We start from the raw sequence: 71,841 nt of genomic DNA on the forward strand, positions 1-71,841 counted from the left end.
GACGAAAAGTTTTTGAAGGTTATGTGAAGGACTGAAGCCCTAAAGTGTCATTTCATATTCATCATTGGTCGTAATCCATTTCTTCGGGTTCCCAATTACCAAATGTACCAAAGATGTCCTGTATTTTAGGTATTTTAGTCCTGTATTATTAAAAATTAAAACTAATAATAATAAGCAAGTATTAATATATGCATGCAGTGTGCAAACGATAGAATACGAATTGGCCAACCCGTCAATATAGAAATTCAACTAACATAATATCATATTATATTTAAGTTACAACGATAATTCATTTATTTAGACGCCATTATTTAAACAAGTTTAAAACATTGTTTATTTTAATTATTGTGAGAATAACTGAAATAAATTAAATTAAAGAATTTATACTTTAAAGAATTTTAAGAGGAAATGCTTCACATAGGATTTTTAATTAAATTTTTTTTATAGTATACTTGAATTATTGCTTTCTGTTATTAAAATGTGTGATTAAATTTGTCTACAGAATATTCAATACATTTTAATACATTCATATAAATTAAAATTAAAATTAAGTGTTTTACAGCAAAGGCTCACATATTTGGCAAAGTAAAATTTGCAGGCCTTTAAACATCAAGCAAGCAATGAATCGTAGAGTTCATAACAGCTATATCTACTTCCAAAAGCTCGTGTATCGATTTTATACTATTTCCCAAGAGAGATGTAACGTCGTTTTGAATTCCATTAACTCTTGGAAAATTTTCAAAATTGTTTCTATATATATTACACAATCTATTATTTATATTTTTTTATGCGAAACGTTCATTATAGTTTTTTTGAAAAATAAATATTGCAGACATTTTGTATTTTTGTTTAAATGTAAAATCAACATGCTGGTAGTAGAAATAAATATTATTTCAGTTGATGTTTTCAAAATGTTTGGAATAATAATTTTACTAGGACAATTATTATCCTCAAAAATAATATTATGTACCTATTTGGGTACTTACCTATGTTTTAACTTTTAACAAATCTAATGTGATATTATATTTACAACAGTTGTAGTCAACACAATAAGTTAAAAAGTTGAATTCTTCTAGATGTGACGTGATAATTTTGGTTATCAAATGAAATACGAGATACTAGCTCATTTAGTCGTGTATTAAGTTCTTAGGTATGTGTTTCAAATTATAAGACACATTAGTTGTGATTCAACCATCGTTAATAAGATTTATTATAACTTGATAAAAATTATTTTTACTAAAAATAAAACACATAATAAAAAGAACGTAGATCGAGAAAAAACTAGTTTGATGTTGATGAGTAAAACAAGCTTTTACTCCGCCTCCGAGAATAATAAAATTTGTCCTATAATATTGTCTGTTGATATCGGAAAAGTAATGAAAGCAATGTAAACATCCCATATTATATTTATATAGAATATGTCTCTTAACAATAATTGTCTACCTAAACTAAATTATGTTTATTCTTTGTTAATATATTATTTATATTTTTTTTAATTAAACGCAATGCAATTCAAAACAATACCTATAACTTTATGGACAATGAACAGATTATACTCTGTATAGGTATATTATACACCTTATAGTTATATATGATGTAAATAAGTGTTTATTTCTAACGATGTTACCTATTACATTTAATTAAAACAATTAATGTAGGATGTGATTATGTAAAGTACCTATTATTGATCAGAAAATTTTGAATTTATATTCTTAACACCGACGGAACAGGTTTATGCACATTTAAAATTCTGAAAATATAGTAATTATACAAATACTGAAATACGTTAGATGAAAATCAATGGTGATCGAGAACTGTATAATATAAGTTGTAGATATAAATGAAAATTAAGTTTCATAAAAGATTCATCATGTTATGAAATAGCATGAGATTCTAATAATCTAATAGCGTTTTAGCTGAATAAACAACTTAGTCTCACCATCATGTTTATTATCACACACCTATATAGGTACCAATGTACCATTACTGCACAGTGTATGTCTATGTCAATACCTACCTATAGTGTAAAATGAATTTTATTTACTCTAACCGTTTTTAGATAATACTGAACAACTGAACAAAAGAATTTTCCTATTATTGCTGATGTACGAATAGATACGGAATATCTTGAGTAAAAGGCATTGTAAAATGTAATACAGACTATAAATTATTGAGGGAAATAAAAAAAAATGGGATCTATCAACTTTTAGTTAATACTTTCTACTGATACGATTTTTTAGGTATACGGTAACGGTATATAAGATACTATACGTGTGTTAATGTGTAGTATTGTCTATTAGCTATGTATATGCTATTTGACACGAAATAATTCATATTATATTATTAAAGTTATAATAACAATAATGTTATAACAAATTTATAACATATGTACCTGTATAGTGTATATCGATTATCGATACGCATATTATATTATATATTATACATCTACAACCTAGTAACTATATAATAGTAATGTATATAGTAGTTATAATTATGTTAGTATATAATAATATTATGACTCGTAATAAAATATTTTTATAGACTTTTTAACTGTGCTAATTAATTCGTGTTGATAATTTGAGTGCTGTATTTAAGTATTTTTTTTATATACGGATAAATATACCGTAATATATGATAATAGGTTGTAGTAGATTGAAAAAAAAACAACTCTGGTGAGCAAAGGGTGGCGGTGATGGCGTGTTTGATCTTTTGTCATTTTCAAATTGTATACAACCATTCGTATTTTTAAACGCATACTGTTATTCAAAAGGGATTACCTAAATACCGGGAAAAAATTGAATCGAGTCGTGCCATACGCTATTATAGGTACTATTATACGCAAGTGTTTTCGCATTTGAATGCCATATTGTGTTCGTTCAATTGAATACAATTTTTATCATTGTACCAGCTATACCCGTACGCATGTTTTGCACTATATAGCCATGTATTGGTCTTATACATATTTTATACTTTTTCGCTACACTCGAAGTATCATATTATAATAATAATGATACGTATAGATAGGATAGATACGTGTTTTCGTGTTCGCGGATATACCTACCAACATTTCGGAAGTTACGTTATGTGTTCTACACCTGAGAGCACCTATATAGCTGTAAACAATCGTAAATGACATATTTTATACGTTACATAAGATACAACAGGTACGATTGCAGTAGCAGGCCCCGAATCGGGTCTGCGGCAAACTACTGCACCGGCACACCGCAGTCCGCAGACTTTAAAGTATAAACATATAATTGAATACCTCGGGGTTTATATAAATATTACTAGCTATATAACTATGAGTATTGCGGTACACGGGCTGGTGCGAAAATTCAGTAGGCACACATAATATTATGACGTGACGTATAGGCCATGTACCTACTGCAACGGTCTTTATAGAAGCACGGAAATCGAAATCTCGGTGAACCGCCTTATTCTCTTGCAAATCCGTAAGACCTATTTCGGTTGGCGATTTGAGAAATTAAAAAAATCTATAGAACACCACGACGAGCGGGTGTAATAATTATTGTTTTGCAGGTTCTACGATAATCGCGACTTGCGATTAAGTACAGACGCAAGTATAGTTATTACCACGTTCGGGGTTTATTAGACCCATACCTATATACCCACAACTCGGGCGAGACGGAGAAATCTCTTCTAGTCCTCGGGCGCACAATGATGTGTTTGCGTTATTGTGTCTTCCGAATTAAACAGGTATATTATTTTCTCTCCCTCCGGTGGTACAGCCCGAGGGCGGTGGCCGAGACGACGGCTGAGGGTTGGCCGTGAGGATTTCTTTCCATTTGTATAATAACGATAATAATAATAATAATAATAATAATAATATGTGGTGCTGGCGGCCCCGAGTTTCCCCTCTTCGGTGTGTGCGGTACACGTCGGAGGGACGGCGACACGGTCGGCACACACACACACACAGAACATTATATGTACCTAAAAACGACCAGCCGCCGCCGTCGCGCATGCAACGCCATGGCGGCGGCGGAGCCTGTCAAACGTTGACAAGTGGTCCGCCCGAATTGGCGTGCAACACGAAACGCACATCACACACACACACTCGCGCGCACAAGGAGGCGGTGGGTACAGACGGAAAAACGTACATACCTGCTGGCAGAAGCAGCTGCACTGCAACTATAATCTTCCCTATCCACCCGCCGTGGCAACCCACTCCACCGCCACAACATGCCATCCCCCACCCGCTCCTACCCTACACAAAGACCGTTTCAACCTGCCATACACACACACACACACATACCTACCACCACCGGTCTCCCATTATTTTAATCATTATAATTACGCATAATAGGAGTACCATTATTGTTGTGCGCGCGCGCGCGTGTGTGTGTGTGTGTGTGTGCCTATATAATATTATAAAAGTTTATTATATATATTATTATTTAACAAATCTTTTCGAAAAAACGAAAAAAAAAAAATACAACAATGCGTGGCTTGCGTGATGCTAAATAGTTTTGAAAAATAATTGTTTGTTGTTCTTTCCATGCATAATAATATTATTATGTTAATTAATACTTAAGGGATGACGTGCACGTTCGGAGGATGATGCATATTATTTTCAAACGAAATCGACATTTTCATATCGGAAAACGAAAATCCGCGAGTGCAGTTTTATGCATTTTTGTACGACTCATTTTGTAATACTGTATCTATGTGCAACCATTTTGGTTACGCATATAGATCGACGACGTCAAAAGAATAAGGTCGTCGTCGACAGGTACGGAAACGACACGAAAAATGAACGTTTTAGTTTTTCTTCGGATTTTTGCAGCTAGTTGGATACATTATTATATTCGCCTAAATAATATTATAACACTGGAGAGGTATATATACCTGCAGGCTGCAAATTATATTACAAAAACACCGCGAGAACCGTGACATTCCATACGTATATATGACTCCGATTCGGTTACCCGACACCGGTTCCATTTTACTTAAAATGAAAAAAAAATACTTTAAATTTTTTCAAATGCGAAATACATAATATCACATGTTATATATTCCATATCAATGCCCTGTATTTTTTCTTGCCAGACCACAGACGCCGGTGTCGTATTTTATACTATAATTTTTATAATCGAACACAGATGATACCCAATCGTATTTAATGATTTTCTTCAAAATTACCAGTGTGATGCGAGAAAAGAAATCGTTTCCAATAATATTATAACTGCAGCCACATTCAACGGAACATCAGCTATCAGGGTGTATATAAAATAAAAAAAAACACTGACGAACCAGCCATAATTAATTGAATATAAATATGATCCGTATTCCATAATATGAAGGGTTGTTTTTTGTTTTTTGTAGGGTAAAATAATAATCCGTAACTTATGCTCGATAATAATAATAAAAAAAAAAAATTATAAAAATGATACTGGCGTAACACGCATCTCTCGTAATTGATTTTAAATTTTCATAACCACGGCAATACAATATCGTACATTGAAAATACATTCCGACACTCGTATATTCATTTCTGTCTACAACTGTAAACTTATATTATTCCATAATAATATAGTCTAGAATATGGTAGTATATCAATAGTATTATAATTAATTCTTTGTTCAACTCCGTGTTTGACAAAAAGAGTACGAACACTTTTTGTACCTACATAAATATAATATATTATCGTACTTGACAGACAGTTCGCTACACTCGGCAGAACCAAAATGACGTACCGGTATAGGTACCCGGTATATATCTATATACCAGCCTTGATACCTATCGGCCACCTATGAACCCAGCAGCTATATTGTTCTCTACTTCTCTACACAGTTTTTTCTTAAGTCTTAGACCATAAACATAAAGTGTTAAGATCGATTTGTTGGATAAAAGAAAACACGTAAAAACAAATAAATAAAAACCACGGTTAATAGGTATAATTTTTGTTCTTAAATATATATCAATTTTTTAACAAAAATATTTTATATACAAATTTTTTTCATAATGACAATAGTCTACAGTGTTTTAATCATCTGGATTCCATCTAGGTCACCTAGTGAGTGGTAACTAGGAATAATGTCAAGGCTCGTAATATTACGTTGTTTTTTATTTTTTATTTTTACCTACCTACATGTATGTATATAGTTATCGCGAACACAAGTCACAATTAAAAAGTAATAATAGGTAATCATAATAATGATAATAATAAAAACCAATCCGTTTGGCTTCACACATTGAGCAAAAAAACGTTTAGTCTAAATTTCATTCGCAACGAAAAAACAAACATAGGTAAGTCTTAAGTTAATGTTTTTCTTATTTTTATCGTTTATAGATTTAACATTATACAAACAATCAAAAGCATTTTTATTCAACAAATAGTGGACGTGCGGTTAAACAAAATAACATTATATATAAAAAGAAAAGAGACCTAAACAATATATTGGTAATTTTTTTCTTTATAAGTACGTTCAAATATATAGATTGTCTGATCTCTGTTGAGCTTATATATAATAATAAAAAAGAATAATAATAATAATAATAATAATAATAAAAATGTAAACGAAACAAAAATATTGGTTATAATTTTAGTTAGGTACAAAAAAAAATAATAATAAACAGGTAAAAAAAAATTATTATAATAATAAAAATAGTAGATTTCTACTCTGTTATATTATTTATATAATATATTTTTTTAATTAGATGATGAGCGTTAAACTAAATTATCACATTGATGTACAAAATGTAAGTAATTGAACGGAACAGGGTGAAACTAGTTTCTGAGTTATAACAAAATAAGACAAGATGGTAAGGTAGGTACCTAGTTTAAACATAAAATGAATAATACCTATAATGAAAAAAAAATAATAGACAAGCCAACAACGATAGATGGTTTAATTGCAAAATTTGTCAGCTTTGGAGAGTGATATCGAAGGTCAAGATTAAGATAAAAACATAATGAAATAACGATTATACAATTTGTAATACAGAATTAACTAAATGAAGTTGAAAAGGAACCCGACCTATGAGAATTAAACTTTGAGATGACTTTATAATTTATAGTTTTTCAAAATAATAATAATGATAATACATTTTGTCGAATAAACCCAATATTATACAGGGTTCAAGTTCAAGTGAAATGCTTAAATTTCATTCATAAAGAAAGAAAAATAATTTCATTAAAACATAAAAAAAACTGACTGCAGGAAAGCATGACAAATTTCTCAATTAGGTATGTAATATTTATCAATATAGGTAATAATAATAATAATAATAATAATAATAATAATAATAATTAATAATCATAATAATAATAATACCTAATACCTAATACGAATTAGATGTTGTCAAATAGAAATGATGGCAGAACCCGATATTCTCAACAAAACATAATATGTTACTAACTTACCTAAATTATAAATATATATCACATATTGAAATGTTAAAAAACAAAATATTCCTTCGGTCATCTAAGTTGCCACAAGTCTTCGTTGACCGTATCCCTCCTGATGTTTGGCATTTTCAGAATCTTCTCTTTGGCTTCTTTGGTGATCTTTGTGCACCCGTACAAGTCTATGGACCGCAACAGTTTGCACGAATCCGACAAATGCTCAAGGCCCTTGTCGGTGACCGAGTTGCACTGGCCAATATTGAGCACCTCGAGGTTGCGAAGCGATTTCGATATGTACAGTATGCCATCGTCAGATATCTGGCACGAACCTAAGGACAGGGTGTGCAGGCCGTACAGCCCGTGGGAGACGTGCAGAAGCGCCTGGTCGCCGATCTTGTCGCAGAACGACACGTTCAGGCTGCCCAACTTGGTGCAACCCTCGGACAGGTAACCGATGCCGATGTCGGAGATGTTGTCGCACGCGCTCAAGTTGAGCTCGTCCAGCGTGTTCATACGCGACACGTAGTTCAGACCGGTGTCCGTGATGTTCACGCAGAAACTCAGGTTAAGGCTGCGCAGGGAGCGCAAGCCCTCGGACACGTACTTGAGGCCCTCGTCGGTGATGTGCTGGCAGTCTTGTAGTCCCAGGAACTCGAGTTGCGCATTGCCGTCCGTCGAGTCTTTGCTGGCGCCGCTGATGTGCGACAGGCCCACGTCGGACAGGTGCCAGCACGACCGAAGGTTGAGATACTTGAGTTTCTTGAGTTTCCGCGCGATGTGCGAGAAACCCTTGTTGGTGATGTACGAGCAGCCCTGGATCTCGAGCCGGGTGAGGCCGCGGAGCGTGTCGGCGATCCGTATTAGACCGCCGTCGGTAAGCTGCTTGCACAGCGACAGGTTGAGTTCGGTGATGTTCGGGTGGTGTTCGAGGAACATCTGATGCAGGTCCTCGTCCTTGATGTGGTAACAGCCGCTCATGTTCAGCGACACCAGGTTGGGTACGTTCTGGACGATCTCACGCAGGCACTTGTACCGGGACACGGACAGCACCTGGATTCGCTTGATCCCGCGCTGCTTGAGGCTCTCGTACATGGGATGCGACGACCGGCACATGTCGATCTTGGCCTCGACGCCGCGCCACACCGACTTGTACCAAGCGGCCTCACGCCACGCCGTGCACACCTGGGCGGCACGGCCTTTGTCCGGCACGTCCAGGTAGCTGAATATCAACGCCAGTATTTCGGGGTACAGACGGTGCACGTGCGTGGGCCGGTTCTCGTCGTACTGACACCCGCCGGCCATGGTCCGCCGTTCCACTGCCGTCGATGACTTGACCTTGCGAGTGGCCACGGGCTGTACGTGCGACTGGTACGGTTGCACTCGGTACGGCTGAAACCGCGAGATGTGCCGGTACGAGATGGGCACCTCTGTGAAGCCGCCCAACTCGTCCATGATGGTCCCGTACGGCCCCGCCGACATGACACGTCGTGCGTGCACTGCGCTGGTTAGGTCTCGCGCGCTTTCGTCACCGTCGGCGGTGCGTGTGCCGTGGCGAGCACCAACGACGTTGGCTCGCGTTCCTTCCGCGAACTCCGAGCGGCCGCGTCAGCAATGCATCGTGAAATCAGCGGAGACGGCTACAACGAAAACGCACTTCATGGCGGAGCGAACGTCGTGAGGAAAACAAATTTACCAACAATTATTATTGTTCACTTCGATTTTTTAATACGGGAAAAAAACACTATCAATAAGACCTACAAATCACGATCGCGCACACAACTAAAATGCGATCGTATCGCGAAATAAAATGTGAACGTCTGTCGTATTGTGGTAACGCACGTCACGAGAGCGTATACCGTACTGACGACGGTAACGGGGGAACGGGTCGCACAAAAAAAAACCGTGTACTACACTGGCGTGTGCGTGCGTGCGCGTATGTGTGTATTGGGTGTGTGTGCCGTGTGAGTCGGGCGTGTGTATGTGTGTGTGTGTGTGTGGCGATATTTCAAACGAACGGTCTCGGCGGTGGGGGCGACCGTCACGTCGTTGTACGGTTCGGAGGGAGCGCGGAGTGTTTGTGTTCGGTCGAATAGTGGAGGGGACCTACGACCGTGGACGAGTGAGAGAGTGACGAGAGACGGAACGAGTGAGTCCGACCGAGGAGCGATGGTGTGAGAGAGAGAGAACGACCGTGCGTGGGATAGGGAACGAGCGGGCGAGAAAACGAGTGAGATAGACGACGAGCGTACGAGAGAACTATAGAGGGAATGTGTGATTGGGGGGCGAGTGTGCGAGAGAGGTAGTGATTGGTGAGAGAGACACCGACGCAGCGTCGGCCGCGTTCGTCCAGAGTCGCGTGCACTCGCCGCCACCGCGCGCGCCGGTGCTGCTATTCGACGACCCGCGACGGTTTGCCGAGTCGACACTCGACAGCCGCGTTTCTCAATATTATTCTCGTCGCCGTCGACCGTCGGTCTTTGGTCTCTCTGACTTCACCAATCCTCTGCTCGCGTCATCGTCGGACAGCCACGACTGACGCGCGTCTTTTTACCGTATTTGACTCGCTCGTGTAGTTCGTCAGCGGTGCGCCGGCGAGTGTCGTCTGCGTACCGGCGAATTCCTACGGACGGGTTGGGTCGGTTCGGGTCTGCATTGGTGGAGGGGGGGGGGGGTACGTCCTATTAGTCGTGAACCGTCACTTTTTCCCTCATGGGCAGTGGCGTAGCCAGGAATTTTGTATGGGCGGGGCTAAGTATACAAATACAATATGTCTTTAATTTACATTTTTTATTTTTTTATAAATCTTGATAAAATTCTTAGATCAACACGGTCAATAGGGGGGGGGGGGGGCTATAGCCCCCTTAGCCACCCCCTGGCTACGCCACTGCAGTCATGGGGTCCCATGACGGGTACGATTCGCCGCCACTGCCGTCGTCGTGGTAAAGAGGTCTCGAGGCTTACAAATTTACAATGGGTAGTTTGGTGTGTGAGTGTTTAAATTACGTATAGTGTGAAGTAGCGAATTAGTAGATACGAAATTTACGATGGCTGTAGAGTCATAGAGATATAAGTATAGAATATCAAAATCATCCCCAACGATCTTGTGCTGTTATGAGTGTTATGTTGGGTTACTTGGGCACAAGCTATAAGGACAGATAAAGGGAAAAATATTGCCAATAAGTGATAACCGCGAATAGCCGGCGAGCAGTACAGCAACGACAAATCTGCCGTCGTCGTAACACGCGCTAGGCACATTAATGATTAATTTTGACGCGGTATAACATAACCTACGACTAACGGCGGCAATCGTCTGAAAATTCGATATTTTCACCAAAAGTTGGCACGATCAAACAACGCAGGCATGCACCCAGGATTTTTATCAAAATTGTCATACTTTCCTTAAACACAAGTAAACAATTTTTACACATACGTACTTATCACGTACTAATTGAACTATTTATATGTATAGGTATCTAACGTGTACTATACTTATGATGATATGCTATAATATATAATTGAATGTAAAAAATATTTTTTTGGGGGGGCTTCAGTCCCAAAGCCCCCCCCTTGGGCGTGCCACTGAAATGACGTAATATTATTATATACGATGATGATAATATACATATTATTATAAATTATAATATATTCCAGTATACAGTGTACGGCGGTACCTGTAGTAAATTATAGGTAGTATGAGTTGGATCCAAGCGAAACAACCTGTACCCGCATTATAAATTATATACGCGAATATTATAGGTGTAGTTTTGTAATGGGAACATTGCACAGCTGCTTGTACATAATATTATTATATTATATGGCTTGTGCAACGGTTACAGTTTTCTACTCCGTCGTTTAAAATACACGACTCGTTTATCTACATAATATATTTACTCCTGAAAATTATTATTCGATCCTGGTTTTTAGCCCGTTATAAACACTAGCTATATATTTCAGTCGATATTTTGCGTGGTAAACAGGTAATACCACTGTAATACCTATTCAAAATTTAGATTATTTATTATTTCTACATTTCTTGATTAAATGATAGTAGGTACATAATACATAATATACAATATACATTATACAATTGAACATTTGTACACATTTATAAAATACACATTGAAGTTATAAAAGCACACCGAGTGGTATAAATATTCAATGACAGTAACCAATATAACGGATTAATACTAAATAATATTTAGTAAATATTATATTTATATGATAAAATATTATTATTACTTGTAAAAACAATACATTTTTTTCAGTTCATAGAAGTAATTCCGTTGTTTCTTGGCTGAACAGTCAACACTACATTTCAAACATTAATTTTTTCTATAGAAATACGTTTTAAACTTGCCTTAGAACACCATGCTCAATATTTTTATACTGAATAGGTATTACATTTACAGATCATTGAAATTAAAGTCACAAGTTTTAGAAATTAAAACTAATTGTGAGACATTTTTAAATTTATTATAGATCAAAAACTGAAAATACAGTCGACTCTCGGTAACTCAAACCTTGAGAACTCGAAAGTATCGATATCTTAAATAAATACAATCCAAAATAATAGGTGTTGAATGTATAGGTGCAACTAGGGACATTTTTTTGGGTGGTGGGGGCTATAATTGTAACAGCAGTACAAACCCTGATAATTAATATTTTAAAATATGAAAAACTGTGGGGGGATTATTGATAAAATTGATGGCTTAGCCCCCCCCAAGCCCCCCTAATCGCACCTATGGTCGAGTGTACCTTGACATTGTCACTAGTGGCGTACCTGGGATTTGGGAAACATATTCAGTGGAGGCAAAATATGAAATAACTATAAATCAAACAGCATTCCAAAAGATAGTAAATGGAATTTTTCTTACCTATACTAATATATTAAAATGAAATAAGTAAGATCAAACCTCCTTAGTGTAGTACCTACATTAACTTAGTCGAATCGAAAATATTGATATTGATATTTTCAACTATGATTATACTACGGTTACGGTCAAGAGCCAAGAGGTACGGTCAAGACTCAAAACTGTCAATATCTAATATTTATAAAATACACCTTGACTAAATTGTGATTACGGAATACGGATTACAACGATATTCACTTATCAGATTCGATAAGTAATAAAAAAAATGTGAAACTGATAACGTCAAAGAATGAAAACGAACATTAATTAACAACTACATTTTTCGGAGGGGTGAATGCCGCTGTTTGCCCTCCATAGGTACGCAAATTTAAAATATTTTAAAATATCATTCTGTAAAAAAAGATGTTAAAGTACCTAATAGTGGAATGTTTCTATAGTTACGATGGTTATTTTTTAAATACTATAATCATTAATAATTAACAAAATATTAAAAACCATTTGACGATAAATTTGTTAATTTATTCATTGTAAATACTAAATAATACGTATACCTACTATCTATGAATATCCACTGTCGTTACTATTTGAACTTCAATCGCTCATAAAAAATGTTCTTATATATGTATTATTTTATACTAAACTTTTAGATTCTGAGAGACGCGATGAATGTATTGATTTTACAACGATGTGTCTTTATTTTTGTTTTTATTTGTGTCTGTGTACACGAAAAGTAGTCGAAATAATGGTTCGATAAAGGTAACTTTTCTGATGGGAAAGTGAATCTAAAAGTTGTGCATTTGAGGGGTCAAAATTAAAAATTCTCAATAGTTTTCAAAAGCGTCTGGAAATCAGGAATTTTTACGGAATGTTTATATTAGCTTTTTCTATGCTCAATAATTTTGTTCAAAATATTTTGAATCATTTTGTGCTATTTATAGGTATAAGGAAAATTTGATTTTTATTACTTTTTTTTATTATTGCTGATAAAAATTTTTCACTCATTTACAAAAATTGAAATTTGAAAACTTAACAAGTTTTTTCATAAGTAGTTGTTAGTGGAAATTAAAAAAAAAGTTGAACGTGAAACAACAATAATTGTTGATGAGCGTCAGAAGTTAGAATTTTGATCGAATTCGTCAAAATCACAAAAATGCATATGTGCACATTATTTTGAGTTAAAAATTCATAAAAATATTTATATTTATATCTAAGATTTGAAAATGAAATAAAAGTATTCTCATAAGTTTCTCTATTTATAATAAAAAAAAGGTTGTCGGAATGTTAAATTAATTTTTTATGAACGTTTGAAATTCAAAGTTTCATACAACGTAAAGGTAACGAATTTTCATACAACGATTTTCTTATTTTATTGTAATTCAAAAACTAATACCCGTATATACTTTATATTTTCACCAAATGTTAATTTTATCATTTTAATGACATTTTAAAATGTACAAAAAATATTTTTATCAGTTTTGAAATATTTATAAAAATTAGAAATTTAAAATTTTTTTTAGTTTTGTTTCTATAAATGTCGATAAAAACATTTTCGTTGGGTCAAAAAGTGTTACAAGGTTTCTTATAAGTGTTGTTATAATAGTAGTTTAAAAATATTAATGATACGACACCTCAATTTTTTTTATAAGCATTTAAATTTCAAATTTTAACAAAATTTATCAAAATCTCAAAAATTTCAAATTATTTTGTAGTTAAAAATTTATAAAATTTTCTATTTTTATAGCTAAGGATTAAACATTTAAAACAAGGTTTTTCATAAGTAAGTTCATAGATTCATACAGTAACCAAATATTCGAAAAAATATAGAACCACGGTGATTAAAGTTTAAACACTTATAAAAATAGTGAACGGTTAAGACAATAGGGGGCACCGTATTAAAAGTTAAGATTTCTTATCCAAAAAACAGCAATATTATCATATTATGTAGATCAAAAATGAACTAAAAAAAGTCAAACATTTTAATTTTTAAATATGTGTAAATAACACAAAAAGACCCAATATTTTTTTTATCGTATTATGCCTAGTAAATTCTAATATTAATATTTGGCGAACATGTTAAGTCTTTACGGTTATTATTCATAAATAAATTTAAAAAAAATCAATCATGTCAAAATTTGGTTTTGCGTAAACATATCCGTTTCACCAACTTTTTTTATATTTTTCCCAGTTATATTGAAAAGTACTTAGAATTTTAGATTCTGAGTGAAACGATGAATGTATTGATTTTACAATGATGTGTGTTTTTTTTTTTATTTTTTTTTTATTTTTTTATTTTTGTGTCTGTGTACACGATAAGTAGTCGAAATAATGCTTCGATTTTCGACTTCAGTATCTTGTTCGATGGGAAAGTGAATATCGTTGGTGCATTGAGGAGGTCAAAATTTTAATTTCCCAGTAGTTTTCAAAAGCGATGTGAAAAACAAAAGAAAAATTAAGGAAAAAACGGGAATTTTTACGCAAAATCGATTTTTAACAAAATCGATTTTGGTTATTGGTGTAACTCTAAAACAAATGACCGTAGATGCATGAAATTTTCACTGGTTGTTTATATTTGCATTTTCTATACACAATACAATTTTGAAAATAATTTGACTTTTTTTGAACTGTTTACGGACATTGTCAGTTTTCAGTTTTTTTAAATTTTTTTTCTATAAATATCAATAAAATTTTATTTGTTGGGTAAAAAAGCTTGAAAATTTAATAGAAGGCTCCTAGGTTATTGTTTCAAAGGCAGATGAAAAAAATTAAAAATCCTTAGTCACAGTTTTTTTTTATACACGTTTAAAGTTCAAATCTTGAAAAAATACGGAAAAATCACGAAAAATAGCAAATTATTTTGAGTTGAAATTCATAAAAATTTTTCTTTTTAAATCTAAGATTTGAAAATGTAATATAAGATTACTCATAAGTTTGTCTACCTTTATCAAAAAAAAAATGTCTAGAAGAAACTTAAATTAAATTTTTATGAGCGTCTGAAATTTATATTTTTACAACATTTGATATTTACTCGATTTCTCATGTAACAATTTTCTTATTTTATTGTAATTAAAAAACAAATGACTGTAGATACTTGAAAATTTCACTGAATGTTCATATTAGCATTTTCTATACACCATAAAATGTTGAAAATATTTTGACTCTTTTTGAGCTGTTTACGGACATTGTCAGTTTTCAATTTTTTTAGTTTTTTTTTCTATAAATAACAATAAATTTTTATTTGTTGGGTAAAAAAGCGTGAAAATTTAATATAAGGCTCCTGATATATCGTTCTAATAGCAGTTGAAAAATATTAAAAATACATAGGCACAATTTTTTTTTATAAGCATTTAAAGTTCAAATTTTGACAACATTTATCAAATTTATAATTTATTAATTATTTTGTGGTTAAAAATGTATAAAATGTTTAACTTTTATGGCTAAGGATTTAAAATTTAAAACAAGGCTCCACGTAAATAGGTTATATATAAATTACTTTATTCACAATAATATCATCAAATATACTTGGTAATATCATAGGCTGACTGACCGTTTTCGCTCAGAATCGTTTTTCTTATACAATGATATTATATCATTGAATTCAAATTTAACACCATCCATTACAGTGACCCACTTGTAACCTACTGTACAGCAGAGCGACATCCACTTAACCACCTTTTTTACTTTTGAACTGATTTTCTACAAGAAATTATTCTCGAAATTGAATATTAAAGCTTTTTTTCTACTGTAAAAATGCCTTCAGATCCAATAAAATTAAATCTTCAAATGTCTAATAGTATATTTGTACATTTTTCTAGCAAAAATATATACGTTAATGATATAAAAAACATCAAAACTCATAAGTATTGAACATGAAAACAACTCTGCACAAAATTTAAAGGAATATAAAAACATTTTATATTGGTACAACTAAAAATAAATTATACATAATATTTAAATTTTAAAGATAGGTAATCATTTATTTTATGTTCTTAAATTATATATAAAATCACAATAATTGCATTGTATTAACTACCAAAAAATAATAATTGTAAATTATGTCTATTAAATGTATAATAGTAGGTAATAATAATATGAAAAATCTACCGTATAATGTATGGGTATAGTGAGTACTGAGTAGGTAACCTAGTAATGTAACAATAGTATTATAACTATTAATATTGTATAATGACTGTTATTATCAATGTTGGTGCTTACATTATTTTATCGTAACACTATAATTTACTTCAAAATGAATAATTGAATAAATATGTAAATAACAATTTATAATAATATTTATTTTTTTATATTCGTCTTAAAAAGTTAATAAACAACCAAGTATAGTAAAAGCAGTACTTTGAAGTTTAATATTTTCTTTTACCCGAATATTATTTTAAATTGATATTTATCATATCACTTTTAAATGTGGAATACTGATGTGTGTGTTTACTGCTTCGTAGAGAAAATTTAAGTGCTATACAAAAACTATTATATCGCAAAATAATTAACTACTTAATTTATAAAGTATTGATTTTATAAATTACCTAATCTTTTACGCGCACTGTAGTGTGCAAATGTGTTTTGAATTTATTGATAATGAAGTGAAATTTTTTTTTCTTTTTTATTTATTAAAACGATTTACAATCTACACAGTTATAAGTATAATAAGTAAATTTGATAGTTAATATACCTATTGGTAAATGACAGGAGGTTGACATTTTTACATGGGCAAGTATTTAGCAGTGCCACTCGACTTGTTATGTACTATTGTTAAAAATTATTTTTAATTAATAAATGTAGTATTTACTTGGATCCGTTTATTATAATTGATTTATAATAAACGCACAGGGAAAACTTTGTAAACTTTTATGTATAGACGTACCTAACTATAATATTTACAATATAATATATAATATCCAATAGTTATACTATATTATATTATGATCTATGAACGAGTTTAAATGTATTAGGGCTTGAAAACGTTATTATTAGGTACTAAAGTATAGTAAGTGCGTACAATTTTCTATAACATGGTTTAAATGGATAAAAAAAACAACGAACGATAATTATCATTTATCACCATGGGACTAATATCTACATATTATCTTAGTCCGGGATTATCACTAAACAAATTGTGTCTATAAATATTATTAAAAAATAAAGATAACATAATTAAACAAATAAGATGAAATAATAAATGGAACGAATTATATCTATGTGACAGTGTGACCTATGGAACTTAACCCAAACAATTTATAATATATAATATAACACATGTATTATGTATATCTAAAATGAATAATATAGCAAAAGTGATCCTCTATAGACTATAAATTACAATAATCGTAATCTTTCTATAAAGTAAAAAGGCCCGGGTATTTATTTGGTATTAATTGATAACATGTATAGAGACAAGAAATTCGAATAACCTGGACATTTTGTTATAGGTATAAACGACAATAATTTATAATTATTTTGACAACAAATTGATAAAATATTTTTTTTTTTATTTAAACCCCAATTTAAGTATTATAAAAGCTAGGTGCTTTACTTGCACCAAATTGAGACGTCATTAAAATATTATTTATATATTCTAATAAATTCTTTAAAACATTCAGTTATAAATAAATAACTGTAGGTAATAACTAATAATAATACAATAAAAATTATTTCATAAGAAATAAAATAAATAATAATATTTTCGACCTGAATTAATGAAATAAAATTTGTATTATATACATTCCTTTTAAACAATTTACATTCTCACAAGGTCAAAATAATAGACGAACGCATTCAACAACGGTAGTAGTAATATTTTTTTGACTTTGCATTACTTTAACCACTAATAAGCAGCATAATTTATAACTCAATACGTATATAATTTACAGACATTAATCAAAATTTGTATCCTTTTCATGAATAATGTTTAGACATTAAATACAATTAATTTTGGACTATTAGGAATATAATAAACCGGTTACATATAAGTAGCAACTGTAAGAAAGCTATCGTACCGTAGGCATTAGTGTAGGTACAAAATTTTACTAACATAATAATATTAAATATTAATAATAATAATTACTGAATAGTGAATACAGAGTTCACAACAGTAAATAGGTGATATAGTTTTACAAAATGTAGAACTTTAATGTAAAATTTCAAAAAAAATTACTCCAAAGACTCGATCTCGACTTATACGCCATTAGTATTTTTTTGTATTTCATTGGTATCTTTATTACTGTATTATAGAATGTCAAAAGACAAAATTACAATATAATATATTAATATGCTTTGAAGATATTTAGATGTACCTGTAAATACTCTAAATGTATGTTTGTTTTTTTTAAATTGTATTAAATATCGATAAGAATTTAAAGTTGTTTGAAAATGTATGAAGTTTTGTTTAAATTGTTCCAATGTATCTACTCCTAAAAACCTTTATACGACTACCTATTTCTTCTTATTCATAATATATCTATTAAAAATTTTGCACAAGTCTTTATTATATTGACTTAAATAGTAATATATAACGTAGAGTAGTCTTAAACAAAATAAAACTAAGATGACGTAATGAATACCCAATATAATATTAACAGTGTAACGGTTTATTATTATTTAATATGATTTCGGGAGTCGTTATAAACTTATAAATTATAATATATTATGATTTATGACCATGGACAAATACCACCAATACGAAATTACAGTACCTAATTGTAAATTTGTAAATAGGTTATTTTATTTGTAACTTGGTAGAATTCTCTCTATATAATGTTGGAAAAAAAGTACTGAGAATAATAATTGTATTTGATCTAACTGAACTCGATACGATTACTATATAGTACCTAGTTGTACAACTCACACAAAAGTGTTAGTATCCTATACATGCGGTTCATATTCTAGGACCACACCGAATTCCAATATAGTTAATGCATCCCATCTTAATATCATCCATCTTCGGCCTCTTTGATTTATAGTTGGCTCATCGATAACCCCCTCTTTCATCGTTACCATATTAATATTATATTATATACCGACTTAAGTTTCGTTAGATCCTGCACCTTCTTCAGGTACCTACCGGATACTCGATCCAATTATATGCCCAGTCTTCCGTGTCCCTCGCGTTTCAACGGGGATTACTAACACTCAACGGTAAAAAAATTATCAATTTATTTTTACTATCATGGTCGTAATGGCTATACTGAGTATACGCATGCGTAGTGCATACTGCAGTGGGCCGCCGGACATTTAATTTCAAAATTATTATTGCTCCGGCTTGTATTAAAATGTCCCTGTGACACTTGATAGTATATGATACGTCTTAATTTATAAAGTGATGTGAATTTGTATAACACTCGTGTATCAAATGGTATTAAACACGTCATACGCACCATATAGAATTATTGTATACAATAATATAATATAATAATAATAAATTTGTTGTTGATATTTATACACAAAAAACACAATTGTTATGATTTGTAACATTGTTATTCATTAATCATCATTGATATTAATTTATAAAAATATTTGTCTTTGACTTGGTACATTTTTATTCATTATCGTTATCATACAATTCATATTGCATAGGTAACCTAGTATTTGTTTCAAAAAAGTAAAAACTGTGGGCAAACTATAAATGTACTACCTATCCTACCCACATAACTGACCGAGAAGAATTTCATAACAACAATACAATAATAAAATAAATAGTATGATCATATACGTACCTACAACCTACATGTTGGATATATCATATAATATATGTTGACAATCACAAACGGCCCCATTCCATTCAGTATTGTTGAAGATTTCTAGAGTGGATGCGGTAATAGTTTATTTATTCATTGTTTTATTGTTACTTTAATTTAATTTATATTATGCGGAAAAAAAACTCTACTCGCATGGCTGCAGATAAGTTATTGTTTTTGTGAAGTCGATTAATTGTTAATACTTATGTATAAGCACACGCACATACATACACACTCGCTGCGATTGTAAATGAATTGCGTAATTATTATTATTGTAAACTGATGTTTACGGCTGACATTCTTGGCAAAAGTTTCGGAGTCTATGTATGTTTTTATTACAAAACGATGTGGCGCATAACGACCTACATTTCTTACGGTGTATTTTTTAAAAGTTTTTTCGTTTCTGTTACTTTTAAAAATTACTTTTTTCTGGGACTTTTTTTTAAATAAAATATTCGTCGATAAATTTACAGTTCTCCCTATGGTAGCGAGTGGATCTACGGTTCGGTCGGACAAAGGTCTTTCGGCCTCGTAGAAGTGATTTAATCTGGTCTTTAAACTTTGCATTATATTGTGTTATCATTTTAGCCACTTGCCGACTGTAAATAAAACTATAGACGACTGACCATTGATAAAATAGTTTTTTTGTATTTATAAAACACAATACATCTAACCTATATAGTATTTATACGATATTATCTATTATATCGGTCTGGGCGTCAGTATGTACAAGTCGTGTAATCGGCTAATTCTTTATTGTAGATAATATTGTAATATCGTACTCGATCCTTTGAAAATGGGAAATAATAGTTTTAGAGTTCAATAATTGCGTATACTGACTATAAATAAGGCTATAACAGATGACCCGATATTGATACATATCGTGTATTAAACATTTTTATCATTTACATAATTTATATAATTTATCGACTCAGCGTAGGGTCTATACAAATCATGTCAGACAATTCTTAAATGTTTAGACGATATTTTAGTATACTATATTAAGTATAATATCGTACATTCGTACATGATCCTTCGGAAAAAGGAAATTATAATTGTTATGTTCAATATTTTTATACATCGTAAATGTAATATTTAATAATAATTTATAATTTAGGATTTAAAGTGATTGAAAGAAACCCTAAATGACTATCGTCGCAATTAATCATTGGACTTCGGTATCTTGCAAACTGTAATTGCTTACACATAGGTAATATTGTGCATATATTTTTTAATTCAAGCTTTAATTACATACCATATGGCATATAGAATACTATTAGGTATTAGTGTATTTACTGTATTACTGAAAAACTGTGGGTAACGTTGAAGAAATTGAACCAGAAATATATGGAAAATTTATATCATTGTAACGGTTGTGATTTTCAAATGTTATCCTATATGGCACATGCATATGTGTAAAACATGGAAAAACGAATTTCAATATTATATTATAAGTGTAAAACATACAAAAAATAATAATAGTATACGTAATAATAAAAATTAAAAACCAAATTATTTGTAAATGGTTTAATCTAGAATCTGGAGTTTCCTATATAAGTTGAATGCATTTTGTTGTTTTTTTTTATCACGACATTAGTAGACAGTCTAGGGCTTTGCGATAGTAACTTCTAGTGGTCGATAGTCGATTGTGTTAAAACCACCGATTGCATCGATTAATCGATTGTATTTGATGTAACATTAGTATCGTTAAACCAATATAATATTCGATACTATAGAGGAGAAGGGGGGGAGATTATCGATTCGGAATCGAATAAAAAAAAAATTATAAGTAAGCAAAATCTTCCAAGGCAATTAAGTGGATATGTGTTAAATTTGTGAATGATGTAGAGTGTAGACTATACTGACAGTCGTAACCAAAATGTTTTTTTTATTTACAATGAATAATATTTCTTTGAGCGAAAACCAAATCACTCTTTTTGAGTTTTGGTAAAAAAATCATTTGGGTGAAAACCAAAAGGTAAATTTTGGACAAAAACTTGTACAACCCTTAAGGCACCAAATATTTCCCCATTGCATCATTTCATTTTTAGAATATCAAAATGATTACCTACTGGAATTCTCCCTCAAATAAGCTCCAACACGACGAACGAACAATATAGATATTGAGATAAAGCGTAAAGTTTGAATATTTTGAGTAATGATACATAAGTTTCCATGGCGTGTCTTATAGAAAAATAATATTTCTTACGGATTTTGTAATTATGAACGTTTTTAATTTTTGTAGGTATATGAACATCAGGCTTTACGCACAAACAAAAGCTCAGAGCTTGTTTTCTATTTTCACTTCGAAATGCAATTTATTCGATTCATTATATTTATATACGAGTGATATGACGAATGAAAAAATTGTAATTTGCACGTTCTTTATTTATTTTTTAATTAATTAGTCGCTAATAAACATATTTTATGATTTTGTTAAAAATGGAAGCTTATTTAAATTTATTCATTAACCAGTGTTATGTTTTTGCTATTTTTACATAAATAACCTATTTAAAGTAGGACCTAGGTACCTACTATTTTAATTAAATTTATATAGTTGAATGTTGAAAGTCAATCTATCGAACGTAATTTCATATCTATATAGGTATTATAACACTAATATGTAATATTAATTTGTAATGACTAAGAAGTGGTGATCACATGAAATCACCGATATCACGCTACACGTTTTATCTATATACCTAGTTGACAGTTAAAAAATCTTTTCAATAACAATGTTTATGAAAAATATTTTGTGCTATAAAACGATAACTATCGGTAAATTATATACCTAAACCGGCAATATCTGGACTTATCTATACAAGAAATTCAGAAATGCAGCGATTGGTGTATCATGAGTCATGATACCGTGCATCCGGCAATATCGTTGCAACTTGCAAGAATACAAATTTAGGAAATAACTCTTTCATGGTTTGGACGTTTGGTACATAATAATATATAATATGTACTGAAATTAGAAAAACTTTGATAGCGATTACAAAAGTCCAGTTGAAAAATCTATAATGCCTAATGTTTTAACAGCCATAACATATATAATTGCTGATTGTTTACTATTTATCGTACCATATAACTACGATAAACTATATTATACGAAGTCGTTAATTAATTGATTATAATTAACGCTGATGCGTACTAAATACTACAATGTACAATGAACGAATTTGTTTGTGCTGGAACTGCAGGGCTTGCATTTGAAAAAAAATTCCTGTTTTATGTTATTTACAATTAAAACGTTACACAATTTTTGCGTTTATCGTTATTTTGAATTAAAACGTTATTCAACTTTTGCGTTTATCGTTATTCAGAATTAAAACGTTATCCAAGATTTGCGTTTATCGTCATACAGAATTAAAACGTTATCAAGTATTGTGTTTATCGTTATTTAAAACTAAAACGTTATACAAGTTCTGCGTTTATCGTTATTTAAAAAAGTGTTAACACCTATTAAATTTAAAAATAATAACTAATGCGGATAGCTATTTCCAGATACGGAATATAATATAATCAATTCTTAGAATGTTTTCATGAAATAAATGTTTCTACGATATCAGTAGACCTTTTAAAACAAATAGATTTTAAAATATTTCGTTCTGCGTTATTTTTCGGTCAATGATATTCTATAAATTACGTTTTGTGTTACGTTTTGTTTAACTATTTATAATATATTTTGTTAATCGTTATGTTTTGTTTTTCGGTATTTAATTATTTTTGAATATCGCTTTCCGTTATAATTACGATTTACGTTTACAAATTTCAATCGTTTTTTGTCAAATATGACGTTATAATCATAACGTTATTATAACGTTTGCAAATCCTGTCTGGAAGCATTAGTTTGTATGAGCTATTGTCATCGTATTGTCTACTTTATCACAATGTTTCGAATAGATATGTTCAACCAGTGGCGTAGATACAATTTTTCCCGGGGGTGATGGAGTGGTTTAATTTGCATTTAATTTATAATTCACATATATTTGAAAATGTATATTTATATTTAAAATAACAGATAAGTTCTGGGTTTCTAATAATTTTATATTCCTTTGCTTGTTTAACTTATAATACTATTATTGTACCTACATTATGTTTACATTTTTTAATTCGTGACTTTCTTATTTTTTTTTTGGTTCTGGGGGGGTAACCCCCCTAGCCCCTTAACTACGCCACTGTGAACAAACATTGTTCAGTTTAAACTGCACCAATACAGTATTAGTGGACATACTGGTCGTTTATATACTGGTGTAATATGCATGTATTTATTTCTGCATTAGAGTTTATTTTTTTTTTATGTGACTGATTTGAGATTTTAACAAAAGTCTGTGGTTATTGATGTATTTGCTTTTTTCTTTAATAATGTTTATCACGCATAATTCACAATTCACATGTTTCCCCACTATTTTATATTATAGATAGAATAAGAGAATGGCTTACTCATATAGGCATTCTCAATTTAAGGTTAGCAGTTTTTGCAAGTCTTAAAAAAAATTTCATTTTCTGTCACATTCAGATAAGATATGTACAAAAGTTATAGCATCTATATTCTATACTTATAGCCCTTAGGCTTATAAACTTTTGTTGCTTCACGTTTATATATAATAATGGAAATAACAACTACGCCAATCATATGTCAATTCTCAATAATCGAATTAAGAAATTCAATTAATTTTAGAGTTTTTATATTTATTTTTAATATTTTGATTTAGTTTAGATATTAACTAAAAAAACTTTTTTTTTTAAATTTAATTTTGATAATTGATTATTTGAGTGTACCTACTACCTATATAATAAATTAGTAGAATTATTAAAGTTTTCAACACTACACTAATAATTGAAAACTAAATTAAAAAGTAAGAAGTATAATTTTTTTTATTTACTTAAAATATGTTTCACCATAATGAATGTTGTTACAAGGTTTTTATCTTTAAATATAATTTTTAACTATATTATGTAAGGTCTTCAAAAATAACATAAATCATTTGAAATGATAAAATAGTTTGTTATGGGTACATTTTACTTAAGAATAGGTACTTGTTCGGTTGTTTATTGTATAATTCAATTAAATATAATTTACATACTTATATATTATGCAATATACACATATATACATATTATTTATATTTGATATAAATTCGAATAAACAATGATGTACTTGATTATAATTTCATGTTATTTTTCGACCTTATTCTGTATTCTGTTAGGGATCTGCAGCCTTATATATCGATTCTCCAGCATACCCTATCATGGACTACCCCTCTCATTATTTTACACCCTTTCATATATATATTTACAAAATGTTTCCTTTTTTACGTCCCTCACTTTTTATCCGCTCCCTAGCATATCTCAATTTAATTTTTTCTTCCTTGGTTTCTAAACCCATCAAAATTCAACATCTTAAACACAATTTTTCAATTGAGATTCATATATGTATCGCATGCTTTTAAACATATTAACAATATCCTTATGCAATTATAGTAATGTACGTTGTAAATTAAAAGAACTAAAGTTAAAAATCACATACATAATAAACATAACTTCAAATCACTACCACCCTTTTTGTAATAACTAATAACAATAATAAGTTAATCATTTTTCATTATTTTTAACAGCCATTATTATTATTATAATTATTATTGTTATTATAATTTTTACTCATTAATTATAATTAATTATAGGTACTTATTAAAATATTAGGTACAATTCACAGTTACAACCCTAAAGTTTAGATTATTGAATAATCAAATATTACATAAAACTTAAAACTTAAAATAACTCCCCTTTCCCCTTAAATAATTAAACAAATATATTTTATACAATAGAAATGTTATGAATTATTTTTAGGTAAGTATTTATTTTGATCAAAAAGATTATTGAATGCAATATTTTACATAATATGAAATGTTTTTGAACATTATATTAGATATTATTATTACATTATACTAGATGTTAATTCTCTAAAAATAAATTACTAAAAAAAAAACGCTTTTTAAACAAACATTTAGCAGACTTATTTTATAACATATTATTTTTTTTTTTATTTTTTTTATTCATGGTACAGCATCAACTGCTAAGGTTATTAGCTTGCAACAAAAATTGGTAATTAGTACATAATAGAGTATAGTTATACAATAAATTCTTAAATTAAATTATACATATAAATTTGTTTTAAAAATATGATTATTTTGTTGGTGTTGTCATGGATAGGGCTGAGGGCTTCAAAGAGGTTGTGGGGCAATTTTAGACTTTTTCTGGTATCTAACATATTATTAAATCATAGTTTTTGGGTAAATACGAATTAAGATTTATACATTTTTTGTATTTTTAATTTTTCTTTATATTTTGTTCGAGAAATATTCTTAATTTTAGTTCTTTATTTGTTTATAAATAAAATTGGATATTTAGATACAACTTTTTTTTGTTTTGTATAAAAATAATAAATAATTGTATCAATATTTTAATAAGTTATAATAGAAAAAGTATGGATCGATTGAAAATATCTAAATACTTTTAAATTACCGTTTATACTACAGGTAACCTTAGTAATTATGTTACTATGAGGCGTACCTATCTACAATTTATTAATATTAGGTATTTGATTTTAAATAAAATAAAAATATTCCAATTCGTAAAACCAATTGAGGTTTTGCGGCCATTTAGAAAAATCCTCCTTTAACCAATAAATAATGCTATATACAAATTAGTATTGTTTAAAAGGCTATTATTATTAATCAATGGATCATTATCAGAAAATCAAATGGAATATTATACATGTATATCGTGAAAGTGTTAAAATAACGAGTATATAAAACACGAATGGAAAATACTAGTAGGTAGGCTGACGCTATATTACAGTCTGTTAAAAATACGCATAATAATTTTTGAAAGTAGTTTTACTGCAATTATTTAGTTCCTATACTATATGTATAATATATATAATATACACCTTCACTTAAATATTTCCTAATTATAAGATTATCGATTAAACTTGATTTTATTATAATATTTTGTGCTAAAAAATACACCCGGTAAAAAGTGTTTGCAGTTAATGTAATTAAAAATATTTTTTGCTTGGCCATGTGCTTTATTTATTTTCTATTAAATAAAAAATATGTATTCATCATATAATATAATATTAATATATAACATCTCACCTAAGATTCAATGTTTATCATGCAATAAATAAAATGTAACGTTGGGGCGTTGGTTGAGTGAACAGAATTTCAATTTCTCATACTATTTTTCCTTCTCGCGTTGAAAGATATAAAATAGTTAATTTATTATTTCCTATTTCCATAAACTTATTAAATTTTTTTTTAGAAGAACTACTTTACTCAATAATTTTAAGATTGCATACCCACCTACGTATATGTTAATACTTCAATGTGTATATTTTAGTTCAAAGTACCTATACATAAAGTATTTAATTTTTTGAATGTATGACACTCAAAATAATTTATACTTCTCATATTTGATGTTAAAAAGTTTAGTGCAAAATAAACGTATGGACTATTACAATTTTGAATAAGCTTAAGGTAAAGCCTTAAGCTTATTCTTAAGCTATCATAGTTAATAATTTTATATCTGAACTTCTATAGTTATTATAAAATATATTGACAAAGTGTTATATGCTTTGATATTGGCATATTTTTTTTTAGTTCCTTTAGATTTCCCAATAACGTTATTTTTTTTAATCTTATATGACACTGAGTCTAATTACAGTCGACACTAGCTTGGTATGATTACTTTCTATTGCACAAGTCTTAGGGTTTTGATCACCATTAATGAAACATTTTTCTGCTTAGTTTGTCATGCAGAACTATTTGGTTAACCGTATAACACTCCTAAACTAGTTTCTTTTAGTAGGCACTAGACAAATTATTTGAAATATTTTCGAAAACTATAATAATTGTACTTTCTGCATTTCAATTTTAAATTTTATTTTAGATTTTGAATAGAGCAATGAACGTATGGATTTTACAGTGATTAGTGGTTTTAATTAATTTTTTTTGTCTGTACCTAATAACCTTTTTGAGCAGTAAAAATCCTTCAATTTTCATCATAATGGTTTCTGCAGGTATCAAATTGAATCTAGTATTGGTACTTTTGAGGGAGGAGATGAGGTATAATAATAATAATAATAAGGTATAATCATCAAAATATTTCTGACTCCTTTTGAGCTATTTATAGACATTCAATTTTTTCGATATTTTTCCTTAAATATGAATAAAAAATGTCAATTTGGTTAAAATATTTGAAAATATATAGTAAGGTTCCTCATAAGTTGTTAACTTAACTATTTATTAACATTAAAGATATATAAGTACAATTTTTTCATAAACATTTGAACTTAAAATATTGATAAAATGTTGACAAAATTTGTCAAAATCACGAAAATGTCCTAATTATTTTTTAGTTAAAAATGTGTAAAATGTTTAATTTTTATAGACAAGGTTTAAAATGTAATTTCTCATTAATAATTTATACTGGAACCAAAAAAGCAAAAAATATATAAACACAATTTTAGACATTTTATATTAAAATTCGGTTGAAATAAAAAAATCAAATAAAAAATAGGACTTTTAGTTATTTTGTTGTATAGCCTTGTAGGTAGGTACTTCAAAAATGTTTTATGGATTTGAAACTTATACGTATATTATTATATTTTATATACACAGTGTCACGATGACATATTATTCAGAACATTATATTTATATCACGGACCTATATTAATACTATTTTACAGTAAATCAGCAATGACTTTAAATAATTAATAACAATAATATAAAATTATATTATAAATGTATATTATACTATTAGTATAATATAAATTAATAATATAATAAATGCATTGTTTTCGGAAAAAAATAATTCAACTTAATTAGGTCCTATAATAGTATAATATACAATTTATATCATAAAATATTAAAATATACCGAGTAATACAGGCTTACACCGACCTAACCTAACCTTAGTCTTGTATAGTTTTAGCTCAGAGCTGTTTTTCGTATACAACGATTTATCATTGAATTATAATTTAACATATTATACGCATTACTGTGACTTATTCAATGACGATAGGTAAAACCTAACTGTATGGCGTACACCCTATACAGCACTAGAGTAGAGTGGTTACCTACTTTCCCTCCTTTTTATTATTATTTAAAAGTAGCATAGATAAAACACAAATATGCATATCAATCATTCCTCATTAGCCATTGCCCATTGTACAATGAACTTCATACAGTTTGCATAAATTATATCGGACTAACTACACAAGTTAAATAAAAATAACTACCTAATTCAAGATTTTTAAATTCTACTTAAATTTAAAATTTCACCATTCACAACGAATATATTACTGATATTTCTTCGAAGTTATAAGGTGATCAATATTACATAACACATTGATATTATAGTAAAATTGAAAATTTATTTGAAATTAACTATACATTTTATTTAATACATTATGAAAATGTTTAATTCTCAAATTTATTTACAGGAATTATCATTAGTTAGTAGTTACCTATACAAGTATGATAAGATTCTACAGTTTATAAATTGAATTGTTTAATAAATGTGGGATAATATTATATGTATTTCTATTCCAATAACATAAACTCATATAACCCTAAAAACATTTTTTACACCACGTTGAAATAAATATATTTTATTTATATTATTCATAAATTAAGATTTTCTATTTGGACAAGCGGGTAATGCATAATTTATTGATAAATTCTTGAATAATAAAATATATACTTAAATTTATGTGGAAATTCGATTACTCTACCATAAAAATAAACATTATTCTACAGGATTCACTCGATATATATAGGTACTATATTCATATATCGGTATCATCAATAATAAATACATATATAATTTCAATATTGTAAAAAAATATAAAGAATTATTTGACATAGAATATCAAACTTTCATCTGTAGAACGAAACTCACATTCATGCTTCAAATACACATTAAGTTTATGTAGGGATTCCCTTGAGAAATGGCAATGAATTACGAAAAATGTTATATTGTCCTTGTACAAGAAACTAAGAGAATTCGCAAGGGAAGCCATTTTTAGGGAGGGATAGAACATTTATTGACTATCCATATTTTTCAAAAGGTGGATAATTTCTCAAGATGCTTTTTGATTTTTCTGATCATTATTTTTTAATTAATTTTTTCCTGTGCAATCATTTTTGCCTTCATTGAAACTTAAGTTATATAAATATTAACTATAATTACGTAAGCTATTAGTTTATACAATAGTTTTGAACATTTATTTTTCGGTAATATGGCAATTAGTTTAAATGCGGAATATGCTAAAAAAAAAAATTGTTTAAGCAATAAATATAGTTTATCATTAGACGTTTGTTGGTCACAATAGTAAATTTTTATTTTCTATAAATTATACAAAAAGGAAATGTAAAATGTTAAAAGTATTATTTTATTCAGCTTAGACAATATAGAGACTTCGGTTCTTTGCTGTTAGCATAATAATATAATATACATATTATATTGCTTCGATGTGTTGTTTCGAACCACTCAAATTATAATAACGCGTTGGATTGAAATGGTTTATTTATTTTTTCAGAAATTTTAAATTTACAATTCATAAAATTATAAATTTAAAATAGGACTTGAATATTTTGGACGATTAATTATCAGTTGGTATATACATTTATAAGTACCTAGTTAATAGAATACAATCGTACCTACCTAATACTTATGGAAGTCTGACTATTTGGTGTGGAAAATGGCAATAGTCATAGTAAAGTTTAAGTGCGATGTTGTAGAACAAGTTACAGTGGGCATGTGTACGAAGAAGTCTAATAGAAAATAATATTATAATATGAACCTACTGAGCACCGAGCGTAAAGGTGCAGTGATACGAAAACACTATTAGTCAACCACGTGAAAACAAACCAATGACTGGATGACCTCGGGAGTCGGGAGTATTTTTTTTTTTCGTTAAACGCATGATTTTGTTTAGAAGTTTATTATTTTTAATGCACAAGAGTATACTGTATACATTATATATATATATATATATACAATTCACGTAACCAAACAAACATTACGTACGATTGTACAGTACGTTGAAGTCGTTTATCCGTAACGCGCACCTATATTATACATATAAGTATATAATATATTATATGTTATACATGTGTTGCTTCGTTTAAAAACAAAACAAGAAAAAACAGACAAAAGCACGCGTGGCTGATTTCTTTTTAATTACAATACAACGTTGATTTTAAAAAATAGGTACCTAAATTTTTTTTTTCAAAACTGGCGTTGTTTTTATCAGAAAAAGGGTGGTCTGAGAATCCACCCTCTGCTGCACCTGCCATTTACGCTAGTGAATACATGTAGGATACATAATGTACATTAATGCATTATAGTAGTATAAAATAACGCTTGTAATATATGTCTCCTCTTTATGCATATAAATACCGTTTTACCCCTATGTCAATATAAAACCGTATCGCTCGCGTGTAAGTCTTTTGGTGCGGGGATTTAAAACGCACATCTCTCAAAGACCGTTCAAGCGCGTTACTAACTTTTAATTGCTCACGGGGTGGGTACCCTTAATTATTATGGCTCTGAATTCTTATGCAGCTTAAAGTTTAACGAATAAAACAAAAAATAAAAAAAAACACTACCATAAACTGAGGCCGTATAAATGCTATAGGGGCGGTATATACATTATACTATTATACCTAGTATACACGTTTCGAAAACCGATAGTTGGGCATGATTTTGCGAAAAACCTTTTAGGTTTTTAATTAATATACGTTTTTATGCATATTATTGTATACGTTTCAACGCTGATCCAGCGAAAATTTGTAATTCACTAGTATGGGATAATGAATTGTATTCAACGCATATATTATAGTTTCATATAATATTATTGGTACCTACGTTTATTCCACAACATTAATATTATATTGCTAACCATTTGTAACAAACCTATATGGAATTGCTTTTTCTATTTATAGTTTTGTATTTCTTTAAAATATTCCAAAAAAACAATTTAAAAGTCAGAACTATTAATACGCTTAACACAAAAATTATTTAGGTGAGATATCACGTATTTTGATGGACTGTACGAAACAAATAAATAATAATATTTAAGATTCTGGTTTAGAATCTTATATGGAGGGGAAAAAAGAACTTCCACTACCTATTTGTTCAAAGTATTTTAATTTTTACACTTAGGTACGCAAAACTATATATTAATTATATTTATTTGAATTAATTAAAGCAGTTTATTAATTTGTGACACTATTTTATCTAGTTTAGACATTGTAAGTTATCGACTATTGTATTTTATGACAACAGTTTAATAATTTGTTAGTTTATCATTACAAAAAACGAAAAATACAATACAAATAAAACATTTAAAATATAGTTAAATGTTGCTCCTTATACATTTTAGTATTTTAATATATACGCTGCTTATAAGTTATAAATATGTCAGAAAGTATTTTTAATAATATTCCTTACTATTTAACAATTTAAAAATAATTGTATAACTTCCATTTAGTAGGTTTTACAATAATTTTTGTGAGTTTGAATACGTCCCATATTAATAATTTACTGTTTATAAGTACTTTTTATAGTTTATTTTATATAATATAGAAAAACAACTCTTAATATTCCCATCAAATGATGTTAATAACATAATATATTATATATAATATAGTATTTAATAATTTATCGTCCAAAAGTGAATTCTATTAAATTATCCAATGTTAAAAAAAAATTGTAAAAAGCTTATGGAAATATATTAGTATCCAAAATATTACGCCCCGCATTATATTGGACACATGTTTGATAATGTGGACCTTAGATACCTTGTATAATATACATTCTATACATAATTGCATAATACATGAACAAATAGGTATATATGATATAGGCAATAGCTGTAAACAGACTTTTGATCTTTCTATAGAATTCATCTGTTCTGCAATTTTTGAATATAGTTACATTACTCTATTGCTTTAATTAAATAGTCATTAACATTAAAAACGCTGAGCTCTCTGTATTTAACCAACGTTTTGATAACAAAATTCATTTTAGAAACTAAAAAAAAAAATGCTTTTTAAACATAATTGGTTATTACTTATTAATATTGATATAATATCCGTATATGATTTTTTTCGATTTCCTTTGAAAGTGCCCAACGTGCACTATTGCTGTAACTGAAAAAAATTGTTTTTATTGATATTTAATTATAACATTACCAGCAGACTTTATAATTTATTTTATAAAGTAGGTATTTTTATAGACTATTATAATTATCAAAATAGTTTTTACATACTGTACAATATCATTGTTGTAAAATAATACGATAATTTGTAATAATAATGATTTATAATAATATAGGTATATTAAACAAATGTAGGACTTAGGTACATAAATATTAATTTTAATAGTGAAATAAATTACTATAGAAGAGTTTAAATGTTATTTTAAATAACAACACTCTGTTAGTTTAAAAAGAACGTTTTTATTGATTTTAATATTTTTCAGAAGTTTTTGTAGAAGGTCAATGGTTTGATTTTAAATTGGTGTTTTAAACTCCATTGGGTTAACAATAGTTACAATGACTTTATATTTTGAGTACACTTTTATTCAAATTAATGTAATTTCTAAACATAAATTTAGGAAGAAATTTAATTTACTTGTACGTGTTATTTTAGGAATTTTTGAAGACGATGCTTTACTAGAACAAGTGGAAATAAACGAAGAGTACACTTTTGGAATTCTGAAAATGTTTTAAACTTAATTGCGTGCAAAATGTTTTATTTTTTTGCCTCTACCAGTTTTTGATATTAGACTTTAAGAAAGTTAAAAAGGACTTAAAAACCATTTATACCTACGTTTTAGTTCATTTTTCTAATTTAATTCCAAGACTACAAAACTCATTTACAGTATATTTAAATTTTTAGTTTCCCTATAAAGATGTAAAATATATTAAGGATCTTAAAATGAATCATAAATATGCTTAAATTACTTTGAATAATAAATTATAGTTATATGAAGTTATAAATTGTCATAGTTCATAGAATTAAGTAGGATTTTGATAATTATTGTCTGATTTGTTTTTTTATCTATTAATCTAGGATCGACATTTACTTAAATAATTAAAATATATGACTAAATGGTTTATATGATTTATAAATTATATTTTAATTTAGTTAACCTTAAGAAAACAGTTATAGGCCACACATTAAAAAGACAAATTTAAGAAAATTAAAGTGGTAAGTATTTTACAATCATTTATTTTAAATTACACGATGTTAACGTCAATTGTTATTAATGTATATTATTACATTATTATATTATTATTTAACAAAATATGTATTTCTTATGAGAATAAATAAATGTATATAATATAATTGCAATTATTATAAAATTTGTGTTCAATAACAAGTAGTAGAGGTACGTACCGATATAATATTATAATAACTACTTTTGATTTTTTTTCCATTATTCGGAAATAAATTAAAATAAAATACTATTTTACATTTTACAATATTTTGAACTAGAGTGCATTAATTGTTTTGTAAAATTTCAAACAATGGTTTAATACTTGTGTAGTTTTTGATATTGACTAAATATATTATTAGCTACAGTTATTTTTGAGTAATAACATTATACTTTAAGCTTATCAATATTGTATAATGATACTTTCATAAATAAAAAAAATATAGAATACTACTTAGTAAACGTATGGTGTAAACGTATAAACTAAAAATAGTCAGCTATTTCCTATTATACTATAAATTATATTATGTATACATATATATTATATACTAATATAGTAATATATACCTACTCTCAATTGTATATTTGTATTCATATTGTCAACGTTTTACAATTAATTTGAAATAAAGGTTTCGATTTCTAGGTCATAAGTCTACATTTCCAATACAAAATATCTTATTTTAATATACTATAAGTAATCTTAATATTAGGGTTTATGACTAAGTAATTACGTTGTGTATATTATATAAAATGAGTTAATAGATTTCATGAATATTACTGCTTAGTGATATAAACATAAATTGATAGCTAATAACCCACATTGTGGATACTAACACAGTATTAACAATAAAACTTTTAAAATTGAATAGAGTAAAAAACTTTTATTGATATTCAATGGATTTTCTCGTTTTTAGAATTATTATTATTATCGTCATTAAACCCGTGTATTGATATTCATGTTATATTGCATTACTAAAATAAACCATAAAAACATCCAGCTAAATCCTTACACTTTATCATACCCATTTGATTCTACCATTTTCTGTTAAATTAAATGTATAGTGTATACGTCATACAACTCCGTTTCAGTCTACGCATACATAGGAATTATAAATTGATTTTCTATTCCAATTTTAACTTTTCAATATCTGTATCTCATACTATATTTTATTAGAGGATATAGATAGAAATCATTAAATTCTAGACCAAAATACTAAACACACACAAAACGCAGGCTTGATGTACAGGTAGGTATAGGTACGCATAATATGTATATTAAATTGGTACACCATTAAAACTAAAAAAATATCGTTATGAGGTGGCTATTATAATAATATTGTAACTGCTCAGTATAAATAAAATAATTATTTGGATGTACTTATAGCAAATATCAATACACTAGTTAGCAATAGCATGTAAAATATAACATAATATTTCGGTCAAGAAACACATTCAGTTAATGGAATATGTAATTAAATTATATATAATTGTTATAATTACGTATAAGTTATACCTATATTCTAGTTATTAAAAAGTAAATAATATACCTAAAGTTTAATCTATGTTAAATCATTACTTGTAGAGTTGTAGATGTGTCCAACTTTTGGGGGTATTATTATTATTTTTTAATTACTGGTCTTTGAAAGACGAGTAAGACGGTTATTGATTTTTCTTCGTCTGTTGTTTGTACTGTTGCTGTGTGAACGAATTCGGGGTAACTACCTACCGCTTCGAGCCAAAAGTTTCAACATCCAGACCGTAATGGAAGGGGTGTAAAATTGGAGAAGATAAAAGAAATACGAATCGGTCAAAGGTTTTATAAATTTTATCTCGGCAACATTTTTGTTTTTTTACCTTAAAAAATTTAGCCGAAAACTGTATAAAAGTTTTTGGAGCTACAAATTCAGTTGATATTTATTTGATGGAAGTTTATAATTAACAATAGTATAAAATATTATATTTCAAATTTCAATTGATAGTGAGATGGGAAAAAAGATATCGACCAACAACATAATAATATGAATTAGAATTTAGAACAGAAACATAAAAACGAGCGACTATCCCATGTTATTGAAGGTATTCATTTTAATATGATTGAAATAACATTATAAAAGAAATACAATAATGATATGATAATAACGAAGCCTATCACAAGAAAGTCAAACGAGAAGTACTGATACCATTTAGTATTTACGGCCTCTGATTTCAAATGGTGTGCGCCGTCGTGTCGCAACACGTACTCTATCCAATAGGCCACTGTGTCTTTAGGATTATGTGGACGGTCGTGGAAACGGTGCGATAAATCCACGGCATTGTCTTTGAACCTAGAATTAAAGACAAGTATAGTTTATATCAAACATTTACTTAAATCCAATATTAAGTTTTTCTGTATAATTTTTGGTGGATATACTTATAAGTTATAATAATCCGTTAATAATTAATGTTCAAAATAATAATTATTTATATTTAATTACAGAAATAACTGAATTATAAATAACTATCTATTTAATTTAATTTATTTTAACACAATATTTTTTTAGTATGTTTTGAATTTTGTCATAGGTCAGAACTTACTGTTCTAATGTTAAATATATTTTTTTAAATTTGTTAAATATTTTGAGATTAAAAATCAAAATAATATCTCTAACACCGAACATAATTCACATGTATGCAATTTTACTGCTATAAATTTCATGCAATTAATACATTTAAATTATACCTACATAACACTTTACATAGGTACTAATAAAAGTTCAATTGTGTGTGAATTAATCGCATTATATGATAGGTAGCAACTTTATAGGTTAAAAGTCAATATATTTTTTTTTTGAAATAACTGAATATACCTACATTACTTAATTCATTGTTATTAATTCATGGTATCCAGCATACAAACAAGTATAAATATTTTAATGTTTTTTAATACGTTTGTAATTTAAATAGTTATAATTTATTTATAATACACAATTTATGTCTCAGTTTAAGTATAGAGTATTTAATTTATAGCTGTTTTATAAAATATTTTATTACAAGATTTTAATTTTTTTTAAAAATGCAGAAAAAGTCATAACTTTACGATGGAGATTGGATAATATTATAATTTAAATATAATCAGATTAGAATTATATTTATTTTAATTTATATACCCAATCGGGTATTTATTCTGTAAGAAAAAGTTAGAAAGTATGGTTTTACATTTAAATAGTTGTTACATATTACTTATTACCTATCCAGAAAATTACAAATTATAATGGTTATGTAAACTCTTAATACAATGACAACTTACTTCCTCAAGTAAAGGATTTCTTATATTTCCTTAAGTTAAAATGTGTTATAATAATATGAATCATATAGCTAAAAATATTTTCTATTCGCGCGAATATGTCAAATTTATTTTTCTCTTAAAAGTTTAAAGTTCAAATAATATTTATTAATAGTTATAACTTATATGCATGTTTGCATACAAATTTATTATTATTGCAAGCAATGTTATGTAAATATTTGATTCTCTATGTATACATTTTGTTTAATTTGATTGAGATTAGGTACCTTCTATTGTAATTTTTGAATATACCAATCTATAAATTAATACGCTCGAGAAAATATTTTCAATCAAGCACGTGAATTAGTTTAATATTTGAGTTTAAATCTTTTCAATTACGAAGAACTGTTATTACACTGAACTTATGGACACGGGTTTTACTGGCTTAGAACCAACCATACGTTTTGCTGCATCGTTGTTTAATTGACAATTTTAAATAATAATAATAAATGAAGCATTGCATTTTTTATATTTTTTATTCCAATTGTTGGATGGTGTAGGTACTGTATATTGATAATATATTAATGTGAGAGTGCCTATGTAATTTATAGTTTGAATAGAAAAAAAATAACCATTGAAACTCTTAGTTCTGAAGTAATAAAGAAGTATTTAAGAACACAATAATAGCCACGGTTCTAATTTTACCGTCTTATTTTTAGATAGTAGTATTTAGTTTGTAGATACAATATATTATATTTTTGCTCAACAATGTCAAATTTTTGATATTTTATTTTATATGTATTTTATGTATCATAGACCATTATATTAATTATGCTGGGATAAGTGTTTACTTATATATAATAACAACGTTTATCTTACCTTTGATCGCTTAGAATTCGTTTAATCTTGCATACAAAGTCTTCTTTCGTAAAATTATTGTAGTCTACAAACAAGCCGGAACCCCAATGTTTGAAAAGTTCCAAATTTCTTGGTTGGTCAAAAAATATCGGAAAGCCTAGAACCGGAATGCCTGCGCTAGTCGCTTCGATAACGCCAGAATTACCACCGTGTGTGATAAAAAGTTTTACATTTGGATGTCCTGAAATAGATATTAACACGACAATATTAAAAAAAAATGAATTTGTACACGTTGTAAAGTACAAAACATAGCAAACGATCGAATCATAACGATCTAAAAAAATAAAAAGGTAGAATTAATTATAATTTATGTAAACATTAGGTATATTATTATATTTAATTTTTAATATATCTATAGGACCTATTATATACCACTGTTGAAACGATTAATATTCAAGTGATCTATTGCATATAGGCTAACATATTTTCCGACATATTTTCAAATACCATCACTTCCCCCTCCATACATATAGATAACATCTAGGTTTGCCTTTGTATGATTTTAAGGTGCATATAATTCACTGAATAGATATAATAAGTTTTTTTTGATTAAAAAAAATACAACAAATATTTATACGTGTATATAATATTATCTATATAAGTAATACTATGGACTAAAATATATATCGGTAATAGGTACTGTCCAGATTTCTAACCCACCATCCAAATTTATTGAAAAATCAATGCGCTTCATACACGAATGAACGCTGATAACCCTTTTCCTCCCCTAGATATTTTAACCATAAGAACATTTACCGGGAAAACATTTCCTATTTATGTGTTATTTATGACTGTAAAAAACTTTTATTTGAAACTTGTTCTTTTATCTCATTAAATTTATGCCGACGTAAAAGCCACCCTACTATTTTTAAATAACAAAAATAAACACACACATATGTGCAAGAATTTCAAAACTTTTAAAACTTTATACATTTTTTTTTTTTAATTCATACAAGAAAATATAAATAAAATGTGTAATCGTTTGTTGTTTTTGTTATCAATGTCTCGCTTGAATGGATAATAAATCATTAAATCAATGCTGTTTTCGTAAAGATTATTAATAAATCCTCAATTATACGGTATATACAACAGTCAACACTCAACAGTGTACAAATATCAACAGGGATACGATCAACTATTTGTTTAAAACAAAAATAGTTAATAATTCATAATTCATAGTATGATATAAATAAAAATTGTATATGATATATATTATATTATAATATATTATAGCTAACCTACTATAGCTCAAAAAAGGAAATATCAATGGCGCCCGCAGGGGGGGGGGCGAAGGGGCCATTGCCCCCCTGGGAATGTTTAACTACATGCACTTTCATATCAAAATCACTATAACTAATATTAGATTATAAGTAATTTTTATCTTGCTCTGGGTGGGATTTTATCTTGTGGGCGCGCTTTAGTAATTTGATTACTGAATTATTCGTTAGGTATATACCAAATAAAATAAATTTAAAATGCAAGTTAAAAATTATTGTAATTTATATGACATTATTAATATATAAGAGAACTTGGAACATTTTTTATGTAAAAGTTTATTTTAAAAAAAAAAAACCTTAGGACAAAAATTCTGAGTACTTACCTACCTACTACTCAGTTCTACATATTTAAACAATTATACATTTGGATAAAAAAAAAGAATTCATAAAGTTTAGAGTTATAAAAATCATACTGTGAATATTTATGTAATTAGAGTAGGTTGTACATTTTGTTTTATACTAACATTTTGAGTATTACTGTTAACATATTATTTTATTTTATTAAATATAATTAGTACATATAGGTATGCTGTTATATAACTACGAGCTGGTTAAAACGATTGATTATTTCATTAATTAATAACTAACATTTATATAATTTTATTAATGCAAGTTTCTGACATTATCTAATTTTAAACAATTATTCAGTTGTATATTATAATTTATAATATATAATAAATTATAATTATTGTTTATCGATCAAATAGAAATATTCTTACTTATAATATCATACTGAGGAAACCATTTTCTTGTAATTACATTTTTAGGAAGATTGATAATTGGTCGATCTGACTCTAACTTCCATAAAACCTTTTGCGATAATTCTCCGAATCCTTCTTTGAGTCCGTGTTGTATGGCAATTGGTAAATCTTCCATCCTGACCACGGACCCCAAACTGAAATATATTACGCCATGTTCAGAGCCGTCGATAAATTCCTGCAGGTCCTGTACAATTGAATTTATGACTGATAACTGTCATTTGTTTTCTGAACGTCACGTGAATGACTCTATTCTTATAAAAATGCAAATATTAATTAAAATAAATCGTTCAAAATACAGCTTTTTCATAGAATGTCCCGACAAAGCCATCACTTTAATTTTTCTATACATAAATTAGGAACATAGCTATTATAAGTACCCTCGTTAGTAATTTTGAGATTTTTTGTGGAGCGATGAGTGTATTGATTTTACAATGATGTGAGTTTTTTTTTTTTTATTTGGGTCTGTCATCATCTTTTGGGGCAGTAAAAATGCTTCGATTTTTTACTTCAGCATCTTTTCTGGCAGTAAAGTAAATCATGTTGGTACTTTTGGAGGTCAAATGTGAAAAATTCTCAGCAGTTTAAAAAGCGTCAAGAATTGCAAAAAAAAAAATTAAGGAAAAACGGAAATTTGGATGCAAAACCAGTATTCTACAAAATTGATTTTGTTTTTTTGGTGTAACTCAAAAACGAATAATTGTAAGTACATGATTTTATCCGTCGAATGTTTGTATTACTCATATTAGCATTTTCTATACATCATACAATTTTTAAAAATATGCTGACTATTTTTGAGTTATTTATAGACTTTTTGAATTCTCAATTTTTTTTAGTTTTTTTCAATAAATGCCGGTAAACTTTTTTGTTGGGTCAATAAACTTGAAAATGTAACACGTCATTGTTCCTCAAAAGTTGTTATAGTAGCAGCTTAAAAATATTGAAGATACATAATATGCAAAATCAGTCAGTATTAGGTCAGTCATGGCTAACTATCGCTAACCATATTAATATTAAAAAACTATAACATTTTTGTGGTGTTCAGTTTCTTTTGTCACCTAAGCCACTATGGTAACTAGTAAACTAATCGTCTTTATACTTTTACAAGTCTTTAATTTTTTACTTATTTACTTTTTTTACGTTTTGTATATTATCATTGATTATAAATACTATTATATATAGTATTTATAAATTATAAATTATAATCAATGATATATATATATATAATATAAATGAAATTTGAATACATATAACATTCATTTATCTTCTATTATTACATAATATTATAATTTATAATATATAATATTATATAATGTTGAAATTAATATTTTTTTAACGGGTTGTCCCCTGGAATAGTGGAACTATTGACTCGATACCCAAATCCTGCTTCTGGAAAAATAAAAGATGAAGCAGGAATACACCAATGGCACCATATTTTCGGCTTTTATCAAAAAAACCTATTCACTACCCGGGCGGAGTCTTGTTACTTAGCATGTAATATAAGCATGTATACCTACCTATATATTGGTCAAAATTATATAGAGGTGTCTCTCCTGATATGTGTTTGGCACTATAAGACCATTTTTTTTTTATTATAATATTCATTCTTACGGTGGGCAACGGTTTGGGTGGTTTTAAGTGTATGCCTCCGATTTCTTTGAAATTGGTCGCCAACGGTTTGGAAAAATCAAAGTTCGAATGCGTGTTGAGGAACACCATTGATACGTTTCGGAGTAATGCCTCAGCGTGCGGCCTGTCGTTACCGAAATATTTACGGCCCATTTCCGTGGCCGCAGTGTCGATGTACTTGAAGTACATAAAAATTGTCACATAGTCGACGACGTTCCAAAACCGTTGGACGAACGTCTCCGGCTTTGGGTACGGCGAGTTCAGGGTAGTGATATACGACGGGTTCGACGGGCTGTCGAACGAATCCTGGTACCAGGTTAGCATCTGACTGGACATGATGGCCACGTGTGGTATACCCAGGTGGCTAGCCAAGTACAAGTCGCACCGGGAGGCAAGCAACTCTGTGATTACGAGATCGTAGTGCTGCGTGTGTAACGCAAGCTGGAGGTCTGGGTGGTCGAATGCTGTGCGGCACATGTGCTGTTGAACGTCGTTTAGAAATTTCAGACATCTCGTAGGGGGCTTGTACACTCCGACCACCTGTAATGAGATTTACTTTAGTATATTATTATTGTCTCTCAAAAAAGAAATATCGGTTAGGTTAGGTTAAAATGTATGTAATATAATTAAGGAATGAACATTTATAGTATTGATAAAAAAATCTAAAAATATATAATCAGTTTTTTTATAGATATTTCAAGTAAAAATTTGGACGAAATTAGGTATTCAAATTTTAAACGAAGAATAATAATTAGTTATTTTGTTGTAATATAAATTATTATTTGTGGATAATTGATACTTTTAAAGTATAATATTATATTGCATACGCACAATGACATTTTCAAATGCAATTTTTTTGGTCAAAGTAATTTAGGCTGACTTTGCCCAGAATATTTTTTTTTTTCGATGATATTATATTATTGAATTCAAATTTAACATATCTACTATAGTGACCCGCTCGACGCCTATACTGTATAGCAACGGTACTCATTTGCCCACGTTTTTTATAGTTATTTTTCTGTAACAAGAACTGGTTCTAATTACATTAATTGTATTATTTGTTAATACGCAATATAATTTATTGTTTAATTATTGTACATTACTACAATTTATACGAATGGCTAATACATATAAACATATTACATATACATACTACAATATACTAGTATGTAATAACTAATAATAATTAGTTAAATGGTTACATTTCAATACAAATATTTTAAATTTTGTTGACTTGTTATGTAGTTAAAATTATCTATCCCATAAGTTATAAACGCATAACCTTTTTAGTAGGACGTTGTACCCATATGTGTTGCTCCGTGCTCCGTCTAACTAACGCAAAATATTGAACATTTTACGTTCAGAATAATTCATTTCACTCTGTTGTTTTTAGTAGAGTTATTCGACCTGATATCAATTTAAAAGATAAGTATACTATTTAGGGCGCCGCGTAGGTTTTAATTTATATTTTAATTTTAAAACAAGCTATATAAGTAGGTATTTTAAATTAAAATATAAAAATTACCTTATGTAAGGCCATAAATAATATTCTGACCTTTAAGTTTTATAATGAGTAAATTCGCTATTATATTAAAATATGTATGTATTATTGTTATGTACATTTGGTATGTTAAGCGTTATAGTTAGACAGAGACAGCACACGTGTATTATACGACGTCCTCATACAACATATTAATGTAAACAAATCATAATAATATAGTATATTATTGTATAATACGCAATTAAAAACTGTAGTAGGCATTTAAGTTTTAAAATTCATTGCTTTCTCTTTTAAGTTCTAAAGCTTTTTGACACATAAACATAAACTTTTTCATATAAATTAATAAATTATTATAATATTATCATACAAAAAAAAAACTAGTAATCTAAAAAATTACATAAGTCATAGGTACTGTGACTTATTGAACCCATTTACACAATATTTAATAATTGAATAGTATATAATAATATGCTATAGTGTATAATGTATAAACATATGATACTATGATTAGTTAATTAGTTTAGTTTTCTTTTTTTATGTGCTTAACTTGGAACATTATACTTATTTCATACCGGCATAATCTTAATCTATCAGAATCAGATACAATAATAGTCATCTATATCCCAGTTTCGTGTAGGTTAGGTTCCTGTAGGTTCCTGTAGTATCTTAATATTATTCTTCTCTGGAGCTCATTCATTGATAAATATATATTTTAAAAGTACTTAAATTATTGGTTAAGCATTTAGCTTTTATAATAATTGTTATTAATTTGACGTTTAAAAATATCTGTCAATGTTATTTTTACGGTAAACTACCCGGGCCTCCCACTAAATACGGGTTTGCGTATACAATGTATCTACATAATGGTAGGTATATTAATACTTATAGCGTAAATAACGTTTCCAAATCGTTTGAGGATATTTTTACCGTTTCCCAAGGCGATGCTATTGCAAACGGCACTAGTTTAGATACGTCGATTTGTGTGTAATTCTCGTGCGGTATCTTCCTCGGAAATGGCGACACTACTGTAATCGTGTGGCCCCGATTTAATAGTACTTCCAGAACGGAGCTCATAACATTCCAATGACTGGCTGCTGCTATCGGCGTGATGGCTAATATTTTTGCAGCACTTATCGTGTCCGTAGTCGCCAGTGCTAGCAATAATATGCAAAGAAAACATCTCGTATCCATCTAAAACCGGGTTTATACAAATTGAAATATAGTTTATAAATTCAAAACGATATATTCCGTAATGATTTTCAATAAAAGGTAAAAACACATACTATTATCATGTTATAATTCAACTGGCGTTAATACATTTTTTTTTTACATCTGTGAATGGATGTTTTAAATAATATTAATTAATGGTTGTAATAATTATTTGGGTTTTTATAGGGATAGACCATATTATTATTATTTTTAATTTTCTTATAATGTCCGGTAAACTGTCAGTTAACGCTAACCGACTGATAACAGATTTTATTACCGGCAAAATTCGGCTGGTTAAGTACCGGTTAACTTAAACTTGATATTGTAAGAACGGCCCTTTAGTCGTTTAAAAATGTTATAATATTACCGATAATGTTTGATTCCGAGAAAATTGACGTTAGCCTAATATGTATGTTGTTGTTTTATTTTGTACGAATTAGTTATGCGGCTGTTTAGAATTGTGTGTACTATAGCTAAAACTGACCTTCGTGTATTAGTAGACTGATGTGGAGTAGGACAGATCACTCATTAAATATTAATTCATCTTTCGAATGCTTCCGATTCACCTGTGCTAATTTACCTGTAATAATATTGTACTTTAACTTTGGACATAATGCGTGCATGAGTCAATCACGGACGTATTGCACTGAATGTCCGGACACAAAACTAAATAGTAAAGATAAAGAACGACTTACACCGGTTGCGGTAGACCCCCGCCACTAGAAACACCTCACAGGTCTGCAAATAAATTGATCATGATGCTCGCCACGCTGCTGTGTAAAAACAAAATAGTTGGGACGGAACCAATTCGGATGGACACTGCAGCTGGTATGCCGCAAATACGCATTTGTAAATTGTAGGAACAAAATGGAATAAAAAAATTGGTCTAATTAATATGTTTATTCTACTATCTACTTTATGGCTTATACATAAATATAAATTGCAATAACGTCATAATTAACCAAGCAAAAACCCGTTTCTATAGAATATAGATATTATTTATGAATTATTTTAAATTTTTATCTTAATTTCATGATTTTGGTTTCTTGGCGTGATTCTCCGAATAATTCAACACTAATATGTTTTAAAAGAATGGTAAAATGAATACTTGGCGGCGAAATATGATAATACCATTTGTTATTATCTACAATTCAAGACTATAAAATATAAATATATCACTCAAACTATACAATATATTAGAACTATTATTACAATAGGCCATTGATTACACAATTTACCTACACTTGTTTCGTAATATGTACCTCTTTAATGGTACCTATATTGTATAATATAACTATAAATACACTATCGTTTTTAAATTTTAATATAATTATTAATTTACCATCTTAAATATGTATAGTAAATTGAATATAGAAATGTAGGTAAATCACAAAAAAAATAATAACATAGATATTACAGATTACGAATTACAAAATTATAAATGAAAATATCATAAAATATTAAAATGTAAACTATTAGGTAAGTAATAATTAGGAATTATGAAATATATATATCTCACTATAAAAATAAATTCAATCCATGAGTTATTAAAAAATAATAATTTTGAGATAAATCACAGAGGGCAAAGCAAAATAAATGAGCAACGACAGAATATAGGCATTGATTAAATATACTAATCAATGGTATAGCCGGTATAGGTAAACTTTTTGTTGTGATTAGGCAATTAAAAAAAACCACCAAGAAGAAATTATAAAATTTAAACTTCCACTAAATTTTAAAGAATTGTATAAGTATTTTATTTATTATTAGTACTACTACAATAATACCTATAAAATAATTTTATTTTAAAAACTAATTCAATACTATATTAGCTTAGTACTAAAGGCACAAGTGCACTTCAGGTCTTGATGACTTTTTTTTTAGTTTTTTATGTTTTTCTTTTCACTAGGTAATGGAGAACTCTTATAATTTTAAATATCCATTGATTGGAAAGTTTGTCTAGAATCTAGACTCTAGACTCTAGATGGTTCAATGTTCTCATTAGATTACCTTAGCGTAGAAAAACCTATGAACAAATTGATATTATGGTCGAATTGCACTTATTTTAGAAGAACTGCACTTGGGCTCAAAAAAGGTATTCTAACAAAAATATCTTGCATTTGAAGGGATTAAACGTTTGGAAAACACTCATTTCTCTTCCTAATTACAGGCTTAGGACTGACAATAATTTTTATCATTGGCATAGTTAAAAATTATTGTTTTATAAATACCTTTGTCCATTATGTTAATATAATATTATATATACATATTATATTAAATCATCAAATATTATTATTGTCATTATTATAACTTTTTTACTAATTTTGATAATTTTTGTAATAATAATATATATATAATTTTTTTATTCTTATTTTAAATCGTCAGTTTTATTATTATTATTTTTTCATTTTTATAATTTTTTTTAGTAATTCTTTTTTTAAATCGTTAAATATTTTTATAATAATAAACGTGAACATCCATAGTGACCTTAAATTTTAACTCCTTATTTTGAACGCGTGAAGTTTGACCACTACCTGCCTTTTACTCGAGTGAAGTTTGACCATTACCTTTTTTGAACCCAAGTGCAAATTATTTGACAATTTCTTTTTAGGTAATAAGTGTAATTTGACTATCCCGGATAATATAAATAATTTAATTAACATAAATATAGGTAGGTAGGTTATACCCGTCGTATATTAGATTTTGGCTATTGTGCCAATACTATATAATAATTAAAAATAAACTATATAGCTAGTAATAAACTAACAAATAATAAGTAACTTTTTTCTGTAACCAATAGCAAGAAGAAATATTCGAATATGCGGTTAAGATTTAAATATTATTAATAGCAGGTATACGCACGCTTAATTAACTGTTTCAATCAAATATCTAAACTTTTATGGAATCGTTCAAATCAGTCGAGTATTTTTTGATTTTTCAGTCACTGCCTTTTGTATATAATTGCTGTTACCGTGGTTCCTAATCCAATACTCTTATAATTCGTCCGGGATCTTAAATAATATGTGTACAAAATTTGGGGCAGTGGTCGTTTGAGCGATTGTAATAGTTCTGTCCAAACAATTGTTAGCGATTATCAGTTATACCGTTTGGACGAGATAAATTTATTTTTACATGTAATGCATACATGAGCGATGTCGATGTGTAAATAGTTTGATAATGCACATGTGGTTTTATTTTATTAATTTTTGACTTAACATAAATGCAGTACCTATTACCTACAATTTGTTCATGCAAATGTCTTTTTATAGATAGAAAAAGCGTAGAAACGCCTGACAACCTCTTCGAAACCCTCAGCCCAATCGAATCCAACACCAATTAAATCATTACATTTCTAAAACTTATTGATATGTACAACTTAATGTAAGGAAACTATTGTATAATTTATGTGTAACTAATTTTGTTTTTTTCATTTTTATTTTTTATTTTACTCCGTAATTTCTAAAACGAGAGTGAATTCACCTCTAATAAAATTTAAAGGTAATATTATTATTTAGGACAAGAAGCAGGTTATGACTATTTTTAAACTTTAGGTTTTTTGTACATTTTAAAATAATCATAACTTCCTTAAAAATAATAATATCAATACAATTTTCCGATATGTTCTAGATAATATTCTTACCTTTAAATTTTATAAAAAGTAAATTCACTCTAGTTTTAGGAATTACAGAGTAAAATGTGTCATTGTGAACGTAAAATTTGCCATTATATTTGTAAGACGGAGATAATAAATGCCAGTGTGCCTTACTCTTAATGTAATTTGATATTATAATATACTACATTGTTATCTTTTAATATCTAACTAGGTAATAAGTTATTACCTATATAATTTAAACACGCGTCCACTATAGTAATAACTGTCGACAGTGTCCGCAACTCTCAGACGTAGTACAAGCATAGGAACGAAAGGTGGGGGTTTGGACCCCCGACTTAGTAGCCTAAATATCTATTGGATAGGTAATTAATAACCGTCAAAGTTTTCTTCAATGAGTCGTTAAATTGGCTAAGAACGAGTATGCTGCAAGACTGTTTCTGAAATTTGGCAAATGCTTAGATTTGTTATACTATTTTTATCGTTTCAGATTTTTTTCAAACTATTTTCAATTTTTGAGATGAATTTGTACTTATAAAGTTATAAATCTGCATAACTAAAAATATAGTCCAAAGTGTATTAGAAAATTCTAATAATCAGAATTACAATAAATAAATTATTAAAAAAAAACAGGGGTGCGCTTGCTTGGTGAATCATACAGGATAAATATTATATATAAAATATTGATGTAAATTTATAATTATTACAAGCCATGTAGTCCTAGTGACCTAGTTGTGACTAGGTCTTCAAGTTTTCATTGGCCATTTGGAATTATTTACTAAATTCTTATATATATCTAGGTATATTATGAACTTCAATAATTTGTCATTCATGCGTAACACTAGATGAATCTAATGTCTCGTACATAGAGTGGCGTGGCAAACTTGACATTTTTCAGAGGCTTGTTTAATATATTCCACCCATACACACCCAGCCAATACCAGATAAAGGTGTTTTCAATCATTTTTTCAAGTTAATACTAAACTGTGACCCACCCACTCATCCACAACTCATATACAAACTCAGAGGAGTCTATTCGATATTCCACGCCATGCCCCGCCATTGCAGCCCCAATCGTCGTTAAGCAGCCAATGGACCACAACAATGACCAAAACAGTACACGCCGATCCTGCACAGGTACAGGACACCCTGTCATCGGACCGCTTCCGCTTTACAAAAGGTAAACAGCTCCCGTTTTTGACAACACAAATTTCTCCACTTCATGCAGACTTAAGACTGTCTCAAAAGGTTAAAAATGTGTTGGTGTTTTTTTAAAATTTTATATTGTAAGTAAATTATAAAAATTAACGTCAACAAAATATAAAAATGTAAAAATAAAAAAATCATACATCAGCATTATAGGCATATTTCTGAGGCACTATTTTACTAATTTTTATAATCTCTTCTGGATATTTAATTAGAAGAAAATTTGTTGATGATGGCTCCAATGAACTCTTGTATTTATTATTTTTTTTTTTTTGATTTGGTGCTATAGTGGTATTGACATGGTTGCGAACTTTTATTTGCGTCTCAAATTATACTTGGATCAGTATGTAAATAACCTTAAAAATATTTGTCAAATATCTGAGCCGTATTTACCTGTTCGTAAAACCTTTTTCGTTGAGAATAAGCAAACAATGGTTGGGAGCCGTTTAGGATGCACTGGTTTCACATTGGCTGGGTGTCGAGTAGGGATGCGCAGAAGAACCGATTATTGTCGGGCTGTGGCGTGTTCTCTCGATAGACAAAATATAGATATCTATCTAATAAAATAAAACTTTATTTGAGATGTAACTTAAAACGATGGGTTTTGATTTTTGTTTTATCATAAATATACAATTAAGCAATTATTATTATTTAAGTTGTTTATGCAGCCTTCATTTATTCAGTAATTAAGTTATATACATCTGCTGACGGTCTACTACTCAAAAGCATTTTTTGTAATCAGTTATTTAACATTGAATTAAACAAATTTATTAAAACATTGATTGAACACATCCATTTTTTTACCTAGGCATTCAATTATTATATAAAAGTACACTACAAAACAGAGTGACTTCACTCTTTTTTGTTAATTATCTTTTTTTTGTAACTCACAATATTAAACTATGAATATTTTTTACAATTTAGTAAACATATCGTTTGCGTGTATTAAATAATCAAATGTTCTCTTATTTAATATTTTCTTTTAGAATAATTTAATAATAAAATGTAATACTATATTGTAATTTATTTTTATAGATTAATTTATTATCTTACCTTTAAAGCTGATGTGCTGACCGCTGAGTATATGAAAATAAACAATATCCATACCTTTTAAGACAATGATGGATTTTAATTAATTTTTTTTCTTATTAATGTAATATATCATTTATTAGACATACAACTGAATGGGTACCCTATATAATATTATTTATCAGCTTTGTCTGACTGTTTTAATGTTTATGGACAGGTATTAAGGCTTTTTTTAATAAATAAGATAAATGTATTATTGGTAAAGACCTCCCGCACTTGTCAGCCATCAGTACTCAAACAAATAATTAAAATATACGAGTATGCCAGTAACTACTACATAATTAGCGAATAAAATAAATATTTTTAAACAATATACTATTTGGTTATTCACATAAAAAATAATTTTAAATTTTAATATAATTAAATCTTTAACTATCTAAGATATATTTGACATTTGTTTAAACTACCTATAGATGTGCATGCTGTATTTTTCAATATGACTGATCAATTGACTGATTAGTGTTTGTTTGATAATTATTGTAGTAAATTATCGTTAGGTACAAAATAATTTGCTCGTATAGGTAATCGATATATTTTTAAATACAACAATTTGCATAGTTAATTTACAAATTAATACCGTCATGCTGTATATCATTAGTGTAATTTGGTATTATTATAATATATTACATTTTTATCTCTTAAGTATTAAACTATTGATTATTACCAATATATTTTATAACACGCACCCATTATAACAATAACTATTGGCCACGTCCGAAAATATTAAACATTTAGACGTAGGTACTATAAGTTTTTATTGGCATGGAATTATTTAGTACATTCGTATTATGTATTGTGATTTTTATTTTGAACTTTGATAACACATCGGTCGTACTATAGTCATACGTATTGCGTAACATACGAAGCTAGTGTCTTGGGCACGCAATGGCGTGGGGAACGCAGCGAACTACATATTTTTTAGAGGCTATTATAGTCATCCATATCCACCCAGTCAATAATACTCAATAAAGGCATTTAATGTCATATTTTTAATTTGCTGTCGTAATAAATACTAAGATGTATACAATACATAATAGTTAGGTAATACTAAATTATTACACACCCACCTATCCACAACCCCTAAAAACTCAGAGGCACTTATCACTCGACTATCCCCTTACCCCTCCCCCCACGCCATTGTGCACACAAATTCGTACGATTGTGCGTCATTTCACATCGGACGGAATGGATTTGTTGAGCGCCACGCGCAGGACGGCGCCCGTGACGAACCATATTATCAGTAACGCCGTCACCATTGCGGCACACATGTCCAACATGAAATGGCTAGTCCACGACGCGTCGGCCGACGAAGGTCTGATGTCGGCTTCCGTACCGTGTCGAATCAAATACTCGACCCAGTAGACGACGGATTCAGAGGGCGTCATGGGGCGATCTCGGTACAGGGACGACACCCGTTTCGCATTTTCCGAAAAGCTGAAAAAAAAAAACAAACTTGTAAATGTCTAACAATATAGCAATTAATATTACAAAATATGTTATGGTAAATGGCAAGTGTGTATAGGTACATGTTTATGATTTACAATAATATTACTTATGAGTTTATGACACATGATACTTGCACTGTTGAGACGAAATGGTGAGTCTGCAGTCCACTAGTGATACGTGGACTTCGAGGAGCTATAGGCATTATCTCTCCCCCTAATTTTGTGTACTATAGCCCTCCAAATCAGCTTTCAGTTAAAAAAATTACTATTAGTAAAAACGAATCTGTAGAACTATAGAATATCATCCGTAGATTTCCTCTTGCCAAAACTCAAATATAAAATAAGTTGGTTCAAAATGTAATAGAATAATTATAGCGTACTATCATAAAATCATATATAAAACAATTATTATTTTTAGGTCTAGGACTTTTTTCAGTTTGCAGTGGCTGAAAAACATATTTGAATACAAACTATAATGTATAGGTATATATTACATTAATGCAAACATATTATAAATAATTTTCATCACATACCACAGAACGCAAAGTTTTGACATATAACTCCCCCCCCCGCCACCCTTCTCACACAGGACAATATATTATGTAATAGAACGTTACATAACAATATAATATATTATTTTGATCATTTTTTTAAAATAATAATTATTAATATTAGATCTATAGTATACCTATCAAAACGTCACTGTTTAACTGACTTCCTGTATTGTAACCTGTAAGTGCTTTAAACAGTTCAAACGAACCACATTCTAGTTATAGTCTATGCGCCAATATTATTCGAGTATTACTTGCAATGCACGATCGATGATTGCAATGCACTATCTCGGCACCACGTCCGTACGAATTTAAAGTGTCATCGAACCTCCACCGCAACGTTTTTGGTTATGTTTACCGACTATGATACGCGTGGGGTCCCCGAAACATGTGACCGAACAACGAGGGTGGAGGGTCCAAGAAACAATCGTGTCGCACCCGTACAAATAGGCGTGCGTTCAATATTCTTTTACACCGGCGTTACTAGAGTATAATTGATAATCATATGTATTAGGTACCTATATGAATATAATAATTTGGAACGTGTTTATTGACAGGGCTAATCATACCTCCCCGAATCACGAGAACCAATATTTCATAAAAACCGATTTTATTCTTTTAAAACCTATGAATCACAAGTATGTTACGATAATAAGTAAGTTATTTTTTATATAAATACATTTTAAATTCAAATTTGGACGAAATTATATAATATTAAAACCAATAATAACGGTTTTAGTTATTATCATTCGTGGGTAGGTATATGAAAAGTTTAGAGTATAATATTATATTTTATAAACACAATGACATTTTCAAATGTAATGTTTTTGTCAAAAATGAATTTAATCTCGTTTTTACTAATGGCTAATTGTAAAATAAATTACTTTAATCACAATAATATTATCAAATATACATATTATAGGCTGACAAATGGTCTTCGCTCAGAATCGTTTTTTGTAGACAATGATTTTATATCATTAAATTAAAATTTAACGCATCCATTACAGTATCCATAGCATTTTAGATTCTGAGTGGAATGATGAATGTATTGATTTTACAATTATGTGTTTTTTTTTTTTTTTGTGTCTGTCATCACCTTTTAGGACAGTAAAAGTGCTTGGATTTTCTTCAACAGTGACTTTTCTGATAGGAAAGTGAATCTAGTTGGTACTTTGGGGGGGGGGGGGGGGGTCAAAAGTAAAAATCTCCCAGTTGTTTTCAAAAGCGACGTGAAAAACAAAAGAAAAATTAAGGAAAAACGGGAATTTTTACGCAAAATCTGTTTTCGAGAAAATCGATTTTGGTTTTTGGTGTAACTCTAAAACAAAGACCGTAGGGACATGAAATTTTGACTGAATATTTATAATTGCATTTTCTATACACCATAACATTTTCCAAATATTTTGACTTATTTTGAGCCGTTTACAGACATTGTCAATTTCCATTTTTTTTTAGTTTTTTTTCCTATAAATATCAATACAATTTTATCTGTTGAGTAAAAAAGCTTGAACATTTAATAGTAGGCTCCTAGGTTATTGTTTCAAAGGCAGATGAAAAAAATTAAAAATCGTTAGTCACAGTTTTTATTTATAAGCATTTAAAGTTCAAATATTGACCATATACGGAAAAATCACGAAAATAAATTATCAAATTATTTTGAGTTGAGACTTCATAAAAATTTTTCTTTTTCAATCTAAGATTCGAAAATGTAATACAAGATTATCCATAGGTTTACCTACCTATATCAGAAAAAAAATGTCTACAACAAAGTCAAATTAAATTTTTATGAGCGTCTGAAATTTATATTTTTATATTTGATATTCACTCGATTTCTCATGTAACAATTTTCTTATTTTATTGTAATTAAAAAACGAATGACTGTAGATACTTGAAAATTTCACTGAATATTTATATTAGCATTTTCTATTACACCATAAAATGTTGAAAATATTTTGACTCTTTTTGAGCTGTTTACGGACATTGTCAGTTTTCAATATTTTTAGTTTTGTTTTCTATAAATATCAATAAAATTTTATTTGTTGGGTAAAAAAGCATGAAAATTTAATGCAAGGCTCCTGATATATTGTTACAACAGCAGTTGAAAAATATTAAAAATACATGAACACAACATTTTTTTATAAGCATTTAAAGTTCAAATTTTGACAAAATGTATCAAATTTAAAATTTAATAATTATTTTGTAGTTAAAAAATTATAAAATGTTCAACTTTTATAGCTAAGGATTGAAAGTTTAAAACAAGACTCCATGTAAATAGGTTATATATAAATTACTTTATTCACAATAATATCATCAATATACTTGGTAACATCATAGCCTGACTGACCGTTTTCGCTCAGAATCGTTTTTCTTATACAATGATATATCATTGAATTCAAATTTAACACCATCCATTACAGTGACCCACTTGTCACCTACTGTACAGCAGAGTGACATCCACTTACCCACCTTTTTTTGATTTTAACTTCTCAAAAAATTGAAAACGACAATTTTTTAATACTTATAACGATTTTAGGAATTTGGGGGATAATATCAAAAATGTAGGAAAATGGATTTCAAGTAGACTTGAAGACAAATTAAAATCTGTTTTCAGAATTCTTATCGCTTTATTAGATCATTTTTCTGTGTTTGGCAAAATACACGTCTAAAATACTATGTCACGTGTGTGTTAGATAAAGACAGAAAATCACTGGTTGGAATCCCCTTAAGTTGGGAGGTCGCAAGATGCTCCTATTCCTATAAAATCTAAGTATTATAAACGACACTAAGTCTTTAAAAACTATTTTCCACACCTATCCTAGGAATAAATAATATTAAATAAATCCTTCCACCACAAAATTCAAAAATAAGTATAGAAATAGCTAACAGGCATCGGCAGCACTTACGTTCGAAAAAAATTAACATTTTTAAAATGTTGGATTAAATTCAAAATAAATATTTAAAATTCAAATATTCAAATTCAACATTTCTATTACAGTGACTCATCGCCCACACGACATAATATACGTGTAATATGCGATAGGACGTATAATGGACGTCGTCGTCCTACATCAAAATTAATTTGATGATTTAAAAATATATTATATTTATAATAAACCACCAATAAAATGTATGTGGCTAAAATTGATATTACCTTTTATCTTTGATTATTCGGTTTATGGCTTCAGATAGTGCTGTATGGGTCAAGTTATTGATTTTCATAGACAACGCCATACCGAGGTCTACCAGATTTTGAATGTTTCTCGGTTGGTCGTAAAACAACGGCATGCCAAGAACTGGAACTCCCGCGTCTACAACTTCGTACACTCCACTCATCCCGCCGTGACTTATGAACAATTTGACATTTGGATGGTCTAAAAATTCAACGTTTCAAAATGGATTTAAAAATGCATTATTACACTCAAATCAAATTCTTGAACGAAATCCATTAAGGCACACTTTTCTTTTTATACTTAGCGTGACCCTGCTGGGTCGTTGGATTTACACATGCAAGTATTGTCAAAGTTATATAAATAATAACGTACTAACGTACTAAGTATACTGGTATATATTAAATTATAACAATATTATTTTATTTAATCATTTTAATGATTTAAATAATTGATACGGCATAGATTGGTTTTTAAATGACCTGTGTGGGTCCAAGTCCATTAGGACCAGTTATCAATAATATTAACTGTTTTAATTAATTTAACAAATACGAAGAACTCTAAATGTATTTATTTAACTTACGTAATATAGCACGCTGAGGTAACCATTTACACAACACCACATTTTCTGGCTTGTCAGGCATGTTATCGTTCTCGTACTTCCAAATAATCGTTTGGGGGAGTTGGCTAAACACGATTTTAAACTTATCTAATACATCATCGGGTAGTGTGTTCATGGCCACCAAAGAACCAAAAGTAAAGACGATAACGCCGAATTCATTACTGCTGTCCATCACATCTGATAAATCCTCCAAGAAAACAATGATGTCCGAATAATTAACAAAAACATTTATTATAATATAATTTCATAATATCAGAATTAGTTCCACGATAGCGTCATGGAGCTAATTTAGAAAAAATATAAAGGCTGAGAACGTTCATGTTATTAATTTAGTATTTTCTTAGATCTATGGCCGAGGCTTATTCCGCCACGATTTCCGAAGAGTTTGAAACGCCCCGACCTATTTGTAGATGCTTTATTTTCAACTAAAAAATAAATTCAATGAGTTATTGAAAAGCTACCACAATGCATATAATATTGAAGTATACTAATAATGATAGTGTAGACATGTATAGTTAATATTTTTTATCCAGCCGATCAGTGTGATAATGTGTCTTAATATATTATTACGATAATGGTATGGAGAAAAATTATAAAATTCAACTTAAATATATGGTTTGATGGTCTAAAAATATGAGATACATATAATAATATGTGGTTGACATAATTATTATATATAAAATATTAAGAAGAACTAAACTTTTAAAGCGTTCTGAATGATTTGAACAAAACTTATTGTATGTTATATAGAATATTATATATTTTACTAGGCCAGAAATAGGTAGTTAAATTTTTTTTAATTTGTGTAATATGTTATTGCTGCTATGGAGAGGAACCTGCGAGAGCAATACAATATTCCATTGATAGTGTTAATGGGGAGGGGGATATTAATATTAATATCAAACAAATAGTATATTATAAAACAGTAGTATACTTTTCACTTTGCGTTCGACATGACTATAATATGCCGTAATAAACGTAATACATGTGACCGCGTACCCGGTAATACGAAACGCGTACGACTCAAAAACCACCAACAAATTTGAGGTTATAGGTGGGCGATAAGATACTTACTCGGGGAATCGGTTCTAGCGGCCGGTTCAAGTGAATGCCTCCGATTTCCAAGACGTTGGGCCCCATCGGTCGACCCGGTTCCACTGAGTGATGCGTGTTGACGAACACCATGGTGTGCCGGTGTTCCGGCCACCGGTGGTCACGTCCCGCGTCGTTGTACCACCGGACCAGTGTGGTGTGCGCGTACACCAATGCGTTGGCCAGCCGATGCCTGAACGTCACTGGCGTCGGTCGGTCGGCGAGCATCGCGCCCAGATAGGATGGGTGGTCGGGGGCGCCCGTGGCCACCGGCATCCAGTTGACCGGCGGTGACGGGATCACGTAGATGGCCGGCACGCCCAGCCTGTCGGGCAGTGCGGACATGCACTCAGAGTGCAGCGACTCCATGACGACGGCGTCGAACGCGGGACCTCTTCCGTCCAACATGTCACGTATTTCCGGCATGTCGAGCAAGTATTCGCACACGTACAGCGCCCGGGTAGTGGCCAGCCCCACCATGAACGCGTTCGACCGGAAGACCTTCATCACATGCGCGTAGTCCATGTCCCGGGCTATTTGGAGTGAACCGATGGCCATCGACGACATGTCCACGTGCGTGTAGTTGGGATGCGCGGCCAACCGTTCGGTGGCCGGGTGCATGGTCACGCACACCACCTCATGTCCAGCGGCCACCAAGCTCTCCAGCACCGCTGACATGACGTTCCAATGGCTGTGTCCGGGGCTGGGCTCACACGCCAAGATCCGGTGAGCCGCGATCGTCGACAAGCAGCCAATCGACCACACGACGATGGCCAAACGGATTGATCCGGAACACATGTTCTGTAAAACGATTTGCACACGGCGTTAGGTTAGTGTCGGCTGCTGCAGTACATGTCATTTTGCGTTCGTTACGTTTTTTTGTGGTAGCTACCTACATGACGTTGTGTGTGGTGTAACGTGTGGATGTCGTGCTTTATTTTAAATTTTGAGAGGACGTTACTCAAAAACTCATCTCACATGAAACGCGGCATAATAACAAATTCACGGGAAATCGGCTCAAACGGTTGAATTTCAAAATAATACAACTACCTAATATAAAAATTATTAAAGAAAACATAATTTTCAAAAGTCACCTTAGACTTTTAATACACTTTGTAATCTTTATATATATATGTACATCGCAATGGCGTAGCCAGGGGAGAGGCTGAGGGGGCTGCAGCCCCCCCCCCCCCCGAAACGTTTAGAAAATTTAAAAACTATTTTAATGGTCTATGATAGTCACTCAAAAAGTCTTAAATTGTATTTAAAATATTTAAAAATGTACCATAAGTATTAACACTTTTCAGCTATCTATCTGTGCTAGTAGTTTTTAATGTGTAAAAGTGTAAAAGTTGATCAGTCCCCGCCGAAAAAAAAATCCTGGCTACACCACTGGTACATCGTATAAGTCCCAGGTATAATTTTCCCAAACTTTGGTTACTTTGAATCAAAAGTGAGGAATAGATTGTACACGATGATGATAATATTATGTTCAATGTATAGGTATTAAGTATATATCTATATACCTATTAAAAGAAAACTTTATCTGAGATGCACAATGCTTTTTTATGTTTGTTTCATCATAAAATAAACATTTTAAGCTATTACCTATTAGTTTTTAAGTAGTTTGTGTAATTTTTTATCTATTCAATAATCGAATTACTGTTATAAAAATTATATAGGTACACACCAAGTTCTATTCTAATTATGATAGTATTTGGTTTTTTTATGAGTAGGTATGCAACTTATAAATTGATATATGTTGACGACATTGAATATTCAAATGTATACTAACGGTTTATCATTAAATGATTTTTGTTATTTTTCAATAAATATTAATCGTGAAATTTTGAAACATTTTACTACCTTTTACTTAAAATATAATTTTCTATACATCATGACATTTTCAAAATATTTATATTAATTTTAAGCTTTTTACCATAAACCTATTCACATTGTACGTCTGTATTGACTTTATTTACTTAATCTATTTACTATACAGCAGAGTGATTTCCCTGGTTTTTTTTTTAAAAAGATTTACAGTTAATAATTTTTGTGTAACGCACAATTTTAAACTATGAAGTTTATTCACAATTATTGTTCTACAATTGTATACATATCGTTTGTATTCATCAAATAATCGAACGTTATGTAATTTTATTGATAAATATTGATAAATTTTAATATGTAAATTAATTATCTTACCTTATAAACGGATTGTGCTGGATTTTAAATTAAAAAGACAATGGGTGATTATTTTTATAGAATATTTTCTTAAATTTAATATTTTGTTTGGTAATATACTTCAACATACACTGAATAGAAGTACCTAAATACTTAATGTAATATTATTTATCAGTTGTATTTAACTGTTTTTATGTTTATGAGCAGGTATGTTAAGTCTATCAATAAATTATCATTTATAGATAAGATAAACTTATTTATTACATTTATATGATATACAATTTAAAAGTTTGGTAATTGAATATGATTTGATAATATTATGATAAATTATATAATATATTAATAGATACGTATACAAAACAAAATATCATTCTTAATTTGGGATAACGAACCACAAACGGTCGTACAGTGTTTTATATTTTAAAGACTGTTTAAAAACATGCAGGCTTGATAAAATTATATAAAATTAAATAAAATTTAATAATGGATTGATTATACGCACGCATCAAGTTCCTATCTACAGGCAACAGTCATAATGGCTGTGTAGGTAGTTATATTGGTATATTATTTAATTATGGGAAGTAATTATTATTTTATTTTAAATTAAAACGAAGACTAAGTAAGTTGTATTGTGAATAATGTTTTGGAACTTAATAAACAATATACAATATGATTGGCATAGACTTCATTCAAAACTTTTTTACTATTTTACTATTTTTACAACCAGTACCTACATGAATTGGAAAAATAAAAGAAGAGGACTCTTTGACCCGAACAAAATTATCATCCCTTGAAATTATTGAACTGAAGATACCACAATCGTCAACCACCAGTAATCAAACCAATTACAAAACTACAATATGTCAACTTTATGATATAATTTTGTTCAACTATAATTTTATATTTTTATCCTTATAGGAGTAGCTAGAATTAGATAGGATTTCACAATCAGGGGGGGGGGGGCAAATTAAAACTCAATTTTTTTTTTAAAATATTTATTTTTATTTTTATATTATATCAATGACCGTCTAGCATCCTCGAAAAATCTGCTTAGAATTTTCTGTTGCAGCTCTTTCTTTTTTTCGTCTAGTAGTTTTCTATGCACGCTAAGTATTCAGAGACCTAAAATAATTTACATTGTATACAATTAATATAATTTGCTTTTAGCCAGTTTTTTCTCCTTCCAGATGTTGTACCACAATTTATTCTACTTCACTATCCAAGTCTTTAATTTGGTAGTAATCGGCAAAATCTGAGGCATTAATTGAGTTTAAAATATTTGAAGGGTGTAGTAAGAAAAGTAAAAAAGCTGGTAGGTTTTCGTCAGAAAATCTCCGCTCCAATGAGGATTACAATGAATTCAAGTACGGAATTAGCAGTGACCTCTTCCAGAATTCAGCTGAATTTGATGCTGGAGGATTTGAGCGATGTTGTTGTCGTCCGGCAATCCTAGGAAGATTAATTTCTGCTTCTATATTCTCAGCTGTTATGTTTGCAGTAGTTAAAATTTCTTGAATTTCCGAATTAGAGTTTTCGCGGTGATCTTTCACTATACCCACTATTTTTTTGATATAATTTGAGCATTTCAGCAAATCCAGATTCGTCGATTGCAGAGTATTCACCACAGACTCTAATAATTTAGAAAATTTTGCTATGAGGATAACACTCATTATAAAAATACTTTTATTTGCTAAAGTTATCCTTACCGGCTAAGTGCTTCCGAGAATCGTTGTACACGTTTGGTAAAAAGAAATAGAATTCAATTTGAGGCGTGGGGGCTATCGACGCCTATCTATTATCTTTCTTCAAATACAACAAATTATCATTGTCAACTATTGCAAAGATATCTACATATATTTTCATATATTTTGTTTAAACTTCAATTGAATTATAACCCATGAATAATATTATATAGTATTATAATAATATTAAGTTAACAAGTTCATCAAATTGAATTTGAATATAAATATATAATATTATTTAATGCAATTTTGAAATATTATAAAAAATGTGTAAGACAATATACGCAATATGTAAATTGTACAGATAAAAATTGTTTTTATAATTTAAACACATTTTAGATTCTGTAAATGTAATACAACGGTCCTCATAACTGTTTTTTTAGTAGAAATTAAAAAATTAAAAGTTCAAATTTTGTCAAAATTTATCATAATCTCAAAACTGCTCAAATTTATTGTAGTTAAAAATTATAAAATGTTAAATTTTCATAGCTAAAGATTAAAAATGTAAAACGTTTTCATAAATAGTTCATACTGTAACCAAAATATATATATAACCCCCCCCCCCCCCATTTTTTACAGAAAATTTAATTTATTTAGTTGTGATTTAAAAATGTTATTTGTGGGTATATGAAACCAAAGTATACTATTATATTTTATACACACAATACAAATTTCAAATGTAATTTTTTTGGCAAAAATGAATTTAACCTATTATTGTACTATGCCGAATACTAAAATAAATTACTTTAATCACAATAATATCATCAAATAAACTTAGTAGTATATTATATAGGCTATAATCAGACCATTTTCGCTCATATTCGTTTTTCGTATACAATGATTTTATATCATTGAGTGCAAATTTAACACATTCATTACAGTGACTCTCTGGCCTCTAGACACTTAATGTACAGCAGAGCGTTACCCACTTACCCGCTTTTTAAACTATGATTAAATTAAATTTTCAATTCAGGATTAATATAATATATTATATTATAATATGTGATATGCGGTAAAATGTGTGTTTAGGTAATATGGGCCCAATAGTATGTAATAACCAACGCTATCTGTGTTTAATTCGATAATTTTGAAATAGACCGTCACGTGGATTTTTTAAGGGGTTTTAGGATAGGCAATTTTGTTTAATTTTTTTTTAAAGTGAACATATTAATAATATAATGATTTAAATATTATTACAGAGTACCTAGTTCGGCTAGTTCTACGTTGAAACGTTCTTAATGTATTAATAATTTTTAACCAATTGTTTTTATTGATAGTAGCCAATGAAATCTAAATTGTAAGTAAGAATATACGATGATAATTTGACAAAAATATTATTTAAGCGCGAGGATATCAGCGTAATGTTCGTTTTCTCAGTCTTTCGAAAAACAACAATAATTATTATGGCCTGAGTATTATATTATTTCGTGTACCCTACTTACTTCAATCATAATACAGGGATTTTCAAATATTATAATAAATTCTAATTATTAATAATTAACAACTTACATTTGTAATTCGGATGTCCTAGATATCGAATGTTATCACTTCAGGACTCGGGTGCTTATAATATCAATCTAGTGAATAATGATGCGCGAAATATATTTTAGGGAGTTATTTTATTTGTAGAAATTTTGTTTACTTTTCTTAACAAATATTGAAATATGTATATAAGCGTGAGTGTACTTAAGTTATCAAGTTTGTTTGGATATTGAATGTCTTTATGAGCTTTCTGAAGTCATTTTACGAGTGTGTATCCACGACAGAGTATCAAAGTGAATATATAATCCATAAGGATTTTATGTTCGATTGAATATATGTAAATATTAAAATATACAATCACGCGAGTAGTTCAGATATAATTTGTATGGAGTTTTAAAATTTGTATACATTATAATTTAAACTTTAAAGTATAGCAGCTAGGCTGGGTGTAGAAACACTTGACACCGATGCTAGTCTGAGTCCTGAGATGTATTAATATTGCTGTTATTTTCAAGCATATATTCAATAAGGTCTTCCTCTATGTTAAAAAATGACTTATTTACATAATGTAATTAATATCAAATTCAAAAATTCAATTTCTTCATTTTTTTTTTTTGAAATCTAATAAATAGTTCATGCTATTTACTAAAAAGATAATAAATCGTACATTCGTACCTACACAGTCGATTTATAAATAATAATTATAATTGTACAATACAATAATTTAATTTAAAGAATAAGTAGGTAAGTCAATGTTTTAATAATAACCATGTATTTTCATTAAATATGTTTTTTCATTACATTTCAATATCTCATCATTTTTTTTCTGAATTATGTTTAAGAATAACAGAAAACACATGATTTATAGACGAAATTAATGTATTCATGTTTCATGTTTATTTAAGATTTCGGCCATAGATTTATGAAAATGTAAATTCTATATTATTGATAAAGATCTTAATATTATATACATGTTTATGTTATTATATGCGATGGTAAAGCTAATAGTAAGCTTTTAAATAATGCACAAGACTTAGTCTAATCTTTTATACCAGATTGGACTTTAGTGGTATAAAACCAGTTTAGTAATAAAAAAAAACGATTACAGTGTATAAAATCCGAAAATACGTTTATGTCAAAATTTGGGCGGGTGATAACATTTACTATTTAGGATTATTTATATTCCACACTTTGTAGATCCACTACCTAAGTGAATGGAAATATATATATATATTCATTCATTATTGTGAGTAAAACAATACATAATTTTATCTCCCTATTTTTTTAAAATTTAAATTGTATATAAAAATTATACCATCAAATTAATATTAAGTTTTTCAAAAACAGTAATATGACCAAAAGCGTGATATTGAATAAATATGATTATAAAAGCATGACATAATATGTTACGTACATTTAATGCAAATATAGAGCTCCTGTTTAATGAATATGCGTACAGTACAAAATAAATACATTTCTTAACTATATGTATTATGTATAACTTAGTTCAATGTATAAAAAACATGATTCCAAACAATTTTAACCATTAAATACCTACATGCTTATATTATTAATATACACTTAATATATATGTATATATATTTAATTATTTGTCAAGGCTTCAACCCCTAAGGTATATAAGCTGTGGCGTGTTGAGCGACGCGACGATTACCTAATGCAATTGATTAGCCCTAGAATTTTTTTTTTTTTTTAAGTTACAAATTGCGCGTATTATGAATGTATAATTAATTATTATAGTATTTTGTTTATCCTAAATTATTGATATCGTTCAATAACAAAAATTCTATACTAGCATACAGCTTTAAATTATATACATATTAATATATTATGTAGTAGAGGGTAATGGGTGGGTCATATTTTAAATACTTTGCTTGGGAATTGAAATATGCTCGCCACGCCACACCTATACGTAAAATAAAATAACATTATTTACAATAATAATATAATATTATAAAAAATGTACAATAGTTGTATAAATACGGGATTAACGGTCGAAAAATTAACGTAGGAATACCATTTTTACCAAGTTATTAAATGGTTTTGACAAAATATAAAATACAGGTCTAAAATTATATTATACTATCATAATAGGTCCATTTCAATGCCCCCCCCCACTTTCGAAATTTGAACTTCTGACCACGCCAAACGTTTGTGCATCGTTTGTGCAGAAATGTGCACCAAGTCCAATCGTTTGTGCACAAAAAACTGAAAGCTCTATCCCTAAAACAAAATGGGGAGGGTTCCATTGAAACGGAAGTCCCCACATTGAATATTTGGATTTTTGAATGTGCCAAACGTTTGTGCATCGTTTGTGCAGAAATGTGCACCAGGTCCCGACGTTTGTGCACAAAAACTCCCAGCGCTATCCAAAAAAACAAAGTGAGGGGTATTAACACGAGGGTCCCTCTTTTTTGAAATATTTGTCATATTAATAAATGTTGTTTACGTACCTAATAGGTTTAATAGAATTTTACTATTGCCATGTAAACGTATGCCAAATAAAATCTTCAAATATTTTTAATTTATTAAGAAAGCATTATCTTGTTCTAATGTTTTTGATTTCAAAATTGTATGAATAAATACAGTTTTTTCTTTATGCATTTCTTTACTTTATATTTTATATTATATTTTGCTGATGAAAATGTGTTTATGGACAGGTACCTCAACTCGACGTTGCTGTATGTCCAGTCCAATAATGTAAGTTATAAGTCATTGCGTATATTTTAATACAATAAAAGCATAGTCAAAAAATAATTAATAGACTATATTAATATAGTACCTACTTAATTAATTTAATATACCTAACCGTACCTATATACATATACAAATATTATAATAATATATTATTTATGTTTGAATTCATTAGAACAATGGCGTATCAGACGTAGCTCCCAAACCGATCGACATCCATCTGCATAACTGTGAGTTGAAAACGTCTATATTTAAAAATTGTTATAGTATAATATTTATCTAATTTTCTTTAGCATTCCGCAAGAATGAGCGGTATAGTTTGAAAACTTACCAAAGTTATCTGGTGGATGTCGATACGTTGGTGAGCAGCCGTCGCACATAGGTCTGATGTACCTATGGAAAGTTATTATTGGATCGGTCATAATATTACGTTGAGAAGTTATCTGTCCATAAACTTATTTTCAGATTTGTAGGCCAATTCCGTTGCCATTTTTTAATCATTCTTTGTTTTTATTAAGGTTGAGGTGTAACAGCATTTTAGGGGCTATTGTAATTCCCACTTCCAGGACTTTATCATACATACAGCCGACAGCCCGATGACCTACATTTTTGTGTATTCTGGTCTACCCTATGATGACCGCGAAGTAACGATCACGTCACCGTTTATCAGATTGCCCAGTTTGAAAGAGTCTCCAACAATTTCATCGGATAGGTACGCCGTAAACCGTGGCATAGCGCTGGGCCAGCATCATTTTGTCCGGATCAATATCTACAAAAATAACGTCCCAATTATTAGAAGCTAATAATATAGGTACTTAATATTTATTGTAATATAATATAATATTAAACTCATTATAACCGGTTATTACGATTAAGTAGAAATAATATTTTTCAAATAATATTACAGTGTCTTTGTCGAACAGTCAGCTGTATGAAGTTTCCGCTGTGCCACAAAACGGGTCGACGCCGGGCGCTAAACATGGGAAGTCCTCAAGTCCACCAAGCATCGTATTGATGAAGCCTAATCCTAACCTAACCTAACCTAACCTAACCTAACAATACATCTTACATCTAACATCTTACATCTTACATCTATCATTGCAATCTTATAATTATTCACCTGAATGCATGTAATCCTGAATGAACAGTTAATTTATTACTACCCATCTACAAAGTCAACACTGTATTAATAAAAGTATTTATTGTTAAAATAAAATTGAGTTCTATATTATTTGTAGGTACTTAAAAATTATTTGGGTATAAAGGAAACATATTTTTATCATACAAAATTAGATAAACTAAAAGACAAAAATAATAAGTAAATACGTCGTGTTAAAAATAGTTTTTAATTATTATAGGTAGGACAGGTACCTATTATGTAGGTAGGTACTTATCCAAAACTCATTTATCAGGAATTAAATAAAAAGGGAGGTCAATTAAAAAAAGGTGGGTAAGTGGATGTCGCTCTGCTGTACAGTAGGTTACAAGTGGGTCACTGTAATGGATGGTGTTAAATTTGAATTCAATGATATAATACCATTGTATAAGAAAAACGATTCTGAGCGAAAACGGTCCGTCAGCCTATGATATAACCAAGTATATTTGATGATATTATAGTGAATAAAGTAATTTATATATAACCTATTTACGTGGAGCCTTGTTTTAAATTTTCAATCCTTAGCCATAAAAGTTAAACATTTTATAAATTTTTAACTACAAAATAATTAATAAATTATAAATTTGATAAATGTTGTCAAAATTTGAACTTTAAATGCTTATAAAAAAAAAATGTGCCAATGTATCTTTAATATTTTTTAACTGCTATTAGAACGATATATCAGCAGCCTTATATTAAATTTTCATGCTTTTTTACCCAACAAATAAAATTTTATTGATATTTATAGAAAAAAAAACTAAAATAATTGAAAACTGACTATGTCCGTAAACAGCTCAAAAAGAATCAAATTATTTTCAAAATTTTATCGTGTATAGAAAATGCTAATATAAACATTCAGTGAAATTTTCAAGTATCTACAGTCATACGTTTTTTAATTACAACAAAATAAGAAAATCGTTACATGAGAAATCGAGTGAATATCAAATGTTGTAAAAATATGAATTTCAAACGTTCATAAAAATTTAATTTGACTTTCTTGTAGACATTTTTTTTTTGATATAGGTAGCTAAACTTATGGATAATCTTGTATTACATTTTCGAATCTTAGATTGAAAAAGAAAAATTTTTATGAATTCTCAACTCAAAATAATTTGATAATTTTCGTGATTTTTCCGTATTTTGTCAATATTTGAACTTTAAACGCTTATAAATAAAAACCGTGACTAAGGATTTTTAATTTTTGTCATCTGCCTTTGAAACAATAACCTAGGAACCTTCTATTAAATTTTCAAGCTTTTTTAACCAACAAATAACATTTTATTGATATTTATAGAAAAAAAAACTAAAATAAAATGGAAACTGAAAATGTCCGTAAACAGCTCAAAATAAGTCAAAATATTTGGAATATGTTATGGTGTATAGAAAATGCTAATATAAGCATTCAGTCAAAATTTAATGTACCTACGGTCATTTGTTTTAGAGTTGCACCAAAAACCAAAATCGATTTTCTCGATAACGGACTTAGCGTAAAAAATTCCCGTTTTTCCTTTGTTTTTCACGTCGCTTTTGAAAACTACTGGGAAATTTTTACTTTTGACCACCCATAGTACCAACTAGATTCACTTTCCTATCAGAAAAGTTACTGTTAAAGAAAATTCAAGCACTTTTACTGTCCTAAAAGGTGATGACAGACACAAAAAAAAACAAAAAAAAAAACACACATCATTGTAAAATCAAGACATTCATCGCTTACCTCAGAATCTAAAAAAAAAAATGGAAGTGACTCTGCTGAACAGTAGGTTACAAGTGGGTGACTGTTATGGATAGTGTTAAATTTGAATTCAATGATTTAATATCATAGTATACGAAAAACGATTTTAAGTGGAGACGATTTGCCAGCCTAGGATATTGTATACTATATTTATATTGATATTATTAAATATTATTAATACCGTAGCCGGTTAGGTTGAATTATTATTATTTGTTTATTATCGTATTTGTATATGATAATATATTTTAGACGTTTCAATTACCCACGAATAATATTTTTAAAATAGGCATATGTATATATTACAAGTAACAACGAATTGCAAAAAATAATTGCCGGAAGTCATTAGTTTTTAACTGAAAACGACAGGGAAGTCTGAACTTGGCGGTCAGTCTTATTTTTAAGTTATATGTATTATAACTAATTGAAAATTTTGGTATTTTCATATGTACCCGGTGTACCACACTGCGCTTGCTCGAACAATTAAAATCAAAAACATACCTCTACTTGTTATGTAAAACCACCATGGTGGGTGTCAGAATGATTTTTGCATCATCAATTTTAAAACGTTGATTTACCTAGATTAAAAAAAAAATTAATTTGTAATACTTAAGCTCGGTAAACTTTAAGCGTTGTACAGGTGTGTAAAACACCGAAAATCGTGAACTTCGTAAGGCTATACCATAAAAACCAACGATTTGCAGGTAGTCGAGTTTTGGACAAGTACCTACAAAGGTAACTTATAATAATTCATATTGTAAATTAATTAGGTACCAAAAAAATATAACTTCTCAAACACTTTGTCTATTGGCACTGGCGGGAGAATGTATTAGAATGTCTATAAACTTGCGGACCAGCTTGTATAGTTAAATTTGGCATGCGAACTATAATTGAAATAGAAAACCAGAATAGGTGCATTGCAGATCACAAAGATTTCTGTAAAAGAACATACGATTTATAAATATACCGTAGGTATACTGAGTACTTATATAATAATATATAAGTTCTTTGATTTATCATAGTAAATAATATATTTTATAATATCTATGGCATAATATATTTTATAATATCTATGGCAATCGTTAATTGTCGAAATTCGTCGGCAACGGTTAACAATTCTAATAGTTTCAGAAATACTATTGTATTATAAATATAATATATTGTATATTTTGATTTCAGTGAACAAAAAAATAATAGGCCACAAATATAAACGGACAGTTCGTTAAACCGGATAAGTTATAACACAAACTCGCAAATTTCGTTTGATCGGGTTATTTTCATAAAATATTTCGATACTTTCAAGTTTCAGCTCATCGGAGTGAGATGATTAGATAAAGATGGATGAAGATATCTGTTTCTTCGGCGATGGCGGCACTCTAGCTACGTTTCACCGGAAGAGTAGATGTTTACGAGTAAGTTTGTTTTCATATTATTACCTACTATTTTACATTTACTTTTTAGACTTAAATTAAATATTTATTGCCACGGACAATCTGTTAACTAGGTGACGTAGAAGCATTTATAAGTTTAATCCCAATAGCGCAATGTATAAAATACGCGAGACCGTCTTCGTTTCACCACGCCAAGTTTAATATGCACCTTTTTGCATGTTATGCTATACGCCGGGTATCACCTTAGGTTTGCGCGAAGTATTTAAAACAATATAATGTTATTAATCTTTATATTTTATATTTTTATATACATAAATACATTATACACCTCATATATTTTATTAGCATACTTCTTAACCCTTTTTTAGTGTAGTTTATACCCTAGATGGCTATAGATATAGGTATATTAAATGTCTTGCAATTATATATTTTACTATAATTATTAATTTCATTATAATATAATATAACAATACACTCTAAATTAAATTAGTTGTTATCAAGACAGACAGTCTTAAAACAAACTCTTTTCTGGACGTTTTCAAAACGTATTATGCTTAAAAAAATTGCACAGTTGTCGTAGCAGTCAGTTGTTAGATCAACCCGTGTGACATCAAATAGGAATTATTCTTGTTTTTTTAAACGGTTTTTTCGAAAAATATATGTAACATGTATAGCTCATACAATTATGAATTTATAGTTAATGAAAATGCGGATGTTTATACTTCATAGATATTTTTTTAGTTAATAATCGTGTAAATAATTTGATTAAACAATAAGGTACTTACCTACTCATCACTAGTATCAATTTTATTATATTACGTGTAAAATCACCGACACAAGGTGCAGACTGCGTTTAAAAAATTAAAAACATAAAATAAAATATAAAATAATGTTGTAGTAGAAGCTGGAAACTGTAGTTTATTTTAATTTATAATCCAATTAATGTAACCAAGAATGTAACTATTAAATTCATCATTGAATGATTATTCAGAGATCACTTTGGGATAAATGTAAATTAAATTAAAAATAATTAAAAAACATTTTGTGAAAGGAACAAGATTACTGCTAATATTTAAGTTTTAATTATTATTAACAAATAAATACAAATAATAGATATTTTAATAGCTTTTTACTATTAACACTCAGTGTAAATATATTTTCTGATCGACTTACCAATATGTAATAAACCTATATGTAATAAAATAATTATTCATATCAAATAATCCTAACAATTTAATGCAAGGATTCTCATAAATTGATCTTACAGCAGCCTTAAAACACCAAAAATACATTTGTACATCATTTACAAAATTTTCGTTCCCTATTATGGTGTAGGTATTAATACAAAAATAAATTGCTATTCGAAAACACAATTTCGTATACCTATTATTATTTACTAAATATCTACAATTAAATTAAACTAAAAATAAACATATGATTACATACTGAGTGCCTATAATATAATATTATATATGAAAATTGAATCTTTATTACGAATACTTATCGTTTACACAGAACACAAGAAAAAATAATTAAAAATATTTAAAAAAAAACACACATCATTGTAAAAATATAGTTGGTATTATAGTATTTGATGAATTTACTGTATACGTTTATGGCTTTATGTTAACTCTAAAATCCAGTAATCACATTTTTATTTAATAATTCATAAAATACAATGTGCTCTTATAAAAATATTCTTGTGCTTCTGATATCTATTCACCACCTTAACCAATAATTAAATTGATAAACGAAAATAATAATTTAAATAATACCTATATCATATTATTATGATTCAAATTCAAAATTATAAACTATTTTGGTTTATT

At 29.1% G+C, this 71,841-nt stretch overlaps 3 protein-coding genes and 1 long non-coding RNA gene across 5 annotated transcripts; 1 reads left to right on the plus strand and 3 right to left on the minus strand.

Moving 5' to 3' along the window:
* Positions 1-5,896: 5,896 nt before the first annotated feature.
* On the minus strand, positions 5,897-9,891 carry LOC132943106 (F-box/LRR-repeat protein 14). The gene has a single exon (XM_061011915.1). The coding sequence runs from the start codon at positions 8,846-8,848 to the stop codon at positions 7,445-7,447; it is 1,404 nt and encodes a 467-aa protein (XP_060867898.1). The 5' UTR covers positions 8,849-9,891; the 3' UTR covers positions 5,897-7,444.
* A 26,454-nt stretch (positions 9,892-36,345) lies between these two features.
* Positions 36,346-45,683, minus strand: LOC132942611 (UDP-glucosyltransferase 2-like). Of its 2 annotated transcripts, XM_061011167.1 has the most exons (7): positions 45,530-45,683; positions 45,319-45,414; positions 44,553-44,816; positions 42,107-42,664; positions 40,457-40,682; positions 38,422-38,641; positions 36,346-36,604 (listed from the first exon to the last, which is right to left on the minus strand). In XM_061011167.1, the coding sequence occupies exons 3-7, from the start codon at positions 44,814-44,816 to the stop codon at positions 36,361-36,363; spliced, it is 1,512 nt and encodes a 503-aa protein (XP_060867150.1). In that variant the 5' UTR covers positions 45,319-45,414; positions 45,530-45,683; the 3' UTR covers positions 36,346-36,360. The 2 variants fall into 2 exon arrangements, with proteins under 2 accessions (XP_060867150.1, XP_060867151.1); XM_061011168.1 differs by lacking the exon at positions 45,319-45,414 and having other exon boundaries at positions 45,415-45,662.
* A 5,572-nt stretch (positions 45,684-51,255) lies between these two features.
* Positions 51,256-59,982, minus strand: LOC132942610 (UDP-glucosyltransferase 2-like). The gene is made up of 5 exons (XM_061011166.1): positions 59,822-59,982; positions 57,599-58,417; positions 56,486-56,711; positions 55,887-56,106; positions 51,256-52,173 (listed from the first exon to the last, which is right to left on the minus strand). Exons 2-5 carry the CDS (start codon positions 58,412-58,414, stop codon positions 51,906-51,908), a joined length of 1,530 nt encoding a protein of 509 aa, XP_060867149.1. The 5' UTR covers positions 58,415-58,417; positions 59,822-59,982; the 3' UTR covers positions 51,256-51,905.
* Positions 59,983-65,938: 5,956 nt separating this feature from the next.
* Positions 65,939-66,893, plus strand: LOC132942613 (uncharacterized). The gene is made up of 3 exons (XR_009664298.1): positions 65,939-65,966; positions 66,030-66,547; positions 66,644-66,893. It is a non-coding gene; the product is annotated as an uncharacterized LOC132942613 (long non-coding RNA).
* Positions 66,894-71,841: the final 4,948 nt, after the last annotated feature.

This window comes from Metopolophium dirhodum, chromosome 4 (genome assembly GCF_019925205.1).
Source record: "Metopolophium dirhodum isolate CAU chromosome 4, ASM1992520v1, whole genome shotgun sequence".
In the NCBI taxonomy this organism is placed as follows: domain Eukaryota; kingdom Metazoa; phylum Arthropoda; class Insecta; order Hemiptera; family Aphididae; genus Metopolophium; species Metopolophium dirhodum.

Excerpts from the sequence above, each read along its gene's own strand:
- LOC132943106 (XM_061011915.1), bottom strand. The coding sequence starts at position 8,848 with ATGTCGGCGGGGCCGTACGGGACCATCATGGACGAGTTGGGCGGCTTC.
- LOC132942611 (XM_061011167.1), bottom strand. The coding sequence starts at position 44,816 with ATGGATACGAGATGTTTTCTTTGCATATTATTGCTAGCACTGGCGACT. Across the intron at positions 42,665-44,552 it reads TAGCATCGCCTTGGGAAACG|GTGGTCGGAGTGTACAAGCC; the intron begins GTAAAAATATCC and ends ATCTCATTACAG. Across the intron at positions 40,683-42,106 it reads CACCCAAACCGTTGCCCACC|GACCTGCAGGAATTTATCGA; the intron begins GTAAGAATGAAT and ends TCAATTGTACAG.
- LOC132942610 (XM_061011166.1), bottom strand. The coding sequence starts at position 58,414 with ATGTGTTCCGGATCAATCCGTTTGGCCATCGTCGTGTGGTCGATTGGC. Across the intron at positions 56,712-57,598 it reads CGCTAGAACCGATTCCCCGA|GATTTATCAGATGTGATGGA; the intron begins GTAAGTATCTTA and ends GTTTTCTTGGAG. Across the intron at positions 56,107-56,485 it reads ACCTCAGCGTGCTATATTAC|ACCATCCAAATGTCAAATTG; the intron begins GTAAGTTAAATA and ends TTGAATTTTTAG.